The sequence below is a fragment of the Biomphalaria glabrata genome, chromosome 11, assembly GCF_947242115.1.
Source record: "Biomphalaria glabrata chromosome 11, xgBioGlab47.1, whole genome shotgun sequence".
Classification (NCBI taxonomy): Eukaryota; Metazoa; Mollusca; class Gastropoda; family Planorbidae; genus Biomphalaria; species Biomphalaria glabrata.
This window is the reverse complement of record NC_074721.1, coordinates 5,688,809-5,760,897: the sequence shown is the minus strand read 5'-3', so window position 1 is coordinate 5,760,897 and position 72,089 is coordinate 5,688,809. Positions and strand designations below refer to the sequence as shown.

At 35.8% G+C, this 72,089-nt stretch overlaps 5 protein-coding genes across 6 annotated transcripts in view; all 5 read right to left on the bottom strand.

Moving 5' to 3' along the window:
• Positions 1-14,757: 14,757 nt before the first annotated feature.
• Positions 14,758-18,305, bottom strand: LOC129921695 (uncharacterized). The gene is made up of 3 exons (XM_056004153.1): positions 18,156-18,305; positions 17,220-17,370; positions 14,758-16,397 (listed from the first exon to the last, which is right to left on the bottom strand). The coding sequence occupies exons 2-3, from the start codon at positions 17,360-17,362 to the stop codon at positions 15,272-15,274; spliced, it is 1,269 nt and encodes a 422-aa protein (XP_055860128.1). The 5' UTR covers positions 17,363-17,370; positions 18,156-18,305; the 3' UTR covers positions 14,758-15,271.
• A 7,600-nt stretch (positions 18,306-25,905) lies between these two features.
• On the bottom strand, positions 25,906-29,020 carry LOC129921715 (GATA zinc finger domain-containing protein 14-like). Its single transcript, XM_056004270.1, has 2 exons — positions 28,983-29,020; positions 25,906-28,747 (listed from the first exon to the last, which is right to left on the bottom strand). Exons 1-2 carry the CDS (start codon positions 29,018-29,020, stop codon positions 25,906-25,908), a joined length of 2,880 nt encoding a protein of 959 aa, XP_055860245.1.
• Positions 29,021-37,336: 8,316 nt separating this feature from the next.
• On the bottom strand, positions 37,337-44,314 carry LOC129921682 (uncharacterized). The gene is made up of 3 exons (XM_056004061.1): positions 44,260-44,314; positions 42,011-42,150; positions 37,337-39,778 (listed from the first exon to the last, which is right to left on the bottom strand). The coding sequence occupies exons 1-3, from the start codon at positions 44,272-44,274 to the stop codon at positions 38,221-38,223; spliced, it is 1,713 nt and encodes a 570-aa protein (XP_055860036.1). The 5' UTR covers positions 44,275-44,314; the 3' UTR covers positions 37,337-38,220.
• A 3,220-nt stretch (positions 44,315-47,534) lies between these two features.
• LOC129921850 (uncharacterized) lies at positions 47,535-61,434 on the bottom strand. The gene is made up of 3 exons (XM_056005022.1): positions 61,356-61,434; positions 60,096-60,247; positions 47,535-50,086 (listed from the first exon to the last, which is right to left on the bottom strand). The coding sequence occupies exons 2-3, from the start codon at positions 60,242-60,244 to the stop codon at positions 48,955-48,957; spliced, it is 1,281 nt and encodes a 426-aa protein (XP_055860997.1). The 5' UTR covers positions 60,245-60,247; positions 61,356-61,434; the 3' UTR covers positions 47,535-48,954.
• A 7,562-nt stretch (positions 61,435-68,996) lies between these two features.
• Positions 68,997-72,089, bottom strand: part of LOC129921841 (uncharacterized) — a 7,792-nt gene continuing 4,699 nt past the window's right edge. For both annotated transcript variants that reach the window (XM_056004995.1, XM_056004994.1), the window contains one exon: positions 68,997-72,089. This exon is cut by the window's right edge and continues 323 nt beyond it. In XM_056004995.1, coding sequence (XP_055860970.1) covers positions 71,641-72,089 — 449 coding nt within the window. In that variant the 3' untranslated portion in view covers positions 68,997-71,640.

The window sequence follows — 72,089 nt, the reverse complement described above, 5'->3', positions numbered from 1 at the left end:
TCAAGTTGATTTTTTTTTTAATTATTTATTGCCATATCCAAACATGAATGAAGTTAAAAATTAAACTGTTAGTCAATACTTACTTACTTAATCCTGTTTACTGCCAGGGGAGCATAGGACCGCAACCACACCTCTCCACCAAACTCGGTTCTGAGCAGCTTTCTTCATCAGCTCCCATGTCATTCCAGCACCCTCAGCTTCACTGATGACTGACATCTTCCAGGTTTGCTTGGGTCTGCCCACTTTCCTCTTTCCTTGTGGGTTCTAGTCAAGTGCCTGCCTTGCAACATTAGTAGCTGGTTTTCGAAGGGTGTGTCCTATCCAGCTTCATTTTTTGTTTTGTGATGTCTTGGGCTATGGGCTTTTGTCTAGTTCTGTCCTACAGATTGACATTAGCTATTTTTTCTGGCCACCTAATTCCTAATATCCGGTCTAGGCATCCGTTAACAAAAGTCTCGAGCTTTTCAATCTTTGTTTTAATCAATAAATAATTGTTAATTAATTCTTTTTTGTGATATCAAATAATGGAAATAACTGCTACATTATTGAGAGTATTACTTGTAAGTACGGAGTTCTTTATCGTAGATAAGCTTTTTTTTCCTTGCTAGTTTTTATGAAAGTCAATGTTTGTTTCTTTTACATGTTTCGGATGTTCCTTCAGAGTTGAAGATAATTACTTTCTAGTCCAATCTCCTGCAGGACGACGGGGGATGGAAGCGTGCAGGGTTTGAACCGGGGACCATGGATAAATCTGAACGACAGTCCAGCGCGCAAACCGCACGACCAGGCAGCCATCCAATAGAAAACTTTAAAACAGGATTAAAAATAGAAACGAATGTATCTTTTTTGTTACAAATGTATCATCGCTTTATTTCTTTCAAAACTTCCTGGTCTGCAAGTTGTTGCAGTAAGCTAAATCAGACGATCTAATACAATAAGTGATATCTAAAAGTAAACACATGACGACTTCTTAGACCCACTTGACATTTTGTTTTAGTCATTTGTTGGCATGAACATGACTTTCGTTTGCTGCCCATCCCAGGCAACTGTTGGCATAAGTGGCCATCATGATATTTTAGATAATTCAAAGTTCTGATGCAACGGCTACTTTTTTCTTTTCTGAAAGCAAATAATATAATTTCTTAAATCAGTTATGCGAGCATTTATTTTTTCATAAAAATACATCTTTTTTACAACTATTCCCTATCGATAGTAACAAACACTGTAGGATTTTCAGTAAGGGTGATAACTATTAACAAATTTTTTAAACACAATTATGCAAATAGTTTTAGATTTTTGGTCAAGAACATTCATTTTTTAAATTTTATTGCTAAGTTATGTAAGTTCTGTCATACTAAATAATACATGTACAAAATAAATGTTAACTTTTTTTTTTAAAGAGAAAATATCTATTTACTATGTCAATAACCTGAACATAATTTAAAACAATTAATAAGTAGTTTTTTTTATTTCATATTATCATGACATAATGACATTGGCGTTGCAAAAAGAATTTCGTTATCCGGAAATTTTGTTACTTACGCGTTAGAATGATAGATTGACTCTTTACAAAACAATTAGATACTCATTATAAGACATTAGTTAGGCCAGGTTCACATCTAATTTTACATTCACTTTCACCTATCCATTGGTCTGCTGGACTTCGGGGCACACACAGGATCTGTCAACCTTCTTTCTCCATTCCATTTGCCTTTCATAGAATTTCATTATGATATTATTTCTGAAAATATTGAAACCTGCCTTTTTTCCTGCCTGGATGGACCACTTAGGGAGCCGATTTTGAGTTTGTGTTTCTACACCAATTGTCTTTGTAACCTTGTTTTGTTTTGTTTTGCTAATCAAAATTGCTATTCTGAAAGTTTCCGGATTGTAATATGAATTTCTCTTTTTTCTTCCATCATCAGTTTCGTTTCAACTTTTATCGAATTCAAATGTGTTTTAAAAAAAAAAACCTTTATGTTTTTACTCCATCAGTGTTTCTCAAACTATGCTGTGCAACTTGCTGATAAGGGGACGCAAAGCAGCAAATGTGTTCAATTTATTTTTCACAAGCACAAAGTGTGTTGTATTGACAACACAGTTATATTTCCATGTTTGAAGACGGCATTAAAATAAATGTTTTAAAAAGTAATATATATATATATATATAAGAGACTTGCCAGATATTATCATTGGCCAGCGGGTCTTAATTTGTATACTAGTAATTTACTAATTTAATTCAATAGAAACAAATAAACAAAATAATAACACTACAAGTAAATGGTGAATGTAAAATTTATTTACCAAAAAATGTGTCGGTTTATTTCATGGACATACAGAATGTAAGGAATAATTCTGCTCTAGTCGTCAGGGGCGTTACAAGAGGTGTTGCTGAATACGTTCATGAGCCTTATGAACCTCTATTGTCTCTCGCATAGAAGAATTGAACAATTCTGCCAACTTCTTGATTGGACTTTTTTTGAATAGCTTTCTATAGTGCAACTTTTATGCTTATAGCATGATCAGAACGCTATGGTTCCATCTCTTCTGTAGACCAGTGGGTGGAGAGGGTATCTGGGAGAAGGGTTTCAGTTCTGCCTTTAGAGGCTCAGTAAACACAACTCTGATAAAGGTGTCGAACCTCTTGCTCCCTTTATATGTAACCAAACCAATCTTATTACGTACAAAGCATCTTGGCCAAACATAGGCTGATTTTTTTTCTGTAGGTGTGAAGGAGTGTGTTTTAGACGCAGGGAGAATGCATTACTGCAGTTCAGAATGCATGAAATCGCTTGAAGCCAGAACTCGCCACCACGAAATTCAGGGAGACCTAGATTTGATCCCCCAAGACCTTTGTTGGATAAGTTCCCGGATGGCTTTCACGGATGAATGAGTGTATGTGTATGTATGTGTGTGTATGTGTGTGTATATGTGTGTATGTGTGTGTATGTCTTGTGTGTGTAACAAGTTTGGCTTTTACTTCTCTAAAAACATTGTTTTGAGTCGTGTGCGATGACCCCACCAATCGGAGGATCTATGAGGCTGCTCTATGAGGCTGCTCTATGAGGCTGCACCCCCTCCCCATCCACAACAACAAGTGAACCTTCGTTCTTCCCTCAGGGTGAGGATAATGAATATCCTCCAGAAACTCAAAACATGGAAGTACCAGTCAACACCCCTACGGTGATACAAGAAAGGAAAGAACCCCTGGTAGACTCTGAGGACCTTCGAGCGCTTCCTCTTGAAAATACCCCACTTGACGCTCAGGAACTCACTAGTGACTCCCAAACTGTAGAACAGGATAGTCAACCCCGTTACAACTTGAGAGAGAGAAGAACCAGACCGAACTATAGAGTCTAGAGTTGTTCCTTTATTGCACTACATATGTTCTACATAAACTGGCATTGTTTATCTCTTGCTACTGATACTAGAGTTTACTTTTCACTTACTTACGTACATGTCTACTTACTACACTATTTGTTAATATTTAAAACAGAAACTATTAATTGTTTATAAGTCATACAACAGATACTGGTTTTTAGGTTTCTTTGCATCACCATTCACTATTGTTTACAAGAGAAATTAATATTTCGACACTATTTATTGATCTATTGTATTACAGGCACTGGCATTCTCTTTTATTTATGCTATTGGCCTACTATATTACTATACTTGCTATTTTAATTCTAGGCGGGGTGAATGTGGTGAAATAGTTGCTATTTGTTTATGTTTGTGTAACGTCGTGAGAATGTGTTCACAACATTGATTTAGTGTGCTACAGTCCAAGTCTCTTTCGTCAGTTCATGTGTCGTTCTAGTTTAATAAAGCCTTGTTTTAGGTTACTCTTCAGTGTTCCTTTATTTCTTATTCGGTTCTCTCTTCTCAGCAACACTCTACCTGGGCTAGATAGCCAAGTGGGGATAGATATCCCGAAGGAGGATTTCCGGTTGAACCGGAAAACTCTCTCATGTGGAGTTTCGTTTGTTGCCGTAGATAGTAATGATCTAATCGAGTATAGGGCCTGGTTCAAGACAAGCTCCCATATCGAGATCGGGAGATCGAGGTCTTTCAGTGCTAAAGTAACAGCGTTCCATAGAGTTTTGTTTAGTCGTTCAATTTGTCCGTTGCCTGAAGGATTAAAGGCGGTTGTTCTACTTGTAGCTATTCCCCTCTCGTGCAGAAAGGATTGCACCTCCCTCGACATAAAGGACGTGCCTCTGTCAGAATGGACGTACTCTGGCATCCCAACAAAGGAAAACAGCTGATTTAAACACTTTATGACAGTGGATGAGGACATATCGGGACATGGGTAGGCAAATGGGAAGCGTGAGTACTCATCCACCATTGTTAATAAGTATTTATTGTGAGTAGCAGATGGGAGTGGCCCCTTAAAATCAATGCTTACTCTCTGAAATGGTTGGGTAGCTTTGATGAGGGTGCCTGAAAACTGTTTGAAGAATCTAGGCTTCAGTTCAGCGCAAGTTTTACATTGGTTTACCACTTTGCGGACGTCCTCGCAGGAAAAAGGTAAGTTCTTAGTCCGAACGAAATGGAGGAGTCTCGTGACCCCTGGGTGACAGAGGTTGTTGTGTAACAGTTTGAGGTCTTCTCCAGTCATTGCTGACGCAAAGTGGTTCCTTGAAAAGGTATCCGCCGCAGCGTTTTGTTTCCCGGGTCGATATACGACGTCATATTGGAAACAACTAAGCTCCAGTCGCCATCTTTGAATCTTTTCGTTTTTGATCTTGCCCTTGTTCTGCTGGTCAAACATAAAAGACACTGAGCGTTGATCTGTAACCAATGTGAAGGGTCTACTGATAAGGTAATGTTGCCATTTTCTCAGGGCTTCTACGATAGCGTATGCTTCCTTTTCCACTGCTGAGTGTCTGCGTTCACTATTAGTGAGTGTTCTTGAAAAGAAGGCGACAGGACGGCCGTCTTGATTAAGAGTGGCGGCAATCGCGATGTCAGAGGCATCTGTTTCGACTGTTAGTGGTCGATTGTAGTCTATCGTCGACACAGCAGCGTTTTCAAGTTCGTGTTTTAGCTGTTTAAAAGCTTGTTGTACTTGTTCAGGGGGAGGAAAGGCTTTGTTGTTCACCAATAAATGGACCTTGTTGGAGAAATTTGGGATCCATTGAGAATAATAGGACAGTAGTCCAATCACCCGCTTTTGTGATTTCATGTCTTGTGGTGGAGGTAGGTTTCTCAATGCTTGAAATCTTTCGGGGTCTGGTCTTTATTGCCCTTGTGAGATTTCGTAGCCTAGGAGGCATACTTTATTAGTCGCAATAGCACTTTTATCATTGTTGAAGGTGATACCGTACTTTTTAGCGGCATTGAGAAATCTCTGTAGATTCTGGTCGTGGCTAATGGAGTCAAGTCCGCAGATGGTAACGTTATCCACGTAAGCGAACGTGTCCTGTAGCCTTGCCTCCTCAATTATCGTGTTGATCGTCCTTTGAAATGCGGCGACTCCGTTTGTCACTCCAAAAGGAATGCGGCAAAACTGATAAAGCTTTCCGCCAGCCTCGAACGCCGTGTACTGCTTTTCATCATCCCTGATAGGTATCTGGTGGTAAGCGCTTTTGAGGTCAAATGTACTGTACATTGAGTATTTAGATATTTCCTGCACCAGTTCATCCACTTTTGGCACGGGATACGCGTCGAGGTAAGCGAATCGATTGATGGTTTGGCTATAGTCGATAACCATTCTCTTTTTGTGCCTTTCATTCGTTGTTACAATTATCTGGGCTCGCCACGGGACGTGGAAGGCTCAATAATTTTGTCAGATAGAAGTCTCTTGATTTCAGTTTGAATGAATTTGGAGTCAGGCATAGAATATTTTCTAGATTTAGTGGCTATGGGATGGCAGTTAGGAGCCAGATTAGCGAAGAGGCGAGGGGCTTCAACTCGTGCAGCTTTCAGCGTACAGACCTGGAGAGTGCTTCGTTTTCCTTCAAATGGGATCATCAGTTTTTCGTGCTGGCTGATGAAATCTAGCCCTAAGATTACATCAGATACTAGTCCATCTAGTAGTGAGAGCTTAACACTTTCATATTGTTCATCTTTGTACTTTATTTTAGCGAAAATATGGCCGTGAGTAGTGCGAGAAAGATGTGTAGAGGCCATGTAGATTCTGTTTCTGGACGTTTCTAATTTCCATTTGTACCTTTTAGCAATTGAAGAAGATATATAGCTTTCACTGCTCCCCGTATCTACGAGAGCCTTCAATGGTACTCCATTGACGAGTATTGAAATAGTAGATTTAGTAAGACCGGACGCTGGTGTCGATGCCCAGGAAGATCCAACGGTTGTAGTCCGAGACGTGTCATCATCTGCTTTCACTATGGCTGAGGTTGTAGATTTGAGTGTCTGTCTGGTCGATTTACAGACTTTCTGGAAATGGCCCCTCTTACCGCACAAGTTGCATGTAGCGTCACGGGCCGGACATCTAAAGCGTTGATGTGGGCTGTTTCCACAAAAGAAACATCTTTTACTAGTCGCCGCACTCACCTCGTGTTCTACTTTTGTCATTGGAGAAAGGCTCTCCTCGTCGGCGCTAGCTCCACAGGGAGTTTCAGAGTGGATGTTATACGCCATGGCATGGTTATGGGCATATTCGAGTTGTCTTGCCTCTTCATAGGCGCACTGTAGAGTTAGAGTAGATTTCTCTAAGAGTCGCAGCCTTATGCTGTTTGAAGCCAGTCCAGTAATGAAGGCGTCTCTTACGAAGACAGCTTTGAAGTCACAGTCTTTGGCCATACTTTTAAGCTTAAGTAGGAAGGAGTCAACGGTTTGTCCGTTCTCTTGTCGACAAAGAGTTATCATGTGCCGTGCAAAAATTTCGCTTTTAGGCTTCACGTAGACATTTTGTAGAACTTTGATTGATTCTTCGAACGTTGTACACTCACTTATGTACTGAAATACGCTCGAATAAACGTAGTTTTCTAGTAATTTCTTTTTGTCAATCTCGCAATGAGAGACTGAGGAGATGAAATTCTCAAATGTTCTCAGCCAGTGCAGCCACTTCTCGGCAGCCGATGGCGAGCTAGGCTCTATGTCCAGCTCTTTTGGCCTAAATAGACGTTCCATTTGTATTACTACTTTTACTTACAGACTGAGAATAGTGTTGAACGAAAATCCAAAAAAGATACGTGAGGCACATAGATCCATGAAAATTTCTAGTTTAATAAATTGTAATAAGAAATAAAGGAACACTGAAGAGTAACCTAAAACAAGGCTTTATTAAACTAGAACGACACATGAACTGACGAAAGAGACTTGGACAATCGGAGGATCTATGAGGCTGCTCTATGAGGCTGCTCTATGAGGCTGCTCTATGAGGCTGATCTATGTATGAAGCTGATCTATGAGGCTGCTCTATGAGGCTGCTCTATGAGGCTGATCTATGTATGAGGCTGCTCTATGAGGCTGCTCTATGAGGCTGCTCTATGAGGCTGCTCTATGAGGCTGATCTGTGTATGAGGCTGATCTATGAGGCTGCTCTATGAGGCTGCTCTATGAGGCTGCTCTATGAGGCTGATCTATGAGGCTGATCTATGAGGCTGATCTATGAGGCTGCTCTATGAGGCTGATCTGTGTATGAGGCTGATCTATGAGGCTGCTCTATGAGGCTGATCTATGTATGAGGCTGATCTATGAGGCTGCTCTATGAGGCTGCTCTATGAGGCTGCTCTATGAGGCTGATCTATGTATGAGGCTGCTCTATGAGGCTGCTCTATGAGGCTGCTCTATGAGGCTGCTCTATGAGGCTGATCTATGAGGCTGATCTATGAGGCTGCTCTATGAGGCTGCTCTATGAGGCTGCTCTATGAGGCTGATCTATGTATGAGGCTGCTCTATGAGGCTGCTCTATGAGGCTGCTCTATGAGGCTGATCTATGAGGCTGCTCTATGAGGCTGATCTATGAGGCTGCTCTATGAGGCTGCTCTATGAGGCAGCTCTATCAGGCTGATCTATGAGGCTGCCTAGTTTGCATATGTGTAATATTTACTAATAGTGTAACAAATGAATTACAATTGATTTCAATTATATCTATATTCAAGTAAGCTCGATGACCCGAAGAGCCTATTGATGCAAGTAGAAAGGATATTTTTTTTTTACATATTTCGGATGTTCCTTCAGAATCGAACCCCAGCCCACCGAGACGACCATAGCTAACAACATACATTGAAAAAAAATAATTGAATTCGTCGAAAAGAAAAATGAATCAACTATTTTTTAACAATTCGTATTATCTTTATTTGGCCTTAAGAAATTATATCGTACAATTTGTGAACTTCACTTTAGAAAAATGAAAAAGTTTTGCAAACTAAATATATGTCCAAACAAAAGGTCCACTCAAGCATGACGTGTCCTGCGAACATCGAAAAGTTGAATTGCATTTATAATGATTTAATCGTTAGGAAAACAAGTGAGCTTTAGTGTCTGTTTTGTTTTTTTTTTCAGACCTCACTCTGTTGTCTGGTAAATAGTTATAACACCTTATTTCTCCCACAATCTCGGATCAAGTGGAAACTGCGCGTTGTTCCTAGCAAAAAATAACAATCAAAATAAAAAAAAACTAATTAAATAACGTTAATTAATTAGGTAATTTTGTTTGATATCGGAAAAAGGGAAATAAAATGTACATTATTTAGATATTTCGCTGTAAAATGTGGAGTTCTTCCTATTAGATAAAATTTTTAAAGCTATTTTATAAGTGCTTTCTTTTTTCTTTTTTTTTTTTTTTAAAGGTGCCTTGTATCTTCCATGGGATGATGAAATGTTATAAAAGCAAACACATAGTCATATAATGTAGACAAATACGGACGAAAAAAACGCACAAAAACTCATACATATAAGTAAACATTTACACACATAAATATATTCATAATTACACACATAATTTACATGCTTACACAATTCTCAATTATGAATATGAGTTCATGGATTTCAGAGCTCATTAACTGCCGGAACACGAGCCACAATCACAGTTTGATAAGAGTTATCTTGTTGCTTTCATCTTTGAAGACTTAATTAATTAACACACACTTCTATTCTGTATTAGTAGTAATGTTGATATACAAGACTAAGCGTATCTTAAGGTTAACAAAAAAATAAATGGAAATTTTTGTTTCTGGATATCCGAAACAACGAAAAGAAAACAATTGATACCCACGATCCTGATTCTTTTACACAAAATATTCATTTAAAACTTGCAGGAGGTCATACTTGAGATCCAGTCTGAATTCGTTAAGCGTAAACATTTCAGCATTTCAACATGTGGCCAGACAGATATTTTAAATGAATCGGTTTATTGACACATTAAAAAATTAAAATTCTTCTATTCTGTTCCTAACACTTTGAATCAAATAGAACTTTTGAACTACTGTTCGCTATGCTACAGTATCTTTCTATCTCTTTACTTGTTGCGCTAAACAATAAGGGTTAGGGTCGTCTACATGGGCTCTGTCATGACCACCTCTTGGCCTTGTTCGACGTAATGTGGTATTTCTAGCCACTTCTGATGCGTCTACACCAGCCTCCACATCAACTTCCCTTTTCTGCCTGGGGCTCGTGGGTAAGGAATCACAAGACGTATCTTCACCAGCTGGATGGTCTCTTGCAGAGCATTCGTTCCCAGATTCTGCAGTCTCATTGCTAGTTAGTATTTTGTAGTTTTGATAGATAACGTCCCCTTGAGTATTTGCATTACATCTAGCTACGAAGTCTGCATCACTGTAAGGTGACGCCTCTGAGTCTGTAGTGATGTTGGCTTGAATATTATGTGCCAGTAGATAATCGTCAGAATGGTCTCGCCTATTTAACATAGGTCCAGCCTGATCATAACATTGTGATGCTTTCGTTGTGCTTATAATATCAACGCCTTTATTTGATTGTAATGTATTCCGTCTTAGATTGCCTCCCTTTATATAGTTTCCCCAACACATACAGTACAGGAGACAAAGGAAGATCATACAAATAGACGCGGTTAATGACACTACTACTATTATAACTAAATAAGATTCAGGAAATCGATCATTTGGCAATTCAAGAGTAGAGTTGACTGTAGTTATGTTAGCTGGATTTGTTGCCATAGTGTGTGTGAATGGGTTGGCTGAAGAAATATTCATTGTTGGTAAAATTTCGAGTTGACAGTGAAACAAAATTCAGTCTTGAAATGTTATCCGTCTCCGTATTCCTCTAAGCATGAAAAGTTTACAGTTAAAATGTTGGTGGCAAACTTTTATTTACAGATACTTCCCTGTACAGTGCATTCCTTTAATAATCCGGACACTCTTCTTGAGTAGTTCAAAGAGTGCTAGCAGAAGAACAACGAATTGCGCATTTGTCTTTGTTAGACTCCAGTGCTAATGAAACCTAGTTTTGGACAACAAAGAATATAATTTTAGAAAGAGAATAGAAATTGAATTAAAGATTAGACTGACTCTATTCAATGTTTGTTTTGTTGGTTAAGAGCTTGGCTTCCGAACCTGAGTTCCTGGATGATTCGAAACTCAGTGAATACTGGAATTTTTAAATTCGGGATTTTTACTGCTCCCCTGAGTCCACTCAACCCCTAATGGGTACCTAAATTTAGTTGGGGAAAGTAAAGGCAGTTAATCGTTGTGTTGGCCACATGACAGACTGCTCTTTAACCGTTGGCCAAAAAAAAAAAGATGACCTTAACATCATCTGCCCCATAGATCGCTAGTTCTGAAAGGAAGACTTTTTTTTCTTAACTTTACATGATTATATATCCATGTATCCATATTTAAAGATGGTTATTTTTTAGCTGACTATAGGCTGATTTTGATCTCACTTTCTAAAGTTAACTCTTTAGAAAAGGACAAACAACTTTAGGATGTAACAAAATCGTACATATTTAAAATCTTCATGTTTTATTTACTGCTACTGGCCACGAAATCATTTGGCAAGCCCCTTATTTAATATGTTTATATTTAGAGAGTATTATCATATAGCATATTTTGTTGTTATGGTTTCGGTCGCAGTATAGTGTGGCGCGAATGCAGAGTGGTGCGAATGTAGAGGGGTGCGAATTTAGTGTGGTGCTAATGTAAATGTAAATGCAGAGTGGTGCAAATTTAGTGTGCTGCGAATTTAGTGTGGTGCTAATGTAGAGTGGTGTGAATTTTGTGTAGTGCGAATTTAGAGTGGTGCTAATGTAGAGTGGTGTGAATTTTGTGTAGTGCGAATTTAATGTGGTGCTAATGTAGAGTGGTGTGAATTTAGTGTGCTGCGAATTTAGTGTGGTGCTAATGTAGAGTGGTGTGAATTTTGTGTAGTGCGAATTTAGTGTGGTGCTAATGTAGAGTGGTGTGAATTTAGTGTGCTGCGAATTTAGTGTGGTGCTAATGTAGAGTGGTGTGAATTTAGTGTGCTGCGAATTTAGTGTGGTGCTAATGTAGAGTGGTGTGAATTTAGTGTGCTGCGAATTTAGTGTGGTGCTAATGTAGAGTGGTGTGAATTTAGTGTGCTGCGAATTTAGTGTGGTGCTAATGTAGAGTGGTGTGAATTTTGTGTAGTGCGAATTTAGAACGGTACAAAAGCTTTTTTTTTTTTTTTTATATATATATGAAGGTCGTCATAGAAAACTTAAAAAGCCGGCTGACTATGTTTAAAAGCAGACTAGATTATTGTAATTTACTTGTTGCATTTTACATAATAGAGATTGCAGCCGCCTGTTTTAAGGTTTGTCCTGCGCAGTAGAAAAAGAATGGATGTCGTCCTTTGAATAAGACAAAGATTTAATGCAGAAATTCCATCAAAATTAATTATTCATTTAAAATCAAAGTAAACTGAAGTTGCTACATACCTCTGATTCTAAAAAAATCTTACTCAAATTGCAAGAATATAATTGTCTGTGGAAGAATGTCCAATAGTTTGACAAATACATAAAATTGGCAAGACTAAACTGTTTAAATGACATTCATTTCAATTTAAACTTAATTAAACAATGAAAAATACTTTTGTTAGTTGAAGCATGAGTAGAATATAAATAACATCTACATACATTAACACCGCATGACCGTACCGTAGCTTTATATTAAACTGTAAATGATGTCTTAGTTCAAAAGATTTTGTTAAATCCAATAGTCATCATGGAAATTCGAACGGAAACCACACTTTCAGAAAACTTAACCCTTTTACTCCTTAGCTGTGAAGTGAATGAGATCATCCCTACCGTAGTGTGTACAGCATAGATGCTTTATTATGTAAGATAGGCGCTTGAAAGTTATATAAATAATAAGAAGGGGAAATTAACCAATTGACTTCTATGTTATAGTAAGATCAGTTTGACATTGATGACTAATATTATAAATAAAGTGTTTTTTTTTTAGTATGAAACATTCAGTGGTGTTATGACGTTTGATATACATAGTACAGTCACATGATGAACCAAAGCAGCCAAGCAACATTTCTTCATTTGTAAGTTTACCCTTTCTTTGCGTTCGTGGGGGGGGGGGGGGGGGGATTTGTTTACATACTAATCACAAGAAGTTTTTTTTATATGAAGTTTTAGAAGATTTTTATGTTGTACTTTTTAATGAAAGTTTTTCTCTCTTTGGTCACATTTTGAATTTTTTTGTTCAATGTTATATTTAGATGTGAGAAAATACAAAGAGAGAGAGAGAGAGAAAGAGAGAGAGAGAGAAAGAAAGAAAGAGAGCGAAAGAGAAAGAGATAGAGAAGGAGAGAAAGAGACAGAAAGAGCAAGGAAAAAGAGAGAAAGAGAAAGAGAGAGAAAGAGAGAGAAAAAGAGAGAGCAAAAGAAAAGGAAAGAGAAAGAGAGAGAAAGACAGAAAAAGAAAGAAAAAGTACAAAATACAAAGAGAGAGAAAGAGAGAAATTTTGTAGCGTTTAATATACCCCTATAACAATAGCATGTGTTGTTGAAATACTCGATTAATTATTGATTATTCCGTAGTCTTTATATTGAAGAGATAGCTGTTACAGATTTGTTTCTATTTATGACATGTTCGCATTTTACAAATAAAAACAGGTTTCAGCCATTCGAACAAAATCAATGAACTATTTTGCTCCTGTTATTGCAGACATGAATCGCGCTATACATGAAACTTAATCTAACTTGTGATTATGCTTATCAACATGTTTGGTTGGAAAATACCTTCACAGATTTCACTTAGGCACACACAAAATTATCTATACATGTAGCACTGAAATGGACTCTATTCAACTGAGTGATTAATATATCTTAGTTTTTTTCAGAAGTTAAGTCCGATAACTCTGTCTAACGACTCTTTAATGCCAAAGAATACTCATTGCATGGCGGTGGAGTTATGGTTTCGAAAGGGGATCTCGGAAGAAAGCTTACGTTCTGCCTTTTGGTGTTCAGCAATCAAAACTCAGCTAGAGTCAAATTTCAATATGCCAATGCTGGTATACATCAATATTGGAACTCTAGCCCCCTTTTGTTAAATCAAGCGTTATTTGGCTCTCAGCTACTCGTATCACTTGAGAAAGTCGTTTTTATAAATTAAGAAGTTAGAGTTATAGCAAATGCTAAATGTACGTATACAACGAAAATGAGCATATGTGTGTCATGTGGTTTATGTATCAGGGTCTCAGGAGAAGTGCAAATATTTGTCTTCTTGAACAGTCAAGATTCGCTCATAAAGATTAAACATGTAAAGGAAGACAATTCGTTTCCCTGTTCCAGAAACTTGTACACGTTTTGTATTGCTAAATAAAATCTTTGAAATTTTATGAAGTGGAAGACAAGTTAATTTCAGGATCCATTAGTTTATAACGTGCACGTTCTGTGAACCTATCATAGTATGTATCTTATTTTATATAACAGTATGTGTTATTAATTATTAGTGTATGTTTAAGGTGTTTGAGAATTCTACTTTAATAATTAAAAGTTGATGTTTTTATTCTTAAAATAAGGTGCACAGGAGTACTCTACCGAAGCTAAAAGTTTTCGCAAATTATTTAAATTCAGTTCATCGAATCTGAGTTGCAAATATTACTACCGCACATAGTAAAACATATTAACCGCTCCATTCGCGTTTTTATTGTTCCCGAACGTGGATCATATATTTATGTAGTGAATGAAGCTCCAGCGTTACAATTTGAAGGTTTAAATTTTTTTTTTTTTGGGTGGTGGGGTCTGTGGCACGTTTCTTTGACCTCTTTATGTACATTATTATTGTTATTATATCTTTTATATAACGCTACTTTCATGCTTATAGCAAGCTCAGAGCGCTTTTTGGTCCAATCTCATTTGTGGACCGGTGGGGGGGAGGGGGTATCTAAGAATTGGTTTTCCGTGCTGCCTTTAGGCGCTCAGTAAACACATCTCTGCCCGAGTCGGGTGTCGAACCTCGAGCTCTCTTCTAGGTAGCCAAGCCAAGCCAAGTTCAAGCGCACTTGGCCTCTTGACCAAAAAAAAGAGCTAACCACACATTCATCTTTATTTCTTTCCTTGTCGAACTTTAACAACGGAATAAAAACTTCCGAAATACAAGTTTAAAATATTGCCACAGTTTGTTTTAAAGATAAGACTTATCAAAATAAAGTGGAGACTTTAGATAACTCATAAATGTAGGGTTGTTATAATGCATGTTTTGTTTTTTTTAAGGAAATCATAAAATGTTGTGTTAGTTTCAACATTCTGATTTACCAAGAAAAGAAATAACTGTAACATAACGAATAAGCCCAAAACTGACATTCATTTCAAGAAGAAAAAAAAAAACAAACACAGAATCTCGTCACTCACATTGTCGGTTGTACTTTTACTAGAAGTCAACAGTTAAAAGTAGCTCATAGAAAAAAAATTTATGTTGATATCCTGAAAAGACTTCGTTAAAGAAGTAGAGATGAAAATCTTTCTTCTGATGACACCGTTAAGTTCTACAACAGAACTAGATTGGAATGAATTTGATCTGGTATGTTTTTTTTTCAGTCCTTTGCTAGAAACCCTGCTTGTCTCAGAAATTGTAGCTTTTCTGTCATTTAATAATAACATATTTTTTTTAAAAAGACAAATTCATTTGAAAATTATTATACAATTTTCATTTGTTTTTATTTAGAAATATATTTAATTATGCTTAACTCCAGCTGGTACATTTCTAGCACAGAAAATATTTTGTCAATATAAATTTAAATGTGCAAAACTTCTATGTTCGGAAATATAAATGTTCCTTAGCATTTTCAACGGTAGGAGCATTTTAGTTACAATCCTAACATCTGTAATGTTTAAGAAAACAGATAAAGAATGTTATGTTTTAATTATTTGTGCCAGTGTGTAAGGAGTAGAAGGTTCTTCATCAATAGCTTCATGCCACTGATGAGCCAATGAATACTCCGTCAAATCAAGATCTTTTAATTGGATTGTTTGAAGATCTTTTGAAACCTCTAACTGATTAGCTTCACCTTCAGGACACAGACAATTGTAATCATTTTTAAACTCTCTCACGTGGTCCCCAAGCCTGTCGTAGTCTTTAATTTGTGCTACATTTTTGTTTTCCACTTTGGCGTTTTGGTAAACGGCCTTTACCGGTCTGGCTGTGGTAGACACATTTGAATAAGACATATTTGGAATTTGGTCTGAGGTGTGATAAGTATCAGACGATGTACTTTGGGCAGAACAAGCGACTTGAGGGATGCAATTTAGTTCATATAGGTCATAAGCGTGACCGTATGTTGCATATGAAGAATCGGCTGCATTATCTAAAGTTTTTGTAGACGGCACATCTATCATACTTAAGGTATTACTTTTTCTCTTTCCAATTAAAGCACAGGTCTTTGAGCTTTTAGTTTTTTTTGTCAGCAATCTTTTACGAAAACAATACACAACAATACCTATACCAAACAATAAACAGACACCAACAACGACACCTGCTATGATAATTTTAGTATCTGAAGGTTGTTTGTTTTCTAAAAGAGTAGTGTTAGGAATCACAGTGGTGCTATAGTTCACTATTGCTGATACGGTATATTTGACTGTATTATCGTTTGTCCATCTCGTTGACGAAGCAGAATTTATGATACTTAGCGTTGAAGGGAAAGTATTTATCCTCTTGATGTAGGAAGTGCAGAAGTTTAAATTTGATGAACAGTGTTGTAGATTCTCATCCTCTATATATTCATCACTCTTCGACCAGCGTATTGTAAACAATGGCGGGTCACATAAGACACTATTAAAACACTTGAGATAACTTTTTTCACAAATAAAATAATACTGTTGCCAAAGCAATTGGAATTTGCAGTAGTAAGAACTGTAATCATAAATATTTACAACATTTTCGCTCGTTAGAGAAACGGCATTATAGATCCAGTTGTTTTGTCGTGTTAAATGTAGTTTGCACGAGTGATAAGCTTTTAGTTTTAAACAGTCGTAGAATCTGTAAAAATGATAAATAAATAAACGCATAAATAAATGCATAAATAAAAAAGAATATATAAATAAATACATAAATAAATAAATGCATAGATAAATACATGTATAAATAAATACAACGGTAAATAAAAAAATGCATAAATAAATAAATTCATAAATAAATGAATGCCTTAATTTGCAGTCTCTATTCAAATTGCTGTCGTATGACTAAATCTAAGGTCTATTAGGGAAATCAAATCTAGACGACCTAGTAGGGCTAGATCAGCGTTGCTCAATCAAACTTGTGGGGCGCTTCTCATAGGGGAAGCGCTAGGTCCCACTAAGTGGGGAGTGACGCGCATGAGGGGAGATGGTGAACGAAAAGCTTTTTTTCTTCTCGTATTTATCAATCTATGTGTAAATATTGTAGTGTTACGACAAAGTATAAAGGGGACTAATTCAGCTTATACCAGCACTTCAGCTAAGTACTATTTCTTTTCCTTGTTAGAGATACCAAATACCAAATATGTATTACCAATAGTTAATTAACTAATTGGTTAATTTGTACTTTATTGATTCTTGTGCTATGAGATAAAAGAAATAATTGTGCGAAATTTCAGCTTGATCCCGAGATTGGGTGTCGGAGAAATAACGTGTACAAAATTTTGTCCAGACAGACAAACAGACAGAGTTTATAGAAGCATCAACTGTTCCAGACCAAATCTACACATGTCATTTATGCGGCCGACATTTTAAAGCGAGGATTGGATTCTATAGCCATCTTTGAGTTCATGATAAATGTGCTCAATTTTGACTACAAAGGAAGAGATATAACATCGGAACCTACCCATCTAGAAGATTCGTTGACTGTACATTGATTATGATGGGGTCGTTTGTGTAAGGTGAGTACGTTTTTACCAAAGCAGATGCTGCAACAATAACAAGGGATGTTGAGCTGAGAACAAGGGGAAGATACGTCCAATTTCTCATTTTTATTTCTGTTTGAGTAAATACATAATTCAGTAATTAAAAGAAAGCGGGTAGTTTTTTAATGTATCTACTTTAAGAATATTAGCACTAGCTTGTGTTTAATTATGAACATTCCTAAAATAAATTAAATTATGTTATTGATACAAATCTTTTTTTGTTAAATTCTCATTATTAGCCCACACTTTCTTCATAAAGAATAGATAGTGAACATTAAAATTTATTTAAATTTATACGTGAGTATAAAATAGTAACATATAACTTTTGTATTTTAAGCTTAAACTTTGTATGTAGCAGTTTAGCTTTGTCCCAAAAATGCCAATTTCCCGAGTTTGATTCCGATCCTGCCTAATTTTATTCTGTACATTTGTACAACGTCTCTTATCAGCTTGAGAATTTATCACGGGAATACCCGCTGACGTATGTGTTTTTAAGATAAAGATTGTGTAGACCTCCAGACCAAATGTAATTATCAGATACTTATGCTTTAAAAAAGTATATCGGTCAAACCAGATCTTTCTCTGTGTGGCCAATTAGCTTGTAATTCATTTTAAAAATATAAATATATATATATATATATATATATAAAGTTTTCGAAAACATTTTCGACCCAGGTTTTTTGTATTTTCCTTTTTGATTTTGACACCACAAAGAAATTTCAAGCTGATAAGAGAAATTGTAATAATAATAAAATAAACTAGTAAAAATATTAAGTTAATGTTAATATTTTTTTTTAATAATTAGATTATGTTTGTGTCATTCTATTCAAATATCTACTAAAACTAGCCATACTTGCCTTGAACTAAGACACATCAATCCATATTTTTCTCTATTTCAACCAACTTTTTCCAAAGTTTGCACATGACGACTTCAACACGCAAAGATTAACGATATATTTGAACAACTTGGGCTGGCAGTCTGGAAATTACGAATTTGAAAACGAGACCAAAGTCTTAAGTGATAAAGTTGATTTTATAAATCAGGGGTGGGCAACCTTTTTGAATCGAGGGCCGCATAATATATATGTATATGTACTTACGACATAGAAAAATAGGTTAGCTAACTATGTATAGTGTCTGTTAATTCAAATTTATACTGTATTATACATTCTTTTTTTCACACTCCTAATTGAAGAGTTACAACAAGAGTTAGCAATTTCTGAAACCAATTTTACGAATTTTTTTTTTTTAATTGCTGATGTCTTTTTACTTTTTACATCACAACCTTTAACCCTAAATGTACAGTTGTACTTAATGTGAACTATTTAACTGTTTACTCTCGTTCGCAAGAGCATTAGCTACTCTGCTTCATCGTGGCGCTCGTGTGGAAACAATTATTAGAGGAAGTGGTTAGGCTAAATGGGTAGCAACACATGACTCCCGTGGGGATGCCCACGGGTAGACGAGAGTCAACCTCTTGCACAGGCGGGGTTGCAAAAAGGTCCCCACAAACACGTCCCACATCCATGCGCTGTTCCTCAAAGGGACCGTTACATAAATGGCGGGTCCCCCACAGTTAGCTTGGTACAACGAAGGAAAATGGCGGATGCTCCCGGTGCCCTCGGCCTTCGGCCATGTGCAGCCATGCATGCGTCGGGGGCCAAAGGCATTGGAAATAGCAATGCTTTACATAGGCATTGACTCGGGTCTCTCTCAAACAGAACTGTGTTCTCACAGTTGTTTTTTTTTTCCGTTTGGCGTCCGAACAGTTTTTTTTTTTCAAACTTAGGGCTCGAAGAGCCTTCGGCTCAGCCCTTGGACACCAACATCAACTCTCGTTCGTAATGTTCAGAACTGCAGAACTAGTGTACTAGTTGTTACCCTTGTGACTGCTGTCAAATTACAGCCAGTCAACATCAACCTTTGATTACAATTGTTTAGTTTCCACACAAAAAAAAGTTTGTTCACAAATGAATGTTTACCCAAATAATATGAATGTTTAGGAGCAAAGATTTTTAAATGTGGAAATACAGCTTCATGCTCTCATTAAACTCCTGTGGAAGAACTGACTGAAACTTCTCTTTCAGGTCATAATTTGCATGGAGTTATGTTCTTCTGAGCTAAATCAGTATCCACGCTAAATGGTGAGCCGATGGTATTGAGAACTGGTTCTTGGCGTCTTAAAATTTCCTTTCATAATTAAGAAATCTAAAATAAGTCTTGTACTTTTAACCATTTCACAAGAAATAGTTTCACCTTTCAGCAAAGAAAAATGAAAAAAACTGTTTTCACTTACTTGCCTGGAGAAATTGGAAAGCCCTGTTTGAAAAGATTTAACATGCACTTACATTGCATATGTAGACGTCTTTAAAAACATGAAATCTGTCTTCCACTCTTCACTAGAAATATTAGTAACATGTTCACAGTTAATGTCCTTCAAGGATTTCTTCCTTGAGATTTTATATGTTTTCTATACTTGCCCATGCTAATCCAACAGATACATCGGAATATTCAAATCTTCATTTGTTGTAACTGCCTATGGTCTTCTATCCCCTCCTAACTGACAATACCAACGTTTATTTGACCTCATTAAGTTAATTCAATTTTTGGTTTTATAAACTTGAATTAGTATTATATAAAAAGAAAAAATGCACTCTTCTATAATGCTAAGCCTCATATAGCATTTCCTGGTTAGGTAAAAAAAAATTATGGAAGTTTAACCATAACATGATCGTGAAACACATGAACCAAATGAATAATTTCTCGGAACGTGGGAAATAAGTACCGAGAGAGAGAGTTATGACCCCTAGCTCTGATATCTAGCCATAATACTAGTTATGCAATAATATGTTATTTAATGCTGCTTTGTGCCGAATTTCCTGTTTAGAGTTTATGGTTAGTTTATTCTTTAAAACAAAAACAACAAGCTGTTTTTCTCAGTCAGAGTTCGAGCTAAATCAGTTGTTACACTTGCCATCTTCTTCCAAGCATACCCAACTCTCAACAGTTTTTCATAGCATTGAATAAATACTGCCATGAGATTGTGTTAGACTGAGTGTATTGAAGTATAGTCAATTAGCTTAATCTTCATTTACTTGAAACTTTTTATAATGAGAGTCTCAAAAATGTATATAGATATTTAGAATTATTTTTAATATATTTGCATTTTTATATGTATTTATTGTGGGCACACCATATTACTGTATGTGTCCGTGGGCCGCATAAAACACTCCGGAGGGGTGCATGTGGCCCGCGGGTCAAAATTTGCCTACCCCTGGTATAAATAGTTCTTTTTTTTTCATCCTTGTAGATCCCTTCTGAATATCGTAACTTTTGATAATCTAGATATGAATAACAAAAACAAATGTCTAGAACAGGGGTTCTCAACCTGTGGGTCGCCCTTGGGGATAGAAAGACGATTTGCCAGGGGTCGCCAAAGACCATTGAAAAAATGGATTGTTATTGTCTATTCTTTTATTGTTGTGTGTGTGTGTGCGGCTGCGGGGGGGGGGGGGGTCGCGGCTGAGTGGGGGATTGTAAAAAGGGGTCGCCGAGCATAAAAAGTTAAGAGTTGCTGGTCTAGAACTTACATTTCGCGAGAGATAGGGAATGATAGTTTTTTTGTGGGCAGTGCTGGACTTACCTATAGGTGACATAAGCTGAGGGCCCCCAAAAAATGGTTGAAAGATATTTTCAATCATTTTGAATAGAGAAAAAAAGGAAAAACATTCCTGTGATTTAAAGGGGCCGTATTGCTCAAAAGTTTAGGGCTTCATTAAGTGAAAGTCCATTTATATGTGAGAGACACAGTGTATCCATAACATTTGAATGTGGGCGTGATTATTTTCCAAGAATAATAAAAGGGTTCTATATTACAATTAGAGATGTGTTTCTTACCTTTGTCAAAAAGAAAGAAACACACAAAAAAAAAACAAAAACAGTCACGTTGGTTGCCCTTTTCAAAACAGCTAGGGGGGTCTGGGAAAGCGCTGTGAGCTCCCTCAGAGACGCCAAACGTTTTCTTGAATTCGCAAAATTCCGAAACAGTTCTTTGTAGATAATTTAAAAGTGTTTTATTATTCGGCCGCTGAACAACCCGCCGGAAAACCCTTAGTGTTAATACAAAACGGCGGGTAATTTTTCCATTAATATTCACACACACGGACTTGAACGTGATGATTTTCTAATTGTTATGGAACAGCAAACATTTCATCAAAGAAAGACACTCGTATAGCGCTATTTATTATCAAACTGCAGCACTTTATTCACTACTAAGTTTCTATCCCACAATCCACACCAACAGGCCTAGACGTTTAACAGACGGTTTGCATTCCTGACCTCACAATACCCCCCCCCCCCCCCCGATATGCTGACCCATACACTCGTCGGGCTGGTACAGGACAAGGGGCGTAACTTGAAGGTGACACTCATACTTCACGACAAACACACAAACACCGAAGTACTTTCACAACACCGCAGTAAGTGAAAGTCGGACCTGCTTAAGTCAATGGACCACTGTATCGTTTATTAAATTTAATTTCAACATAGTTAAAATTACGAAACGATCTAAAATATTTGTGTTATTCATTTGAATATGTTTTGTTACGTAACAAATCTTCAGATCCTCCCTCCCCCTAGTAACAAATGTGTATACCCCCTCCCCCAATTAGCCGTTACGTAATATTCGAACATTCCTTTAAGTAGGAGCGTTTAGTGTTTCATGGGGTTCAGTGAATTTATTTTTAAAAATTATATTAAATAGTTTAATTGTAATGTTCAATATTATAGTATTAGACGTTTTAGAATAAAATTGTTTTGTTTTTTTTAAAGTATTTCTGTTCTGGTTCTGAATTTAGACAAGAATCTCAACCATTATCAGAGTTGATCCTAAACATAAGATAATTTATGAAAAGCAAAACCTATCACATCATTAAATAATTTCATAAAGTAAAAAAATCACAAAAAATAAATAAGGAAACGTAAAATCAAAGTAACCATAAATGGGTAAAAATCTCAATACTGTAAGATTTTTTTCCTTTTTTAAAATCACTCAAAACTTATAAATTACCACTAATTAATTATTTAATTAATTGATTTTTCTGTTGATTAATGCTTTTTTTATGCGGAAAGATTAAACTTAAATCGAGAATGGGAACTGGAAGTGATAACGTGTGCAGAATTTGTAGCAGATCGACAGCCAACGTACACAGTAATAAAAACACGAATAAACAGAAATCCTGGTAAACGACAGATTTTTCTTTGATATATCGACATATTTTTTACTACCTTTTTAATTAAGGCAACTGACTGGAACACTATTATATTGTATTCTAAAATTGTGAGAAAAAAAAAACTAACACAATATTTTAAAAATAATAAACAGCCTTAAAAAAATTCATGAATTTATTTGATCCTCTGTTACTGTTGCCTGTAGACAATTTTACCTACACAATATGCACAATGTTTCTACATTTTAATTTCTCACTGAAGATTAATTAGAAGAAACTTTAAAAAAAAATAATAATGTGTAATACTAATTAAAATACAATCATTTATTTCAAAAAGCATTTAAAAATGTAATTATTTACTTGATTATTTATTATATAATGGTGTGGTAGGGAAGCGTGGTCCAGAGGCTAATTGCGCTTGAACTTGACTTGGGTTGGCTACCTATGAAGGGGGCTCGAGGTTCGACACCCGACTTGAGAAGAGATATGTTTACTGAGTGCCTAAAAGCAGCACGGAAGCCCCCCCCCCCGGTCAACAAATAAGATTGGACCATAGCGCTCTGAGCATGCTATAAGCATGAAAGTAGCACTATATAAAAGCCATAATTTATTTATGTATTTCAACATTAAAATTGCTATTAGTAAAAAAAAAAGCACATTTGAAGTTTTTTTTTTTCTTTATCATTTATGTATATTTTGTGTAAAAATATCTTTCTAAATAAGACATTTTCTAATTTTCCTGACGCAAAACTGAGTCTTGTTACACAATGCTTATTCATTCTATATAATACCTAGGCAAAGAAAAATGAAGAATCATCTGTATTGCATCGCAAGACTGAATTAAATGAGATAATAATGATAATTTCAAACACAAATATTGCAATTTCTCATATAAATAGATACCTTAAAAATGTGAGAACCGTTGCTTTTATTATCTTTATTATGTTAACATTAAAATATCATTTTATTGTCAGTCAGTTAAAGACGTTAAATTATAGTTATGTAACGTAATGATTATTGTCAATATATTTAAAAAAAAAAAAAACTAAGATAAACAGCGTGTTTACACCTCAAACAAAAATGTAAGCTTCTAATAAAATAAACATTGGTATTTTCAGTCAAAGGTTCTAGTAATTTCTAGTCTATCTGATAGGCTATTTCTAAAGAGGGTATAAATATATTGTTATAACCTTGCCATGCACACCGCTATCCAAGGTGCTGAAGGTGCGCACTATTAGAGACTAGACTGAGAAGGATGTTGACATTAGAAGGAAGAGAGCCAAGTTCCGCCCAAGTCTAGAGCTAATGAAAATACTGTGCTTAAGGCAGACGTTTTATGTACGTGTGTTTTCCTCGTGTAAACAAATATATGTGTTCGTTGAGTCGTCTCCCTTCAGTTATTACAATATATTACTTAAAATTTGAAGCGAGAATGTCTCATTATATATTTTCTTCAAAAAGATTGATTATATATATATATATATATATATATATATATATATATATATATATATATATATATATATACACACACTTAAATGCTAAGGTTACATGTCCATTAGATTTGAGATTTAAGTTTGCTGTGTAATTATTGTTGTATCACAAACATTATAAAATATATTTAGCGAAAGATTTCGCAGGATCTGAACCAGGAACGTCGAGAGGACATGTTCCGAACTCATACTATTTGACCAGGTAGACATAATTTGCAATTTACATTCATTAAATAGTCAAACGTATTTTTTATTTAATTCGGGAGGGGTAAATGAGAATGTATATATATATATACTCTAGTGCATGGTTTCCAAAACCTTTTTCCTTAACGGAACACTTTGCAGAATTCTGAGTATATAGCTGAACACCTATTTATTATTTTGGAAAGATTAATTCAATTAATTTTTCCATTAGTTTATGGAACTCCTATTCATGCCCCACTGAACACTAGGGTTCCTCTGCTCTAAGGAATTGAAAAAAAAAAATCATTGTTTATTATTTTAAAAAATGTTGTTGTTTTTTTATTACTATTTATCAGAACCTCTCGCTCCAAAACACCTGTTCTAAAATGACCAGCGAACACGACTGCGAGAAATTTTACATACTCACATGCCATTATCTATATGATTAGCAATTATTATCTATTAAACACCAGTGTTAAGTTTTATTTAAGATACATACATATCGAACACAGATATTTATTGACATGTGGACATTACAACTACATAGAAGAACATCTGCCTTGAGCACAGCCTCTTCATAAGCTCTAGATTTGGTCGGAACTCGTTATTCTCTTTGTAATTTAAACATCCTTCTCAGTCTAGTCTCTAACAGTTGTTATGTTGTTAATATTTATCGTGAATAATTCACAGCATAGCAATTGAACTTTTCCTTTTACACAACTTTGGCTAGGCTATACGTAGCCGATGATACATCAGAATCTATTATTTGTATGTTTTGACTTAATGTGACTCCGGAAAAGCAATTTCTAAGCATTAGTAAATTGTCCACACTCTTTTCTCTGCACTTGTGTCGCTGTTCTGTGAAAATGTATCATAATCAAGATGAGCTACTCTTTCGTGATCTCCTAGCCTGGAGTAGTCTATCATTTCTGCTAATGCTTCTGTCGATGTTTGTGTGGATGTTGGAGTATTATGAAGACTTATACAGACAACATTTTTGTCTGGCTGATTAGTATATTTCATGACTATATCAGATTCATCATCATGGATAGTTTTTATGTGTGCTTTAGAGATTTCTTTTGTCACGTTGTCTTCTGTAGTTGTACCAGTTTCATATAGATCGCAAGTTTCATCATTTCTTCTCAATGGTTTTCCGCCGTTCAGATAGCCAGATAGCTCTAGCTCGATATCATTGTAATTCATCGATTGAAATTTATTACATTCATTAGTCATAGCCTCATTACTTATGATTCTATTGATGCCTGTGTCTTTTTGTTTTCCTTTAAAAACCTTTCTAATAATGCAATACCCAATGAACAACGGAAACAAAATAGCACACACTGCTACAATAACACCTATGATAATTGAGTTTGTATTTAAAGGGCTGTTAGGGTTTTCATCATTAATCGTGTTGTTAGGAAATGTTTTTTTTTCGATATTATTATTATTATTATTATTATTATAGCTTTTATGTAGCGCTACTTTCATGCTTATAGCATGCTCAGAGCTCTTTTGGTCCAATCTCATTTGTGGACCAGTAGGGGGGAGGGGGTATCGGGGTATCTAGGAGTTGGTTTTCAGTGCTGCCTTTAGGCGCTCAGTAAACATAACTCTGCTCGAGTCGAATGTCGAACCTCATGCCCCCTTTTAGGTAGCCAAGGCAAGCCAAGTTCAAGCGCAACTGGTCTCTCGACCACGCTTCCCTAGTAGCTGAGCCAGGTTGAAGATGGATACTGGACTCTAGGGTTGCTGAGACGTAAAGCGTCTCCCCTATGTATGGTGTTGTGGTTGTTGTCCCCGTGTATGGTGTTGTGGTTGTTGTCCCCTGTGTATGGTGTTGTGGTTGTTGTCCCCTGTGTATGGTGTTGTGGTTGTTGTCCCTCTGTGTATGGTGTTGTGGTTGTTGTTGTCCCCTGTGTATGGTGTTGTGGTTGTTGTTGTCCCCTGTGTATGGTGTTGTGGTTGTTGTCCCCTGTGTATGGTGTTGTGGTTGTTGTCCCCTGTGTATGGTGTTGTGGTTGTTGTCCCCGTGTATGGTGTTGTGGTTGTTGTCCCCTGTGTATGGTGTTGTGGTTGTTGTCCCCTATGTATGGTGTTGTGGTTGTTGTCCCCTGTGTATGGTGTTGTGGTTGTTGTCCCTCTGTGTATGGTGTTGTGGTTGTTGTCCCTCTGTGTATGGTGTTGTGGTTGTTGTCCTCTGTGTATGGTGTTGTGGTTGTTGTCCTCTGTGTATGGTGTTGTGGTTGTTGTCCCCCTGTGTATGGTGTTGTGGTTGTTGTCCCCTGTGTATGGTGTTGTGGTTGTTGTCCCCGTATATGGTGTTGTGGTTGTTGTCCCCCTGTGTATGGTGTTGTGGTTGTTGTCTTTCTATTTATGGTGTTGTGGTTGTTATCCCCTGTGTATGGTGTTGTGGTTGTTGTCCCTCTGTGTATGGTGTTGTGGTTGTTGTCCCCTGTGTATGGTGTTGTGGTTGTTGTCCCCTGTGTATGGTGTTGTGGTTGTTGTCCCCTGTGTATGGTGTTGTGGTTGTTGTCCCCTGTGTATGGTGTTGTGGTTGTTGTCCCCTGTGTATGGTGTTGTGGTTGTTGTCCCCTGTGTATGGTGTTGTGGTTGATGTCCCTTGTGTATGGTTTTGTGGTTGTTGTCCCCCTGTGTATGGTATTGTGGTTGTTGTCCCCTGTGTATGGTGTTGTGGTTGTTGTCCCCCTGTGTATGGTGTTTTGGTTGTTGTCCCCCTGTGTATGGTTTTGTGGTTGTTGTCCCCCTGTGTATGGTATTGTGGTTGTTGTCCCCTGTGTATGGTGTTGTGGTTGTTGTCCCCCTGTGTATGGTGTTGTGGTTGTTGTCTTCTGTGTATGGTGTTGTGGTTGTTGTCCCCCTGTGTATGGTGTTGTGGTTGTTGTCCCCCTGTGTATGGTGTTGTGGTTGTTGTCCCCCTGTGTATGGTATTGTGGTTGTTGTCCCCTGTGTATGGTGTTGTTGTTGTTGTCCCCTATGTATGGTGTTGTGGTTGTTGTCCCACTGTGTATAGTGTTGTGATTGTTGTCCCCTGTGTATGTTGTTGTGATTGTTGTCCCCCTGTGTATGGTGTTGTGGTTGTTGTCCCCTGTGTATGGTGTTGTGGTTGTTGTCCCCCTGTGTATGGTGTTTTGGTTGTTGTCCCCCTGTGTATGGTGTTGTGGTTGTTGTCCCCTGTGTATGGTGTTGTGGTTGTTGTCCCCCTGTGTATGGTGTTGTGGTTTTTGTCCCCTGTGTATGGTGTTGTGGTTATTGTCTTCCTGTGTATGGTGTTGTGGTTGTTGTCCCCTGTGTATGGTGTTGTGGTTGTTGTCCCCTGTGTATGGTGTTGTGGTTGTTGTCCCCGTGTATGGTGTTGTGGTTGTTGTCCCCTGTGTATGGTGTTGTGGTTGATGTCCCTTGTGTATGGTTTTGTGGTTGTTGTCCCCCTGTGTATGGTATTGTGGTTGTTGTCCCCTGTGTATGGTGTTGTGGTTGTTGTCCCCTGTGTATGGTGTTGTGGTTGTTGTCCCCGTGTATGGTGTTGTGGTTGTTGTCCCCTGTGTATGGTGTTGTGGTTGATGTCCCTTGTGTATGGTTTTGTGGTTGTTGTCCCCCGTGTATGGTATTGTGGTTGTTGTCCCCTGTGTATGGTGTTGTGGTTGTTGTCCCCCTGTGTATGGTGTTGTGGTTGTTGTCCCCCTGTGTATGGTGTTGTGGTTGTTGTCCCCTGTGTATGGTGTTGTGGTTGTTGTCCGCCTGTGTATGGTGTTGTGGTTGTTGTCCCCTGTGTATGGTGTTGTGGTTGTTGTCCCCTGTGTATGGTGTTGTGGTTGTTGTCCCCGTGTATGGTGTTGTGGTTGTTGTCTCCTGTGTATGGTGTTGTGGTTGTTGTCCCCCTGTGTATGGTGTTGTGGTTGATGTCTCTTGTGTATGGTTTTGTGGTTGTTGTCCCCCTGTGTATGGTATTGTGGTTGTTGTCCCCTGTGTATGGTGTTGTGGTTGTTGTCCCCCTGTGTATGGTGTTGTGGTTGTTGTCCCCCTGTGTATGGTGTTGTGGTTGTTGTCCCCTGTGTATGGTTTTGTGGTTGTTGTCCCCCTGTGTATGGTGTTGTGGTTGTTGTCCCCTGTGTATGGTGTTGTGGTTGTTGTCCCCTGTGTATGGTGTTGTGGTTGTTGTCCCCGTGTATGGTGTTGTGGTTGTTGTCTCCTGTGTATGGTGTTGTGGTTGTTGTCCCCCTGTGTATGGTGTTGTTGTTGTTGTCCCCTGTGTATGGTGTTGTGGTTGTTGTCCCCTGTGTATGGTGTTGTGGTTGTTGTCTTCTGTGTATGGTGTTGTGGTTGTTGTCTTCTGTGTATGGTGTTGTAGTTGTTGTCCCTTGTGTATGGTGTTGTGGTTGTTGTCCCCCTGTGTATGGTGTTGTGGTTGTTGTCTTCTGTGTATGGTGTTGTGGTTGTTGTCCCCTGTGTATGGTGTTGTGGTTGTTGTCCCCTGTGTATGGTGTTGTGGTTGTTGTCTTCTGTGTATGGTGTTGTGGTTGTTGTCCCCTGTGTATGGTGTTGTGGTTGTTGTTTGAAACTCTTGTCAAATATTTCCTTTGTGCATAGGACGTACAAAACTAATCGCTTTGGCAGTATATCAAATTATGATCTTTCAGAGAATCAGAATTGTGTTTCCAGGATATTTTAAAATGTATAGATACATCCCCACGCTTCTGGACATCTAAACAGACATGGTTATTTATAGCACAGTTTATCCAGTATTCATTAGAAATACAAATACCTTAAATTTTGCTTGAACACTCTTAATGTACTCCACATTGAAAATTGGGAATACCATTAGTAATACTGCCATTAATTTTATTTTTGCTAATTGCTGAAAACTCATTACTAGGAAACACATTTCTTTTTCTTAAGGCTATTATACAATTCTGTGTTGCTTGTCCTGTCATGCAATTGTAGAAGCTGATGAAAAAACAGAATGGACTGATAAAATTTCATAATATAAACAACGCTACATAATGTGTTGCTCAAATTTCTTATACATAGATGGACATTCTCAACACGAAAACAATTGTGGCTTATTCCTCTGTGTCTTTTTTTTTTTTTTTTGTGGTAATTTTAGCTCATTTCTAAAAAAGCAAAAAACCTCTTGTCACGTGTTATATTTAAAATGAAAATAAATAGACAACTTGCGAACCAATGTAATAAGTTGTGAATTGAAATTCATAACAGAAAAAACAACAACATACTTTTGTAAAAACAAAACAAAACAAAAAAAAAAAAACTCTTCTATTAAGTGTAATTCTATCAATTACTTTGGACCAATTATGTAATTAAATTTCAAATAGGATATAGAATAATAAGAAATCTAGCGATTTGAAACATTTTGTTCTTGTTTAGCCCGATTTCATGCTCTCAACTTTCTCGATACGCTATGATTCAATTACTTGTATGAACCAGTTGGTAAAGAGTTTGAAGGAGAAAGTAGGTGAATATTACCGTGATCGCTTTTTTTTATGAATGTATAAAAAACAAGTGAACGACCTGGACTCCGACTTGAGGACTAGGCCTCCTCAGGCCAACACACTAACCACTGTACCAGAGAAGTGCGTATGAAAATGGAAGGTTTTATAGTTATTTATTGTGGTTTCAAACTTAAAGCAAATTATAAAAGGGAGTAATTCAACTTATATCACCACATCACTCAAGTACAATTTCTTTTGTTCAAAATACCAAATCAAAATAATTAATTACCAATAGTTTACTAACTAATAGGTAAAATTTTCTTTTTTGATTCTTGTTTGTCAGGTAAAAGAAATATGTGTGCATTTCAGCTTGATCCGAGATTGGGTGTGGGATAAATAACGTGTACAAACCTTCACAGACAGACAGATGAGTTTTGTATAAGCTTTATTAAAGAGCTCGTTATGTGACTATACAAAACAACAAACTTTTTTGTTGTGAATGTGATTACAGTGTGGGTGCGTGTCTTAGAGTATGAGTGTGGTGTTGATTTAATAGGCCAGCCTACAGGAGGTTTTGTGGAGTCAGGAAACCATGGGGCATCCGACCTATCCTTTTAAATGTGTATATGGTATTTGGTTGTTAAATAAAGTGCCGCTTTAAGAACTAGATGATAGTGTTGCTTGTAGTATACATTTAACACAGCTGTGTATCAAGGATTGGCCTCTTTAGCCAGACAAGAAGTTGCAAAGGGAAAAGACCGTCTCTCGAGACGTAAAATGCCACAGACATTTAATACAATTTCAAAGTCATGATATTTTTTTCGTATTACCTTTCAGCGTTATTTTATTTTTATTCTTTTGTAAATTAATTAGAAAGAATATTTTTGAAAAAAATACAACTTAATAGAACACTTTTTTGAAAAGGCTCCTTTTTATGCATTATTATGAAACATACCTTTCAGTTTGGGTTAAATTCATGAAAATGTGTTCGCCGCCATTCGAATATATAAACATATCTGCACAATCATATCCATACAAGAAAGTTGTCAGGCAAATGCAATAAGTTATAAACTCAAACATTGTCCCATTAGTATGAAGATGTGTAATGAAATGATACATTTAGTTAATCAATACAAATGTTCGGATGCACAATATATGCACAAATAGAACTAAATGTCTATAGAGCAAGGATTAACAAGAAAATAAAAAAAAAAACATTTTCTAAAAAGACAAAACCTGCATTATTCAGCTTAAAATAAAAAAAAAAAGTTTTAAAAATTAAAAAAAAAATTGGTTGTAACGGGGTATTGAACTCATGAACGTACGTAGTAAACAAATCGACCTGCAGGCAATGCATAGTTTATCGATTATTTATCGATTCTATCATTATATGGACATCTAGATCTAACACTAGAATCTAGACCTAAACTTCTGATTTGGAACTCTTTAAGAACTATTTCTAGTCTAGTTCTAGATCTAGATGAGAATCTAGATGTAATCGCTATTAGACTTGCATACTAAGATATCGGTAAGGTTGAGATTTACTTTCAATAAACTTAAAGCAACTTCAAATTTACCCAGTTATCGCATAATAGCTACACTATGGCTGACTACGCCGTGTTTCTTTATTATTGAATAATTCCAAAGACAGGCGTTTAAATCTAGAATTAGAAGAAGATGCGCAAATATTTCCGGAGCATTAATTTATTAAACTCTTGAATCAATAATACCTTACATTCAGAAATGCCCGAATGCTGGATCTGGACCTACACTTTGAGTTTTAATCTCTAACCAAATTTACATTTATTTTTTTACTTTGAAAAATTCTAACGATCAAACTAGAGTTTTCCCCATGTGTCCAACGAGCTAGAAATTCTTTTATCGACGATGTAGATCAACTGTTAAATTTCTAGGAGCCACTTTTGAGATCAGCTGCCTGGTTCCATGATGATTTGACTTGATTATAGGGTATTGTAAAAAAAAATGCTTAAATTAGAATTTTAAAAAAGGCTTTCTCATTTGTAAATATTTGTTATTAAAAACTAACTAAATCCTAGTAGAATTGGCGAGCTTTTAAAGATATATTAATTTAGTTGTTTAGGGCCTTTGAATCACTTTGAATTAAATGAATACATGCAGTGTTTGCTAAACTACATGTGCAATGTTACACAGGTTACAAACTACACGTGCAATGTTACACAGGTTACAAACTACATGTGCAATGTTACACAGGTTACAAACTACATGTGCAATGTTACACAGGTTGCAAACTACATGTGCCATGTTACACAGGTTGCAAACTACATGTGCAATGTTACACAGGTTGCAAACTACATGTGCAATGTTACACAGGTTGCAAACTACATGTGCCATGTTACACAGGTTGCAAACTACATGTGCAATGTTACACAGGTTGCAAACTACATGTGCAATGTTACACAGGTTGCAAACTACATGTGCCATGTTACACAGGTTGCAAACTACATGTGCAATGTTACACAGGTTACAAACTACATGTGCAATGTTACACAGGTTACAAACTACATGTGCAATGTTACACAGGTTACAAACTACATGTGCAATGTTACACAGGTTACAAAGTACATGTGCAATGTTACACAGGTTACAAACTACATGTGCAATGTTACACAGGTTACAAACTACATGTGCAATGTTACACAGGTTGCAAACTACATGTGCCATGTTACACAGGTTGCAAACTACATGTGCAATGTTACACAGGTTACAAACTCTCCTCAGGTTGATTCTTTTGATGAACTAGACCAGAGTTTGACAGAAAACGAAAAGGAATCGATATTTTGCTTCTTTACTTCTTCTAAGACAGGAGCTCTCAACCTGTGAGTCGCGACCCCCTTGGGAGTTGATTGACGATTTGCCAGGGTTCGCCTAAGACCATCAAAAATAAGGATTGTTATTGTTTATTTTTAAATTGCTGTGTGTGTCTAATTGGGGGGGGGGGGGGTCGCGGCAGAGTGGGAGATTGTAAAAAGGGGTCGCCGAGCTTAAAAGGTTGAGAACCGCTGTTCTAAGATTTATTTATTTTTATTACACGTATGCCAATTAATAAAGCCTATTTTGTATAATTAATTTCATGGATATCATATAACTTTTTAGGCAAGGCAGTACACCACAACATATATAACAATAAATTATTCTTTAGATGTTAACTTCTTTAGGGCAATTTTTTGTACTGTTACAATAAGCATTCTGATAGATATAATGCCTTTCAAATAAACGGAATTCTTTATTTAGTTTAAATTTTTAACAACTTTGTTACTGTCTGAAATTATGTAGGCCTATGTAATAATATATTGAATAAAAACTAACCTTTTAGCTGTAACCTCCATCAAGGAAAGAAATACTATTGAAAGTATATTTTGTTTTAGTGTTGCAGCTGGTATAGAAAAACCGGGCCGAGATTCTTGACACTGATGAGTGCACTATTTACGATTCGAAGATTCTCAAACCATTTTCTGTCCTTAAAGTACTGCTCGTCCTTTGACATCCTCAAAAGTGCTGTTTCAAATAATTACCTCTTTTTCTACAAAGCTTAAATCAACTCACTCTGTCTGTCTCTGTTCATCTCTCTTTCTGTTAAAAAGTTTGTACATTTTTTTTCTCCGACACCCCAATCAGGGGCGTAACTAGGGATTTGGGGGCCCGGGGGAATTGACCTCTTTGGGGGCCCCTTGCATTTTGACATTCGACATATGACATGAGATAATGTACGCAAAAATATATACGCCTCAAATCAAATTGGTTCAGTATATCAGTAAACGTAACAAAAAGTAATCATCAAGACTCTTTTAATGAATAATACCGTTGTTTATTATTTAAATAATGCACAAGTGACAAATCGAAATTGATATCGCTTCACGTCGTGCATTCTGTGCAGCAAAGACATCTATAACATCAACTACATCGATACTTTCTAGTATTTGTGACTTCACTGACATTAAAACCATGATAAGCCTTTCTTGCGTCATTGTGCTCCTGAGATTCTTTTTGATGAGCTTGAGCTTTGATAATGATCTCTCACATGACGTAATGGAAGTGGCCTGAGTTAGCGGTATTCGGAGGAGGTTGCAAAGTCTGAGCACACGTAATTCCCATATGAAGCATGTTTCCTCAATATGTCTATTGGTGATTGTATTACTGTTTGTTGATGAAAAGTGCTCGTGCATCCATGACATCATTGAAAAAGCGATTTTCCATTTATTTCATCATACAAACAGGAAAAATAGCACAGTTTGTCATAAGCGGGTCTTCATCTAACAGGTGTCTTGGTTCAAGAAGAAACCCAAAGGTATCGGATATCCATTTTCTTTCCAGCCTTTGGAATCTTCCCTTCATCTCCATATGAAATCTGTCCAGCACTTCTGTCGCAACACGTTGGAATTGCAGTTGTATTGACAGTCCTACATTAGAACTCAACTTCCCATCAAGTCTTTTCTTTCATATGGTTGTTTTGATTACAGGGAATCCATAGTATTCACTACCTTCTTTTGATTTTTCGATGGATTGGGTTTTTGTCAGTTTCTCATCATTTTGCAGAAAGCATGAAAGGGTACTAATTTCTTTAGCAGATTCCCGTATATGCAGTCCAGACTTTTGTAGTTCCTTCCGAACTATATTAATTGGGCACAGGAGCTTTGACCAGAATTCAAGATAAGCAAAAAAATCGTAATTTTCCACTGCATGAAGAAGATTATGTGCAAATATTATATGGCATTACGTCATTGTTGGTTGTTTATGTTTTGTGCGAAAGCAAAAGGATTCAGGGTATACAAAAGTGGGAAAGATCCATATCTCGTTATGCTCGAGTATAGAAATACTCCGATAAGTGGACTGCCGTATTCACCATCACAACTGCTGACGAGTAGAAGACTAAGGGAATCATTCCAACTGATCCCAAACTATTGAAACAATTGGTAGCTGAAAATGCAGAGACATTACTCAACGAACGACAGATGAAAAGCTAAGTGAAATACGATGCAAAAGCAAGACTACCTAAAGATTATTCTGTCGGAGAGTTCGTCTAGGTCAAACATGGCAGAAAGCAGTTGTCATAAAAAAAAAATTCAGCACCCAGATCTTACATCATAAAGGCAAACAATGGAATAACATACAGAAGAAATCAACGCTTTTTAAATAAGAGTTTCGATGAAGACATCTCTGGGTACTATGATACCGATGAAGACAATGAACTGCAAACTGTTGCTACAAACGAAACAGACAGTTATAGACCAACATCTAGAGAACTTGTTCAGTCAAGACAACCAGAAGTGGACGAATTGTTAAAGTTCCTAGTAGACAGTGCCGGTCGCAGTGGGCGCCGCGCTTTCATAGGCCCCGCGCTAATTCCAAGTGTACATTATTAAATTAAACAATTATAACGTATATAAAATAACAGGGTTTTCGCGACCTCCTGATTTTTCAGGGCCTCCAGGAAATCTCATGAAAAGGCAAAATATACGATAAAGTCCTGAACTTTTTTTTAATTTATTCAAATCTCCTGAAGAATAGACGAAATTGACGTTTTGGGGTGCCAATAATTAAAAAGTGGCATTGCGAGGCTGCGAGCTTTCATTTGATAAAAATTTATTGCAAAGACGAAAGTAGGCCTATTTTCTAATTCAAAAAATAATAATTTTGACATTATGCTTATCCCTACCCAGACTAGGCCCCGCGCGATCCGTTTCGCATAGGGCCCCGCAAATGATAGGGCCGGCCCTGCTAGTAGATATCACTATTAAGAACTTTAAAAGGAATGGTGTGATAATAACTTCAATAGGAAGGATGTATTAATATTATATGATATTACGTCATTATTTTTTGTTTATGTTTTGTGCGAAAGCAAAAGGATTAGATCATTGGATTGAGGAAAGATGAATAAAGGGGTAATAACTCGAGTGTGAAGTTTAATTCTGAAATTATAGACGCCAAACCCGATTAATGGACAATTTTAGCATTGTTAAGAATAACTTTTAGTTATACTCGATTCTGTAAATTTTGCTTCAAGGTTAATTAGTGTAGCCATATAATACTCGCCATTTAGATCTATTATTAGTAAAGGTAACAAGATACCTGGAATTCGCTGTATATCATGCAGTTTTATTCGTGGCAACAAAGTTTAAAACGGAAACAACGGAGAACTCTCAAAAACTGATCTGAGCGGCAAAAATATTTTTAAAATATCTAGGTTTAGTCTTTGTGATAAATTTAATCCATAAATGTTGATTAAAAAAAGACACCCGTTGACACTATTTATCAATCAAATATATTAATTTATGTATTTACAAATAAATTTCGGACACCCATTTGGGGGCGCCCGGGGGGATTTTAAAATTCTCCCCCCCATCCCCCCCCCCCCTTAGTTACGCCACTGACCCCAATCTCGGATCAAGCTGAAATTGTACACAGAGCGCGTCCAAGACAAACTGTTGATAGCTAATAAAAACATTCAGCGAGAATAAATAAAATATACCTTTATAACAAGCGGATTAGAATGAAAACATTTCATCGCTACTTAATTATGCAATATTATAATTGTCTTATCAAAACATGTTTTACATCGCATGATAATTAAAAAAAACTCCACATTCTTTAAAAAAATCTAGTTTTTATTTTTAGCCGCCTTCGTAAGGCTTAAAGACGTTTCTTGTGTTGTGTATTCTGCCCGGTCTTTTGAACAAGTTTTGGCCTCAAATAGTAGAATAACTATTTAAAATCTAATTTCACCATCGTTTGTGCCTTGCAAGGTTTATGAACTTAGAGATGAATCATAGTTGATATTGACGGAAAGAAGATAACTCCAGAAGAATTCTAAAGACCTAGATGCACGCATCTGTACAGGAATCGCACTAGTTGAAGCATTCATATCTAGAACTGGGGGCTTAAACACAACAACATATTTTAAAGATATTCTATTTTTTAAATTTTTAATGTCGATTGTACTATAACAATTTACAAATTACAAGCAATGCTGTACAATTACAAAGAAGTTCTAAACTTATACCTTTTGATTCGCAAATCATTTACATGCAATTTATAGTTACCTACATATTTACTTCTCTTCAATATTTCATTTATTCTTGATAAATGCATCACAAATGCTAAGTATAGATTTTAAGAAGTAAAGTAAAAAACAAAGAAGTTACCCTCCACAAACATATTTCTATTATTCTTTCACTATATTAACCTCGCTATATCTAACGTGTATACAGCTCACAAAACAAGCATCAAAATAACAATTGATACTATTATTTCAGAAGTGTACACAATGATAAGAACTCTCACTCTTTCTCATCACAAGTCGGCATGCTTTCTTAAACCAGATCTTTTTATTCTATTATTTTAATGTGAAGACATCCCAATGTACAGAATAACCGGATGCTTACAGTACACTCTTATGTTGCACTTACTGAATAGGTGACGACATGCTTTTTTGCCGTAACGAACAATACTGTATCTTTTATTATATTGTTACGAATCTCACTATCCAGGCTCTCTGCAAACTGCACCATACACCGCCAACTTAAAGAACTTGACAAGTCAGGGCTCCAAAATAACGTAAAGGTTTAATGTCCATAAATAACAGCCAACACTGTACTATTGGCAGCACGTAGAACAGTACAAATAGCTCTGCGATAACAAATATCTCTCGGATAACACCGTTCCGCCGTATCAAGTCTTGCACTGGCCTCTCCGTCTCGTTCCGGGCTTGCACTGGGTTCAACAGTTCAACAGTTCAGGACTGACTTCACACACTAGGCTAGTTGTGTCGGACTCGATCACAGACCAAGATCAAGACGCCAGTCGTCTCAACTGTACTTGACAGTACTCCGCACTGAATCGTAATGCTCCGTACAGAACCACACCGCTGAACTGTGATGTAGTCGACCGGACTGTAGTGAACCGGGCTCTGAACCCCTGCCGTGAACCGTCTTGACTGCGACACCTCCGCTCTTATATAGGGTCCCTAATGGCCTTCTCGAACCGGACAGAACGCCGCTCGACGTTTCTAGGTGGTCAGATGACTACAACTCTCGTGACGCTCCTGAGCTCTGTTCACGACGTCGATCCTTCCCGGACCGCCGTCGATCCTTCCCGAACCGCCGTGTTGACACTCGTCTCGGCTTACCGTTGTAGCTCGTCACGGTTGACCGCTCGTCTAGCGCTGGCCTGGGGCGATTTGCGTCGGCTGACTACACTCACACCACTACCCCCATCTGTGCCACCACCAGGTTTATAACATTATTATTACGTCTGAACGTTTTCAAATTTATCGGAACTAGCATAGAGCGAAAGAAGTTGGTCTCGCGTTCTATTCTCAGGGGATATTAGGATGTTTTGCAATTTATGGTGACAAATCAAAAATAATATGGTGTACTAATCATACAAATCATGAACATGAGAATAACAAAAAAATATACAGTGTGATATACACAACTATAACATAAAGATCATACATATGTTTTTAAGAACATACTACTAAAAATATTTTCGACGGAAAAAAAGTTTCATGGTGTGTCAAGTTGTGACATTTTTAGCCAAAGTATAAGGGTTTGTTGATATATCAGATATTGGTATGGCATCTTTAGCCAAAGTATTCTTGTAAGTGGCAGTATTAGCAATAGGCAAGACATCATTAGCCAAAGTATATGTGTTTGCTGATGTATCGGCTATTGGCAAGACATCATTAGCCAAAGTATATGTGTTTGCTGATGTATCGGCTATTGGCAAGACATCATTAGCCAAAGTATATGTGTTTGCTGATGTATCGGCTATTGGCAAGACATCATTAGCCAAAGTATATGTGTTTGCTGATGTATCGGCTATTGGCAAGACATCATTAGCCAAAGTATATGTGTTTGCTGATGTATCAGCTATTGGCAAGACATCATTAGCCAAAGTATATGTGTTTGCTGATGTATCAGCTATTGGCAAGACATCATTAGCCAAAGTATATGTGTTTGCTGATGTATCAGCTATTGGCAAGACATCATTAGCCAAAGTATAGTTTGTATTCTCAGTTTTATCAACACTAGCATTTATCTCTTCAGGTATCCTGCAAGCATCGTGTATGTTGATATTGTTTTCATCTTCTGGTATCAGACAATTGTAATCATGTTTAAAAACTTTCACTTGGTCTCCAAGTCTGGCATAGGCTTTATTTTTTAAATCAGAATTTGTATTCAGATATACTCCTTCATCAACTGACTTCATTTTACTGTTCTTCAGATTTTCCAATTTTTGATCGCTGTCAATGTTCGAAGAAATATTTAAATAAGCTTTATTTGTATTATTATTGTGTTTATTTTGAAATGGCGGTCTTTTCTCATCATCTTCCTTACACGTGTCATGTGTAGAAGTTATAGAGTTACTCTTTGAAGGAAAGTTTTTGACATAAGCAGTAGAATCATTTGCATAAATATTTGTACCAGCGTTATTTTGAGAACGATATCTTTTGCGAACACAATAAAAAATTGCAACCGTTGCAGCTATAATTAGACAAAGGGGAATAATTACAGCTATAATTAAAATAGTGGTATTTGATGGGTGTTCGTCGTCTGACGTGTTTGCAGAATTCCAATTTATCAGGCTGCTTTTGTTTGTCGATGTAGTATTCTGCCACTCTGTTGATAAGATTCTGTTGGTTGTCACGTACTGCCACAAAGTTGTGATGCTCGGTTTATTTGTAGATGTACTGGACAATGTGGTTGTTACATTTGGAACGGGAGTCGTGAGCCTGTTTGAATAACTCCTGCACTTTGACGAGCATTGGTTTTCTAACAATCTTGCATCGTCTAAGTAATCATTCACATTTTCCCATTTTATAAGAAAAAATATCTGAAAGCTACAGTCATTGACATAACCACAGAATATGTTGATATCCCGTTGACATTTGACACCATATTTGTCTTCACTCTGCTGGCCAAAGCCCATCCATGAACAAGAATAGATCGGTTTAGGATATATATTTTTACCAGGAACTTTTACCACTTCGTCTGCATAAAAATTATTTTCGTTTATTTGTCCATAGACGTTGCAAAACTTTGAATCGTCTGCCTTCATGCAGTCTATAAATCTGTAAATGGAAAACATTTTTCAATAATTGGTGCTTTGATTATTAATCTATTTTTTAAAGAATTGATATGCTTCAATAATTTACAATATTAGCCAATGTGTGCTATTAGTTCTTGCTTACGGACATTGTATTTCAATGAGATTGATTGTCAAATTTTACACTCTTGTAATATAAAATTATATTTATATTATTTAAGGAAATATTTATAATAATTATATCACATAATCAGAGATAATAATAAGGACACAATAGGTTTCATTGGGCTAAGTTCATTTCGTTGAAAGTGGGCACATATTCTGATTTATATCTCTGCAGGGAGGGATTATTATGTATGTATTATGGATATTCATATTGTTACATGAGCAGCGTAGTATGACTTTGGAATTGTGTGAGTTCCTGTTGAAAAATACAGGAATAAAGCGTAAATAATAATGATATTTGTATAATTAATTAACATTGTTTACCAATCATATGAAGATTCTTTTTTTTTTATAAATGCACTAGTTTGCAGTTTTACTGGATATACAACGCTGTTATAATAGTTGTCTCTGTGAGCTCATGCTTCTGTTTAGAAATACAAATACAATCTTGCGAAGCCTATGTAGAAAATTCTGGTCTTGCTTCCAAGTAAGTAAAACTTCTATTTCTTTCATTGCAGTTCCGTGTCTTCAGAGTCTTACGTCCTTATTGGACATCGGGACGTTATCATCTGGTTTTAATAGCCAGTTGGTCCGATTAAAAGTACATGTCCTTTGTAATAAGACGGTTTGTTATTGAAGGTCGTTGACCTGTAGCACCAAACTACTGGTAGAGAGCTAAACCACTGTAGTCGTATTAAATTTAACTTAAATAACAAAATAAACTTGATAAGTAATGAAAATAAATGTAGTACACTTTAGTAATAATATAAAATGGTATTGTTTCTACAATCTAACTATAATAACACTTCTTTTCAGTCTTCCGTTTTGGAGTCGTCTGTCCTAAGTCCGCTGAGAACAATGCCACCTATCTTGGATCATTCAGAACCAAGCGTTAACTTTTCCCCATCTTCACCATAGAAAAACACAAGCACACATACACACAAGTTACAGTGGAGGGAGCACTAAAAAGGGTCTTTCAAAGAAAAGCTGGCTGAATAACATAAAAGAAAGGACCGGTCTCTCTCTTGATATCCTGCTAAGAACAGCTGCTGACCGGGAAAAGTGTAGGGATTTAGGTACCGGAACTGTCACTGCACCCCTACGACGAAAGTGTGACGACGGATGATGATGATGCGAATGATATTGTTACGTTCCTCTCTACCAGGCCTTTTGTAAACACTGTCCTGGACTCAACTGTCTTTCTCACACACTGTCTCTTGTCCGTGAGGGCGTTCGATCACATGACCCTAACACGAGTTATATTTGCGTGTACTAGCAGTACTGTCCCTTGTCTATCGACAGCCGTTGACCTGAGTGATTTGCCTGAGTTCTTGTGTGTCAGTAGGTCGCAGACAAATTAATTATATCTATCAGTCTCTTGAGTTACAACAATTATGAAACTCATAATACGGATGATGAAGTTACAGACAAGAGGAATTGTTGTTTACAAAATATGCTGGTTGAAAATTAGAAGGCAACAAGAACTATGCTAAAACTCTTTCAGAAGGTTTGACAATGTCCTTGAATGGTTTTTCTTTGTCCACATTGTGTACGATTTCCTTCCGTTAGCTGGCCTTAAAAAAATATTTTAAGCATACGGACGTGGCCTGGCCATCGCATATGAGACTGTATCAGAATGGACCTCATTCACCAATCGTAAACAAACAACATTTAGCCACGTGATAATATTGATAAAACAATGAAAAAAAAAACGTATCACGTGACAGCCTTTATGGATTGTGTAATGGATCTCATTCACCAATCGTAAACAAACATTTCGCATCGTGGTTCTCTATATCTTCTATACAAATTACGCAATCTATATAGGGGGTTTTGGGGGTTTGACACCCTGAGCGAACTGCAACAGATGACACCAACCATAGAGACGGCAATTGCATGTCCTAAAATAGATTATACATATTTTACGATGGAATCCTTTCATTTCATTATTACTCACAAGCCAAAAATATTTTCAATATTAATGAAATTTGTTTCAGAATGCATTAGCCACTATATAAAAAAAATCTTTATAAATACAACAGCTAGAACTTGAGCGATAAAAAAAAATGAAAGAAATAGAAGTTTTACTTACTTGGAAGCAAGATCAGAAATTTCTACATAGGCTTTGCAAGATTGTATTTGTATTTCTAAACAGAGGCATGAGCTCACAATGACAACTATTATAACAGCGTTGTATATCCAGTAAAGATTATATACGGATCTTGACATGCCCTTAATAAAAAAAAGTGTTTAGATTATTATCTTTTTTCAAAATATAAATTAGAAAAGTTGTATTAAACTAGTAGATCAGCGTTTCTTTTTGCTTTGATAAATTGAGCATTATGTTCAGAAAAAAGAAACAACAAGAAGAAAAACAGAAATTAAGAAAATCTATTTTTAAAGAAACAAAGCTTAATTAAAGGGGGAGAACTCCGTCCTTCGAACCATATCTATAAATTATAGCTGTCTGTCCGTGAGGTGGTGTGTACATGTTATTTCTCCCAGATTTTCTCGGATGAAGTTGAAACTTCGCACAATTTTTTATTGACGTTGACAAAAAAACATTAATATAATTTATTTTTTTTAAAAAGCAAAAAAAAATAAATAAATAAATAAATTTGCAAATTAATTACTGGTAATTAATTACTAGTAATTTTTTTTTCTTAATAGCAAAAATGGAAACTACTACTTCAGTATTCACAGATGGGTTTTGTCCCCTTAAATAATTGTTAACGCTATTTCTCCCTCACGTATGCTCCGATCACGATGATGATTTAGACAATTATTTATTGTACTTTAGAAAACATGAAACAGTAAACAAAAATACTCAAGTAGTCAATTATTTATTGTTTATTAATTATTGCGAAAGATATGAAATAAGGGAAATAACTTGTACATATAGATATAGAAAACTAGATATAGTTTTAAGGACGGAGTTCTTCATTTTTAGATACTTTTTTTTCTACAGATTTTTTATATATTTTATTCCCATTAATTATAAAGGACCACACCACCTTGAACAGTATATAACAAAAAATCTTAGTAGATACACACACACTTTAAAAAGGCCTCGCATTCACTGCGACAATTCTTAGATTTTAATTCTAGATTTAGTATTCATGTAGATCTAGATTCAGTGTCTCCCAAAGTGGGGTACGCATAACCCCGCAGTTACGGGAAGACTTTGGAGGAGATACACGTTGCACTACATTAACTATGCTGTTTTTTTTAAAATACCCATTTATTATGTTCTGTTAATAGATTAAAAAGTGGGAGGAGGGGGCGAGGGGTACACAAATTATAAAAGGGGTACACATATGTCAAACGTTTGGGAAACACTGATCAAGATCAAGATGTCCCATAATCTAATATAAACATAATTAACATTTTATGTTGTAGTTATCATCTCACCACACACATACATGCGCATGACTTTGTAAATATTGCTACATCCCCGCCATTCACACCGCCTTTCAAGCTAGTGCAGAAGGTGCGCACTGCCAGAAACCAGACTAAGAAGGATGTCGACATTAGAATAGAAAGAGACTGTGCTAAAGACAAATGTTGTTTTATGTACTTGTGATGTCCTGTGAATAAACATCGTTGTCTAGTTGAGCTGCCTCCCTTAAGTTATTACATATTCTCGACAAAACAAAAGGAAATATCTACTTGGTTTTATTATAAATGTAAATGTCCACACTGGCGGGCTTACGCATCAATGATTTTATTTAGTTCCATAACTTTAAACACACAAACGCACGAATTCACGCAGGTATTTTCTATTTTAGAGCAAAAAATAATTAAAATAATTAAAATATTATACGGTAGACTATTTCGTGTTCTTGGATATATATAGAGAGAGATGCAGTCGTTTTAAGAAAATATATAAGATTAAATACAAAGTCAAATTGAAAATGTTTAATTTTTCGCGAATCACCTCGTTGAGACGGGGGATCTATCATAACTGTTTCATAGCGAGCATCTAAGAGGCAAAGGAACCTATTACAAAATTTCATGTAATCCGTTTGGCGGTTTAAGAGCTCTCTTGATATATAATTGAATGAATGAATAATATTTCACATATTTAAAATTCATTAGATTTTAGAATAAACTTTAAAAAAAAACAACATATGTTAGTTTTTGTTTTGTTACTTTTTTAAACAAAGAAATCATTTTCCAAATTCATTTTGAATTTGGTATATAATTACATTTCATCTAACAGTCTTTTCAAAATTGATTATTTCTTGCCAAAGTATATTTAAAAGACGTCCTTTCTATTCTTAATTTGAAAAAAAAAATAAAAAGTCAATATATACTGTAAAAAAAGCTTTCAAAACATACCAAAATTTTATACATCCTGCTTGCATAAAGAAAAAGCTAACAATGTCGCTTAAAAAGGCCAAGGTAGAGAAAAATAGACCTTAGTTTGTCATGGCTTAAGGCTCGAGATATGAATGATTCTAATCAACCATAAAATACTAAAAATTGTTATTTGGCTTTTCTTTCCTCGACATTTTGTATTTCCCCCGCTTGCTATTTTAATATTTTAATGCAGTGTGTATCATCAACTTTTACCAGTTGCACAAGCCAGAACATTAGAAGTCCGTTCATGCCTGCCGTAGCCAGATTGGATTTCAGGGACAATGTAAGCTCCCACAGTGTGTGATACCAGAGGAGATCAATATGTAATTAAAAAGAAATTCAGCTTACAGACATATACTTTTAACACATCGTCCATTATTTTCTTTACATATATATTTATTTTTATTTATATTTATGTTTAGATTAGCTATTTTAGCGGCCCACAAAAGGGAAAGCTATGGTCTGTCTTTCCTTCAGTCCGCCCGTCCGTCCCGCTTAGATCACAGAATATAGAAAGGATATTGAAAATACGATATCATAGTGGAATAACTATCGTTTTTAGAAAGCGAAACATTTAATTTTCTAAAAATTAAATATGCAAGAATTTTTTTCTTAAAAATACACCACTTTTAAAATTAAATACTGAACGCAGGAAAGTTTTATAATAGGGCAATTATCAGAGAATTGTTCGGGGGGGGGGGGTGGAAGCTATTAGTTTGAAACCCGACTTAAGCATTTTTGTTGTTGTTGTTTTTAAAGCCAGTACGCCCTGAGTACGGTAACCTTCTCTCATATAGCCTCTCCCCACTCGCATTGGTCCACAAAACAAACTGGAACATAGCTCTAAGCATTAAAGTTGGGCTGCACAAAGTGAAAACAACGCAACAAAATTAATATTGAATAGCTAATTTTTTAAAAAACAATACAATCAGAAATATCATTATCAGTAATAGGTTGTTGAGTTTGTTTTCGAGTGCAAAAAGACTTGGAAGGATTCATTGACACTATTTTATATATATTTAGGTAGACAATCAAAACAAGTCCATGGTTTGAATATTCCTAGTCCATGGGAGTATCTGATGTGAACCGCCTCTGGGTTTGTAAGATAACAAGAATCTTTTTCTTTTTTTTTTTTTGTAAATAAAAAGAGTTTACTTAGTTTTTACTATACAGAAAATAGAAATGCAGGTTGTAATGTGAATAAATATAAAAATTTGTTTTTCCGAAATTTAATTATTAATGCAGTATTTCACATGACCGAGAGGGGTCGTGGTGGTTCAGTGGGTAAGCGCTTGGCTTCCGTTCAGGGGCCATGTTTTCAAATTTCAGTGAAGACTGGGATTTTCAATTTCGGGATGTTTATGGTGTCCCTGAGTCCACCCAATTCTAACGAGTAACGGGTACCTGACTTTAGTTGGGGAAAGTAAAGGATGTTTATTATTGTCCTGGCCACGTGACACCCTGCTCGTTGCACGTTGGTAAAAGAAACAGACGACCTTACCATCATCTGCTCTAATGACCGTAAAATCTGATAGGGAAACTTTTTTTTTTCTTTTACTATATCATATGACCAGTTTAACCAAGTTGCGACATACATATTTTGCCACTTCTAATGCAGACATAGCTGTTGTCCACCGGAGGTCTTTTTAAGTTTCAGTGTAGCCATATGTAAACAGTTTTAAGGACTGCAAAATGGAAAGTGGAGCTTTGTGTAGAAAGTGAAAAAAAATAGTTGTAATAATTTGTATCAAGGTTAATTCAAGCTACTTAGAATTGAAATTAGCAAGCAAATTCCTGATATATATCATCACTTACACACTTTAGACTTAAAGGTTGTGACTTAATTTTTGATGGACACAAAAGTAATAATTTTTATTTTTAGGCCTAAAAACTTTTCCACATGGCCTCTTGGTAATTATATTTCTATGTTTAAAATAAACGTTAAAAATACTCTACCACCAGATTCAGCATTGATAGGTTTGTCTATACATTAAAGTGAAGATGTTTCGATAAATATGTGACCTCCGCGTTGTTTATGCAAAGCTATCAGATATGGTAACGAACATTGAACATAACCAGGTGAATCAGGTGCATGTTAGCCTTCTTTAAGCATATAATATTTGGCATATGGCTGCTTTATCCACGTCAATGGCCTACTTTGAAACGAAGCGAATAAGGATCACTTTATAGCAATGAGATGAATGGCTGGGTATTAGCTATGGTTGGAACTATATCGCCAAACTTAGCAGCTTCCTTCCGACTGCTGATAGTCGAAAAGAACGGCAAGTGCCGATACAGTTTGGGGTGTGCGCCGTTGTAGGGCCAGTGTGTAGCACTGTGTAGGACTCTTCACGTGTGACGTTGAAGCATTTTATTTATAGTGCTTATATTCATTCTGACAATTACAATCTCAGGGGACATTGTTTATTAACTGTTATTTACTAGTTCAAACACTGAGCAGTGAGCAGTATCATTTATTGCCTGGTGTATTGCGTATTTAAAGTCTAAAACTATTTTCCCATTCCACCGTTCAACTGAAGAAAAAAATAATGTTTTAAAAATCATACATAAAAAAAAAGAAATACTTAGAGCTCGGTTCAGAGACGTAGCGAGCATAACTGGCGCCCGGAGCAGTGCGATTTATTAGCTCGAAAGAGCTTGAAGCTATGATTCTACAGTGCCGAAAAGTGAATACAAAAAAAAAACAATTTTAAAGTATTATATGATTTATTATAATACTTTCATACCCTACTTTCATAGGTGCTAAGCGGTAAAGCGCTTAACTTCCGAACCGGGCTCTTGGGTTCAAATCCTGGTGAAAACTGGGATTTTTAATTTTGTCATCTTTGGGCGCCTCTGAGTCCACCCAGCTCTAATGGGTACCTGACATTAGTTGGGGAAAAGTAAAGGCGGTTGGTCGTTGCGCAGGCCACATGACACCCTCGTTAACCGTGGGCCACAGAAACAGATGACTTTTACATCATCTGCCCTTTACTAGATTAAAAGGTCTGATAGGGGAACTTTTCATATCCTGTACATCGGATAGAACACAATGCTTATTATTTAAGGATTTGCCTGCATATAACAGAATCTTCAGTATTTCCCTATATATGCAATCATACTCTAGAATCTAGATAGCATGTTAACAGTCATTAGTAGTTAGTGTGTTTCAAAAGTTAAAATAGCAAAAATTGTACACATTAGATGTGACTACAAACAATATATTTTTATTTTATTATTTCATTAGCCTATGCTTTTCTTTTTTTTTTTATTGAGATTTTACAGCTATAGAAAAAAACAACAAAATAAAATTTAAAAAATAACAAACATGAAATGTATGTGTAAATATAAATTTGTAAAAGTAATCATTAGGTGTCCCAGGGGAAAAAAAAGAAATAATTTAAGTTCACAATCTTAAACACAATAAAATCAATACGAAAATTAATTCTATACCAGCACTATTTACACTGATTTAATCATGTCTCTAAAAATGTCTTAAGCTTACTACGTTGATTTACCACGCTATTTATTCTGATCGTCTTGTTTAGAGACGCACTTTAGGTGACTGCCTTCACATGATTTATATAGGATGAACATCGTTTATTCTGGTGACTGAGACAGGAGACTAGACTGTTCTCGTGCTGGATTAAACGTTCATATTATTTATACACCTGTTGAATACTTTATTGTAAGTGTCTTGATCAATAAGTTTACAGTAAAAAAAAAATAGTAACACTACGCGAACAAAACAATCTTCTGATCAGTACAAACTCTACTGACCCAGATTAGATATATTTTTCTCTTGTACTCCATCTCGGAACTTGATTTTGCTATACAACTTACTAGCGACTGGTCTTTATCCTATATTCTTAAGCGAGCAATTCTTGTATGTACATACTTACATTTTATTTCGAAAACGGCTCTAACGATTTTCTTTAAAATTTCAAGGTATGTGAATATTAATGAGAACAAAATTCTCAACTCATTGGCCACATCAAGAAAACTCCAGCTCGAAAGATGCATATACTTTGATGTATAGTTTAATGAATGTATAGTTTCACATCCGAACATAGAGAATTTCCTGTAATTAGCTGAAAATGGAACTTATGTAAAATATAAAATTCCCTTTTTATAAAAGCTTCTCTAATGGGATGCGCTTTATTGTTATATCCAAAACCATCAGACAGACAGAGGCAGTTGATATTACATTTGATTTTTTTTTTTAAAGTTGGAACCACAAGGGAGTTAGAATGAGTTACAGTGTGGAATGAGAGTACACATTATTTAAATTTGCAAAAAAATACATACAGTATTAGCTTATGATAAAAAAATATGTAATACTGATACACAATAAATATATTTACCTTATATTTTCTTAAATTATTTTTTCAAAACACACACACTACTGAGGTGTTTACATTTAAGCCAAAAAATAAAAATGTATCCAGTATGATTACCATAATAATATGTCTTCCTTTCTTGGGTTACTCATGGATAATGAATTGTCATGTATACAGTACCTAAAGGATTAAGGTTTAGTTGAAAACAATGTAAAGTTGTTTGGACCAGTCATGTAATTGGAAATCATTTACAAGAAAAAAGGTACCACTTTTTGTAAAAGTTTTGTATTCCTTTTTTCCGATTTAGGAAGCCAAACATCTGGTAATCGCAGTATCAAGTACTAACAACTTTAGCAAGAGAATAAGGGTTAGTTGGTGTATCAGTTATTGACATAGTATCTTTTACCAAGGCATATTCTGTATTCTCAGTTTTATTACTAGCATTATCCTTCATTTCTTCAGGAATCGTGGTGGAATCTATGAATCTATTACTGTGCTCGTCTTCTGGCAGCAGACTATTGTAATCATCTGCTATAACTCTGACTTGTTCCCCGAGTCTGGAATAGGTTTTATCAATCACATCAGAAGAGCTTGTATTCAAATAGACTCCGTCATTCACGGGTATTACTTCATAGCTCATGGAATTTTCTAGCTTTTCATCTCTGTTATTGTTTAAAAAAATATTAAAATAAGCTTTACTTGTATTATCATTGTGTTTATTTTGAAAAGGCTGTTCAATATCTCCAGAGACTGTTTCTAACGTTGATGGCGCCACGCTTTTCATGGAAATAAATTGATTGTTGTTGACAGTGGAATCATTCACATAAATATTTGCACTTGTAGTATTTTTTAAACGATATCTTTTAAGAAAACAATAAACCACAATCACTGTAGCTACAATTAAGCAAACAGAAATGATTACAGCTATTATAATTATGGTAGTATTTGATGAGTGTTCAGTCTCAGAAGAATTTGTTGAATTCCAATTATTAGGACTGCTTATGTTCGTCGGTGTCTTGTATTGTCTCTCTGTTGTTACATATTGCCACGACGTTGTGGGTTTCGTTTTTAAGGTTGATGTACTTGACAACGTTGTCGTCGTATCTGTGATAGCGGCGGTGATTATGTTCGCATAGCTCGTGCACCTAGACCAGTATAGACATTGTGACAAATTTGTATCCGTTAAAAAATCACTCTGATAATTCCATTTTATACGAAACAATTCCTGTACATTACAATCATAGTAACTATAACAAACTATACTTTCCTGCCGTTTACATTCAACATAATAATAAGAGTAATAAGAGTAATACATATTATACTTTATCAATGAACATGAATAAACTGGTGCCACTGTTGTTTCAACATCAGTTTCTTTGTATACACTGTCTATATACCACGAATTCCAGTAGTGTACATAGATGTTACATGATCTAGAATCTTTTGCTCTCATGCAGTCTATAAATCTGTCAATAGAAGACATTTTACAGTATTTTTTTTTTTAAAGTAAAGATGTAAGTGATTATTAATTTTATTTTAAGTGCTTTTATTCCCCTGCGCACATTAATACATATTTATACATATATTTATGAAAATAAATAATAATACAATTTATTATAAAATACGGTTACAAAAAAATATATAACTATATCACTAAATGTTTTAAGTTACTTTTAATAATTTAGAAAGCTGTGTCTGTCTATCTGTCTGGTATTCATATTTTTTTCTCCCGTTCTTCATTCTGCGATCAAGTTGAAACTTTGCACAATTATTTATTGTACCTGACAAGACATGAATCAATAAAAAAAAAAGATCAATAACTTAATTAATTATTGGTGATTATTTTTTTATATCGAAGTAAGGGGAATAACTGCTACTTATTGAGAGATGTTGATGTATATATGGATTTAATCCTCGTATTACGTTTTTGGTCGTTTTTTCTCTCACTTCCCATTCTCAGGTCAAGTAGGAATTTTGCATAATTATTCATGATAATACACGAATCAATAACAAAAGTCACCAATTAATTAATCAATTGGTGCTAATTAATTTAGTTAATTTAGTTTCATATGACGGAATGGGAGCTAATGCTGCCATTTACAGAAAAATGGCAATAAATAGTGATTCTTTCCTTTATAGAAACTTTGTTTTAAAAATGTCATCTTCTGTTTTTTACTTTCTATTGGAGATCCACTATCTCATATTACCCCACTTAAACCTAATTTAGAGAAAGTAGCTTATATCAAATGACCATGTCCTAAACTATAGCTCTCAATATGATAAAACCTAGCTGATATCAGCGTGATTCCCAAATGGGACTCGGCATATTGGTGGTCATAACTCTCATGACCTAAATTCTACCAAGTCATTGGTTTTGCTGGCTAGCTCCACTGGCGGATCCAGGGGGGGGGGGCGGTAGGGGCGATCGCCCCCCCCCCCAACTCGGCCGACCCCCCCCCCCCCCCCGAAGGGTCGAATTTTAGTATAGAATTTACACATTTGTATACAAATTTATTACTTATGTTAATAATATATAATAATTATTTATATTTCAACCTATTTTTTTATTATTTCGCCCCCTCCTCTAGTATGTTGACCGATTTGTAGGGGTCGGGAGGGGGCAATGGTATCCCGCCCCCTCCCATACACTTTCGAGTGGGGGGGCGGTCCAATTTATTTGTAGAAATCACAGCTTGCTAACAGAATCAATTAAATATCTATATGATTAAAACTTGTTATTGATATTTTAACCTATCTTCATATTATGTCGTTCCCTGTTTACCGTTTGGGGGTTGGGGGGGGGGGCGAATACCTCTACTGCCCTTCCCACCTGAACCATTTGAGTGGGGGGGGGCGGTCCTACTTTTATGGAGAAATCATAGTTTGTGAACAAAATTAGTTGAATTAATCTATAAATTATATATTATGTCGCTCCCTTTCTGGTATCTTTCTGGTATCTTGGTCGATTCGGTGGAGTTGGAGAGAGGGCGATCGCATGTACTGCCCTTCCCACTCTAGCCCTCTGAGTGGGGGGGGGCGGTCCTATTTTTATGGAGAATCATAGTTTGTGAACAAAATTAGTTGAATATCTATATAATATAAACTACGTATTGATATGTAAACCAATTGTATATTATGTCGTACCATACTCTAATCTCAAATTTTATCATTAGTAAATTTAAATGAAAAAGGGTTGCACCAGGTGGGAAGGGCGATATATGCAATTGCATTTCCCCCATCGGACAAACCAATACGTTTTCTTTTAGTATTATAGTTTAGAAATGACAAAATGTACAAAATCTGCCACTATTATCATTTATATATACTATAAATTAAATTCTTATATCGAGTCGCCCTACTTTTTTTTTATTCTTTAATGCCAAATGCAATCTTTAGCAGAAATTATTAAAGGAGCGAGGATTAATCGTTTTCATTCTACCGCCCCTCCCATTTCCAGAGTTTATGTAATTTCACATGAATTTATCATAATTATTTTAAGAAAGACTTTGCATTGGAAAAGTTAGAATTCAAACGTATTTTTTAGTATAAGAATTATGATTGAGATGAGTTCTAAACCGAGAAAAATACATTTATAGTCGCCTTTTCCCAACCTTTACTCAATCGGATATTTTTCTAGTTAAATAAATTTGGGACTATAACTCACAACATATACCACAATGTTTTTGAATATTATTTATCGAATATTTTTTTTTCGGCGGCGATCCTCAAAGCCAAAATCTAAATATGTGGAGTTGTGACAAGAGGGACAATAAGGGTGGCTACCGAGTTAGCCCCCTTTATTACTTGATTTAAGTCCCTGTCAATTGTTTACGATTGCCACTCTCTCTTGAGCCTTTCAACTGACCAGTGTATTTTGAATTAAATCTATATACTGTTTAACTCATACTTGTGTTGTACTATTGTTGTGTTACTCAAGAGGAGTGTGCCACTGTTGTGGGAAGAGTATTTCGATAATGAGCTAAGTAGATTTTATCAATTTGTTAGTACTAAATTGATTTATGTAAATGGTATAGGTCTACTTAGTCTCTTATCCTCTTCTGTATGTTTTTTTTTTTTTGCAAGACATATTTTGTTTAGATACGAGACAGTAGTGTGTCTCATGAATGACGTCATTTCATTGTTAATGTATGTATGATATTATTGTAAACCATCTTTTTGGTTTTGCGACATAAGACATTATTGTGCCTCTATGATGGTGGTCATTTCATTGTATTGACCGGAAACTGTCTTGCTACTTTGCTTAGTTTCATTATGTCATTTTCCTTTGGTGAGCCTTTATTGCCATTTATATTTTTCATGATCTTTTCCTTTTGTTTGTAAATAAACTCCTTTTTTTTTGTTGCAACTGAAATCTCAGAATTATTATTTGTTTGTCTCGGTAGTATTATACATCTAGAGGCTATAGTTATTAGCCTAGATAATATAATTGGGACCACAAAGTACCACTGGACTAACTTGCCAGTACAGTACAGGTCACTGGTCTTATGACCTATCCTATTTCTAGGTCACATGGGGTATCTTATCTTTTCAAGGAACAAATCGGTTTTATTGCTATGTATTAAGGGCCTATAAATTCATATTAGAATATCTTTCAAGTACAATATTATTGAAAAGGTCCTTTTTTTTAAATAGTATGAATAATGAGCTTTAGGTCAGGAGAATGCGTTTCTGCTGTGAAAAATGACAGAAAATGCTTTTGGTGTCGGGGCTTCGCCCCGAACTCCATTGATGAATAATGAGCTGTAAATGTCAGGAAAATGCGTTTCTGCAGTGAAGAATGCAAGAAAACGCTTTTGTCCTTTCCTCCATTGATGAATAATAAGCCTAGATGTCAGGAGAATGCGTTTCTGCAGTAAAGAATACAAGAAAATGCTTTTAGCGTCGGGGTTTCGCCCCGAACTTCATTGATGAATAATAAGCTGTAGATGTCAGGAGAATGCGTTTCTGTAGTGAAGAATAGAAGAAAATGCTTTTGTCGTCGGGGCTTCGCCCCGAACTCCATTGATGAATAATAAGCTTTTAATGTCAGGAAAATGCGTTTCTGCAGTGAAGAATACAAGAAAACACTTTTGTCGTCGAGTCTTTGCCCCAAACACCACCAGGGAACCTTATAGCGTTGCCCCACTTTTTCGCCGAAGGTTGAGAAATGCTGCTTTTTAAAATTCTCATATATATATATATATGTGTGTGTGTATGTGTGTATGTGTATGTGTGTTCTGTACACACGTTTATGCATAGGGTTAGGGTTTACTGGGTGTTAGGGTTAGGGTTTGGAAAAAAATCGCCCCCCCCACTCCAAAGTTCTGGATCCGCTAGTGGCTAGCTCAGGCAACCCATTCCATGCTCTAATAGCGCTAGGGAAGAAGGAGCATTTGTACAAATTTGTTCTAGCATATGGGATGACGAATGTGCCTTTATCTTTGTGTCTGAGTATTTTATTAAATGATATTTTTGTATTAGGAGATAATGGTTCAGTGTTTTTTATATAATTGCTATTTTACTTTTGAGTCTTCTCTCATGAAAGCTTTATAAATTTAGTGATTTTACTAAAGGTGTTACTCTAGTCAAATGTGAATATTCGTTTGTTATGAATCTCACTGCTCATAACAATCGAATATTCACAGTTGACTAGAGTAACACCTTTAGTAAAATCATATGTAGATTTGTAAAAGCCTACGATTCCTTACTAGGGATCATAACACAGTTTAATAATAATAAAAAACATAATAATAATAACACAGCAATACAGGACAGAGTAATTAGGACAAAAAATTACGAGAAACATATCCTAAAACTCAATATTGGTGACAAATGCCGAAAGTGTGGAAATGTGGGTGAGTCAATTGAACACATAATGGCAGCATGTTCAGCCCTATCGGAATCTGCCTACCTAGGTCGCCATAACCAAGTTGCAAAGCTAATACACCAGCACTTGGCTTTGACACACAATTTGATCGGTATGGATACTCCTGCATATTACAAATACTCACCACAAGAGGTTCTCGAGTCTACGGATCATCTACTGTATTGGAATAGACCTATTTTGACTGACAAAACGATAGATTTTAATCGCCCTGATTTGCTGCTCATCGATAAAAAAGAAAAAGCCGCTACCATTATTGACATCGCCGTACCACTATCTCATAATTTAAAAACAAAACTGAGCTGGAAAAACAACGAAAATATGACTTGGAGATTAAACGTTTATGTAAATTATCTAAAACAACAATATACCCCATTGTCATATCAACCGAGGGGATAATAACAACTGACCTCACAGACACCTTCAAGACCCTTAATATTCCTAGGAACATCCTCGTTGCCTGTCAGATCGCGGTACTGCTGCAGACCCACCACATCACCAGAAAATTCCTCAATGGGAACTGTTAAAGGCATGGGCGTAGCCAGGATTTATACGGGCCCCCCCCCCGCCCCCGAAAAAAAATTATATATATATATATATATGTTTGGATAGATGGATGTGTGTGTGTGTGTGTGTACATAATTAATCTCTATTACATTCTGACCCTTCATTCTTTTGGAAGACGCTTATTGTGCCCTAGAATAGGTTCTTCCAGGAGTTACTTAAAAAATTGGAGACTCCTCGCCCTTGCCAGGAAGAGGTCTGGGGGAGCGCTGAGAGCACTATTTCTGGTATTGAAAGCTAACTAAATGCATATTCTGAGGTACCTACAGTGCATTACTTTGCTATTAAAAAGTTTTATTTCAAAACCCAAATGTCCTATTCTTACTGACTTAGACGCTCCCGCGCCGTGCGGCGCATTTGCTGGCAAGCTGTTTCCACAAAAATCTGTCACTGGCAATGTCTGAAGCCTCCTCCCACCTGCTCTGAGGATCTCCATGAGGTGTGGCGCCAAGTTGTACTAGGATGTCATCGCAACTCTTATGCGTAATTCATTTTGTCGGAGAACATGTCCCGCAAACGTCATGCGGCGCTCTGTCACAACTTTACTAAAGGGTCGACTCCCATTTCGGCATAGGATTTCCTTGATTTAGACCCGATCTCTATAACTGACTTTGAAAATCCGTCTTATCCATCATTGTAGAGCCACATTTAGTGCTTTTCAATTTCATTGCACTTTATTAATGGAGCCCAGCCACTGGTAGACATGTGTAACTTCTCTTGACTACGATCTTGGAATTAGTGACTATTTTGCTTTAGATGTTATATCGAAAAAGGAAGTTTTATCGTCAAAATCATCTGTTTGGGGGTTTTAAACTAAAAAATCCCTCATAGCATTTTGATTTCGAAATTTGTTTGTTTTTTTTTAATTTTGAAGATTTATTTTTTAGCTACAAACCCCGCTGGTGGGAGGTTTAAACTAAAAACCCCTTTGGCTTCGCTCATACAATTTATAGTGTGTAATTTGCCTTTTTATATTGAAGAGGAGATTATCGTAAATTTTGGAGAGGGGTTTAAAATCAAAATCTTCCTTAAATGTGCTCTTGGAATTTTGGGATTGTCGTTTGCATTTTTTTTTATTGAAGAGGGGGATTTAAATGCAAAACCCCTGATAGAGGGTTTTAAACTCAAAACCATGGTAGGGGGTTTTAAACTCTAAACCCCTAGTAGGGTGTTTTAAACTTTAAACCCTATGGTAGGGGTTTTCAAACTCAAAGCCCCCTGGTAGGGAGTTTTAAATTCACAACCCCCTGGTATGGGGTTTCAAACTCAAAACCCCTTGGTAGGGGGTTTCAAACTCTAAACCCCCTGGTAGAGGGTTTTAAACTCAAAACCCTCTTGGCTGTGCTAGGGAAAGTGATGGTATAGTTTTAAAATTTCACCTAAAATAAACAAAATTAAAGCAAAAGATCAGTCACTAAACTCCAACCCCCCCCCCCGGGGGGGATTTCATTTCCGGGGGGGGGTGAACCCCCAACCCCCTCTTGCTACGCCCATGGTTAAAGGGACTACGAAGAATTTTGTTTCTCTTTAGCGAAACTCGACCCTGGCAGCACCAGAGAATGTCTACTCGTTCATTTCTAACATAATAAAATAATAATAATATTAGAAACGTAATCAACCCGAGATTGACGTGTAAGAAATAAGATTTCGGGCTTATTCGGATAATACTGAGTGAGTGACGTTAGAGACTTTTGAAAATGCTCTTATCGGTGTATTATTCGACGCGATACTGCTCTTAGTAATCAGCTTTATTCTGCATTTGCTAACTGCTTTAATAAGTAGAAATTAAAATCAGCTTTCTTTCTTATAACTTTCATTTCTTTGTTCTCTTAGGCTCAAAGAACATTTTGTAATGTTGAATGCGAATTCACAAAACGAATTTTAGTTTTACAAAGTTACTCATGTACAAAAAAAAACAAAACATTAAACAAAAAGGGTAAATCGTGTTAAAAACATATTTAAAATAAACAAGATTACAAAGAGAGTTTGTGTTACACAAACCCAGAGGCGGCCCCCGTCGAAGTCGGATCCCTGTCGGATCTGCATATTCGCAAATAATATTCAAGAGGTGATTTAATTTTGATGTAAAATGTTTTACACGTTTCGGATGTTCCTTCAGAGTTGAAGATAATTACTTCCTAGTCCAAACCTCCCGCAGGACGACGGGGGATGGGAGTGGGCAGGGTTTGAACCCTGGGCCATCCATAAATCTGAACGACAGTCCAGCGCGCAAACCGCACGACCAGGCAGCCATCCGATGGTCAAAAGTAATAATGTTTCAAAGATTCATTTGCCGTAAATTTAAATTTAATAAAAAAATAGTAGATTAGTTTTAGTATATTAAAACATTACAATATTGATCAAAACGTTTGGAAATGAAAATCTACACTTTTTTTTTACACTTTAAGTTTAGAAATTGAAATTCTACATCTTAATCTAGTCTATTTTAGTCTAAACTAGATCTAGAAATTCTAGATCTAGACTCTAAAATAATTTTAATTAGAATATAAATCCAGATCTAGATATACTGTAATAAAAATCTAGATCTAGTTTAAAAAATCTAGATTAGATCTAAATCAAGATATCATTCCTTTTTTAAACGCGAGTCACATAACGAGGCTTAATAAACATTACTATACCGAGTTCTTTTTTCATTTCATTTGAAGAATTAATTCCATATAACGTCAGAGGGAAAAAAAAACACTACGTCACACGGCCTAGCTAGACTAAAAATCGCCTTCATCTATAAGAGCCTTTTATCGAGTGTTCATAGACATTGGTGCACCGAGTGCGTTCTTTTAGTATTTCATTTAAAGAATTCATTCCATATGACGTCAAAGGAAACAAAAACACTACGTCACAAGGCCTAGCTAGACTAAAAATCACCTTTATCAACACGAGCCATTTCTCGAGTGTTCATAGACATTGGTGCACCGAGTGCGTTCTTTTAGCATTTCATTTAAAGAATTCATTCCATGTGACGTCAAAGGAAAAAAAAACACTACGTCACACGGCTTAGTTAGACTAAAATATGTTTTCATTAATACAAGCAATTTTTTCGAGGGTTAATAGACATTGGTGCACCGAGTGCGTTCTTTTAACATTACATTTAAAGAGTCCATTCATATGACGTCAAAGAAAAAAAAATTCCATTACCTCACAATAGGCTAGTACCGGTACCATAAAAAAAAATGTCTTTATTTACACGAGATATTTAACGAGGGTTCATAGACATTGGTGCACTGAGTTCTAATAGATATTATTTAAAAAGGATCAAAGCCACATTGTTTTTGCGTTTTGTCTGTCAGTCGGTCTGTCCGTTATCTTGATATAAAAAAAAACAACTAAAAGTTATTAAAAATTGATTAACCTTTATTTTACGTTTCAAAACATCGCAATAATTTTTAGGTATGAACACAATTGAAAAGTTTATATAATAGATTGTTCCGGATGTTTGTATAAATAGTAAAAGAAAAAGAGAATTTCAGATAAATGTAATACCGTTAATTAAATTTTTTGGATGGTCTCGTATAAAAATTAGATGTACTACAGCCACGTGGAGAGATTTTCATACCTTACTTTGGTGTTTGGATTCTGTTTTCCTTAAAAATCGGAACATAATATTAACGATAATTAGATTTTTTAATGTTTTAGGTAGAAAGTTAAATGTACTGTAAGAGTGTAGTGAGTTTAAATATTTTTCATAAAAATCCGTAAAAACATTATTTCGTAAATGAGAAGATTATTTGTTTATTAATTAGAAGAGGGAGTTCAAACAATTATTTGGCGTTAGTAGATTTTTAAATAAATTCGGAAATTTCTGGCGACGATTTGTAAGAAACAAAATCCGGAACTTTCTTTATCGATTACAAAACTTCTATGTTATGTTTTACAAGAAAATTAAATGTCTAAAAAGTAATTTTCAGTAATCAATTCTAGTAAATTACTTTTTTTAAAAGCCTTATATAAGTCAGTATAGAGATTATGATTTAGCATTAGTATGCTATTTACATAAAAAACGGAACAACATATTATTGATAATGTGTTTTTGCAACGTTAAAGCATGGAAATTGAATGTAATATAAGTTAGAAGAGCAAACAAACATTTGTTGGCGTTGATTAGTTTTGCACAAAAAAATCCGGAACATTCAATTTTAGATACTTAAAACTATTGAGATGTTATGGGAGGAACATTAAAGGGTAAATCAGATTTTCAATAGCTTTTAGAGTTCTAGTTTTTTAAATCTAATCATGACGGACAGACCGACCAACAGACAAAACGCACAAAAATAATCTTCTTTTATTCGGATGGGGGCACTAAACAAAAAATAAATAAAATCTGATTTTTAAAAAAAGTTTAAGGATTTGGTTTAGCACCTGATCATGTTGCGACGTTACGCTACTGCACGAAAATCGCTGCATAAAAAGTCCATTAAAAAAATGTGCGTGATATTTACATACAAAGTGCATTATTAGCCTTTATAAACAAACAGAAATGTTTTCTTTTAATTTTAGCAGCTAGTTGACCAGAAAAAACGTCTTTAACTATTATTTGTATTTGTTGTAAACATTTCCTGTACATTTTAAAAATATATTTGACTTAGTGATACTGAAAATACACAAAAATTGTCCATCTTTGTTAGCATATTGTAACATTGCCTCCCTTACATTTACGTAATTGTTTTAGAATTGGTGTATTTTTATGAAAAAATCGCTTGCATAATTAATTTTATAAATTAAACGGTTTGCTTTTAGAAAACCAAAAGTAGCCGTTGCACCTAAACTTTTCAAGCCGGATTTAATGATGAAATAATATTTTTCATATCTCTTCTAGTTTTCGAGATCTGAGTGTGACAGACGGACAGACGGACAGACGGACAGACGGACAGACGGACAGACGGACATTTTGCACAAACCTAATAGAGGCTTTTTCCCCTTACGGGGGCCGCTAAAAATTGAAAAGATTACTAATTAAAAAAAAAAGGAAAAAGAAAAGAAATAAGAATTACACTCTAGATTCTACCTACTTTTGGGTAACGTCTGTATATCCATTTAATGTAATCTGATACAGCAGACTATTAGAAATTCTTAATTCAAAGCCTATACATGAGTTGGCTATCAGAAATATTATGACAGCCTCACATATACAGGAATAACCATTGACTTTTGCCATCATTGCCTAGAAATTGAAATAAAAAAAAATAATAAGTGATCTGTATCAATTTTTAGCGGCACCTCGGAATGGGTAAAGCCGTTTTTAATTTTGTATAGCATGTTTTTCTGTCAGTTAGTCTGTCACACTCTGATCTCAAACTTTTCTATAATAATTAACTTTCTATAATAATCAACTTTTTATAATAATCAACTTTCTATAATAATTAACTTTCTATAATAATCAACTTTCTATAATAATTATCTTTCTATAATAATCAACTTTTTATAATAATCAACTTTCTATAGTAATTAACTTGCTATAATAATCAACTTTCTATAATAATTAACTTTCTATAATAATCCACTTTCTATAATAATTAACTTGCTATAATAATCAACTTGCCATAATAATCAACTTGCTATAATAATCAACTTTCTATAATAATTAACTTTCTATAATAATCCACTTTCTATAATAATTAACTTGCTATAATAATCAACTTGCCATAATAATCAACTTGCCATAATAATCAACTTTCTATAATAATCAACTTGCTATAATGATCAACGTGCTATAATGATCAACTTGCTATAATAATCAACTTTCTATAATAATCAACTTTTAATAATAATCAACTTTCTATAATAATCAACTTGCCATAATAATCAACTTTCTATAATAATCAACGTGCTATAATGATCAACGTGCTATAATGATCAACTTGCTATAATAATCAACTTTTAATAATAATCAACTTTCTATAATAATCAACTTTCTATAATAATCAACTTTCTATAATAATCAACGTGCTATAATGATCAACGTGCTATAATGATCACGTGCTATAATGATCAACGTGCTATAATGATCAACTTGCTATAATAATCAACTTGCTATAATAATCAACTTGCTATAATAATCAACTTGCTATAATGATCAACGTGCTATAATAATCAACTTTCTATAATAATCAACTTTCTATAATAATCAACTTTCTATAATAATCAACTTTCTATAATAATCAACGTGCTATAATGATCAACGTGCTATAATGATCAACTTGCTATAATGATCAACTTTCTATAATAATCAACTTGCTATAATGATCAACGTGCTATAATGATCAACTTACTATGACTCACAAGTAGAAGTACACTCAAACGTCTAGAGTAATCACTCAATCTAACATTAGGCATACACCAGCATCCTACTACAAGATATAATAATGAAAGAAGAGAAATCATATTGTAAGTAAAATCTATTACTACAGTGTTTCCCAAACTTTTTCCTTAACGGAACACTTCGCACATTCGGAGTATTTAGCGGAATACTTTGCTTATTTTTTAAGAGAGATGATTCATTGATCAGGGAATATGAAATGCACCAAGATGCCAGTGTGTAGTCGCTGAATGAGCTCTTCATGTTGTCTGTTGTATTTATGTGTATTTTTCTGTTGTGTTGTCTTTATATGAGAAAAGAGTCCTTGTAATCACAACAAATTTCCGTAAGAATCAATAAAGCAGTCTTGGTCTTAGTCTTAGTGGCCTTCTTTGCCAGTATTTTGTAGAACGCCTATTCACACCTCAAACACAGTTTGGGAAACACTGTGTTACAACATACCAAAATTTTAAACATCCTGTTTGTGCAAAAACTAAAAATGTCGTTTAAAAGAGTCGCGGCAGAGAAAATTGGACCTTAGTTTTTCTTGGCTTAATGATCATAAGCAAGATATCTTTAAAAAAAAACAAATAATAAATTGTTTTTTGGCTTCTGTTTAGTCACGATTTTCAGATTTTGTATGTACAGTTTTCCAATGGCTCGATACAAATTTTGTAAAGAATAAATATTAGCTTCTTTTTATCTGGACCCACTGATTTTTAAAGTATTCCAAAAGTGTGTATTTAGTTTTTAGGATATTTACCTTAGCAAATTAGAGAATTTAAAATAATGTAAAAAAATTAATTCTTATTGCAATTCTTATCAAACTATTCGAACACTGGTTGAGAAAACAAAATGTAAATATTAATACATGTCGACACAATTAAGTAACCTGTTGATATGCCTTCTTGTATTGTAAATTACATACACCTTAAAAATGTATCAGGAGGCGCGGTGGCTGAATGACTTCTGAACCCGGGGTCATGGGTTCGAATCTCAGTGAAGACTGAGATTTTGAATTTCGGGATTTTTAGGGCACACCTTAGTCCATCCAACTCTAACGGTTACCTGACTTTCGTTTGGGAAAGTATAGACGATTGGTCGTTGTGCTGGCCACATGACACTCTGCTCGTTTACCGTTGGTCAAAGAATCTGATGGCCTTAACATCATCTGCCCTAAAGATTGCAAGGTCTGAAAGGGGAACCTTTTTTACTATTACATAATTACCACATGGTGTCTGGATTTTTAATTATTTTCTTCTAGAAATTATCTATTTTGAAATGCCACCGCTAGATTCAAAACAGTCAGATTGGTGAACAAGGTAGTATGAAGATGTTATGATAAATCTGTCATTTCTTAGTTGGTTATGTAAGATATTCAGATAGCGTAACAAACATTGACAGACCGAGGTTAATCAGGTACATTAAATAATTATTTAAACATGCAATATTTCATATTCCTAAATTGTATTATGACTTAGTTAACTAGCTCAATCACTAAGCATAACCCATTTACTTTCTATAGTTAATTAGTCAATAAATGATTGAATGTCTATATCTTTATCAAATAAATAAATTCGCCCACTCACCCTTTTCAACATTGAAAAGGTTGTTAATGTTGTTAATGGTTCTATAAGGTTGTTAATGCCGTAATGAAATGCATCAATTCGGCACGCATCTCAATGATGGCCTCCTAGTGATGCGGTATGCACGTTAGACTGTCTCGATGGTCCCTGCCCTCTGCCATTCCCCGGCATCCTGCGGTAAGGTTTGGGCTAGGAAGTAGATTATCTTCAACTATGGAGGAACACCCGAAACGTGTAAAACAAACAAAATTATCCCCTGACAATCATTCAAACCCCCAGGCCACCACGTGTGGTTCAGATATTGGGTCAGGCGGAACTGTTTTACCTAACAGAAGAGGGGGCGAAGGCGAGTAATGGTGCATAAACCAGTAAGCATCGGACAGAAGGGGCTCGTTAACTATGACCAGCTACTCACCAAGGAGAAGGACAACTTTGAAATCACTCCTCTGTTGCCGTGCAGGTATACTCAAACATGGGAAAGGCTTCTTGAGTGTCAAACTTCGTGAAAAATCAGGAGCTGCGACACTTAGGCAGTTAACAGCATTCAGGGCATCACCCTAGAAGAGCCTGCAAAGCCTCTGACCCCAAACTGTATCGGAACTTTCCTTTCCTTTGGATACATCAGTTGCGTGAAGATGGGGGAACTGCTGTGATTCGAATATTCAAGATGGCGGCAGTCATGAATTATTTTACGGAGAATTCTTATTTTGCATTTTGATTCCATTAATCTTTTTAGTAGGGTTTTTTTTTCAAATAAAGAGACTGTTATCTAAATAAGTGGCGTAGCTAAGGAGAGTGGAAAATTAGACAATCCCCTCTGGGAGGTGGGCTCCCCAGGCCCCAGAAATGATGGTAAATTCCTAGCCACGCCAGTGATATATATCGATGGACATCATTCCAGTCGTAAAATAGTTCGCACATTAATCTGTATAAACTCAACTCCACGTTGACCTGTTGATAGGATAGAGTCTGTATTGAAACTGGATCAGATTTATCACATGCCTAGATCATTCGTGTATGAACAAGTTGCTACATAAAAATGAAACTTTAGTTTAGTGCAAAATAAGCTTCAAAGACCGGAGAAACTTGTATCCTCAAACCTCTCACGAGTCTAATGTTGCAACCGTTAAATAATGTCCTGACTCTATGTGTGTAGCCCCCTCCAGATCACATAAACCACCATCTTCTTGCTATGAAAGAAACCCGATATTTATAACCTGTCATTGGATTTACAAAAGGAATATAACACCAGATAGAAATCTTCAAATTGTACAAAGCTTAGATCAATTCATCTGTCTGGATGAAATCTTGAACACGTTATTTCTTTCCTCTTCTCATTCTAGGATAAAGTAGAAACTTTGCACACTTATTCATTGTCGACGACAACACATGAAACTATGAAATAAAAAACAATTAGATAATCAATTTAAAAAAAAAAACGCTATGGAAAAAGGAACAAGGAAATCTTCTCCTGGATACCCCCTCCCCCAACTGGCCATAATATTAGGCCATAGCGTGGGAAGCGTGGTCGAGAGGCTAAGTGCTGAACTTAGCTTGGCTTGGCTACCTAGAAGGGGGCTCGAGGTTCGACACCCGACTCGGGCAAAGTTGTGTTTACTAAGCGCCTAAAGGCAGCACGGAAAACCAACTCTTAAATACCCCCTTTCCCCTCCCCCCCCCCCCAACTGGTCCACAAACGAGATTGGACCAAAACGCTCTGAGCATGCTATTAGCATGAAAGTAGCGCTATATAAAAGCTGTAAATATATAGAGCACCAAGTAGGAAAGTTTCGTGAAAAACAAAAATAATGACTTTAAATATTTTCAATCTCACACATTTTATTATTACAACACCTTCACGTCAAACCGTAGTGGAACATTCTGGGTTGGTGGAAGAAACCTGGGTGGACGCGGATCTTTTCTAAAAAGGCTCTAACGATTTTCCTAGAAATTTGACAGCTGATATTTTTAGTTGGGAAAAGAATTACTAACTGGATGGTCTCACTACGAAAATTCTTGTTTGAGCATTATAATTATTTTTAAAGTAAAAAAAAAAATTAAGAAATATAAATTTGTATGAAAGACAAGAACATATTTATCTTGAATGGACTTTGCGTCTTCTGGTATTTCCGCGTGTAGTAATTTTATTATTCAAAAGCTTCATTAATTAATGTTCACGAACATTTTGCGCACCGTCTTATAAGTCTTGATCTTAAGATCGAAAGACCTATCACTAGACTGTTATACAGTGTAGTAGTTTTATACATTCGCTTAACCAAGATTTTGTCTTCTTGGATACATCAGAGAAGCCCCTATCTGTCTGCTGAAGACGACTTTCTAAGTCAAACACAGCGTTGTCTGACCATGGGTGCATGGACTGTAAATCGGGTTTTGTTGTATTAAGAACCGGTTTGTAAGTAGGAGTACCATGGTTTATTTTGTGTTCTGACTCTTCGTGGGAAAATAACTTAAAGATGTGTAGGCCATTTTAGTTTCTGTAGCACACGTCAGCAGTGATTGGACCCCAGAATGACCTGTCAGGATTTTGTGATTTTACCATCACAAAAGAGATACAAGACACCGATAGCAAAGACAAACAGACACAAACACTCTTTTGTTCCCCTGGCAATCAAATCATTAAATAAGAACAATCTGGTATAAACTTTGTCACATGTAAATTATGAGTGAGTCTGGTGTGAATGTACACTTTGGTTTCTTATAGTTATAATGTTTTTTGTTTGGTGTAATGCACAAATTGTAAGACAAATTTCCTTACGGATAATAAAGATTATTATTATTATTATTATTATTATTATTATCGTAAAAAAACGCTAGCAAAAAATCTATGGTTATATTAAAAGATCTTTAGGCTCGCAAAGACCTTCCTTCAGGGAACAGTACCAGAAAAAAGAAGCAAAGAGAGAAAGCGATGGGAGAAAAAAATAAAAGAATATACGGGACTGTCATTGAAAAAGGGTTCTAACTAAGGCAAAAGACAGAGAGGAATGGAGAAAGACGGTCGACAAATCTTGCATGGTGCCCCCACGGTAAAACAAACAAAGGGATAGGTAAAGGTCAGCACATGTCTTATATCTAGAGTTCTGTCTTGCCTTGCAGGACAAGGAACATTTTGACAATAAATTGGCTAGTGCCAATGACTGATGATTGACGCTTCATAACTAGTCAAAAAGGGTTAGCGCTTTTAGTTTTAATATTATTTATGATGTCTAGTATATGTTCTCTTGCTTACTATATGTTTGGTGTGGGTTGTTTGTAGACAAGTATGATGTAATGCTGGAAAAGTAGTTTGATGTAAAGTTTATATACAATAGTTCATACCATTCGTATACTACACTTGAGTTTTAATTGGGGCACAATATTTTTTTTTTGTTTACGCTACGGCCAATCATCCTTAACTGACTTTACTACTATTTATTGCTCTATCTCCTTTATACAAAAGGGAAGCGTGGTCGCTTGGCTTGGCTTGGCTTGGCTACCTATGAAGGGGGCTCGAGGTTCAACAAACGACTCGAGCAGAGTTGCGTTTACTGAGCTCCTAAAGGCAGCAACGAAAACCTTCTCCCAGATACCCCTCCCCACTGAGATTTGACCATATGGCTCTGACCGTGCTATAAGCATGAAAGTAGCTCTATATAAAAGATATACATAAAAGCAATAAATAACTCATCATAGTCCACTGAATAGTCTAGAATTACTTACTATTGGCCTTTTCTCAGCGTGTCAGATTAGAAAGCTTTGGCGGAATTGGTAGAAATGTTTCCAGCAACAGTTCGTCCTTTATTGTTATGTAAGGAGCTAACATTGCCGAAGATTTAACTTGAGCTCGTCCATGTGTACGGCCTCTATTGTTTCAATTTTATATTAATGGGCTCTTTGCTGTTGTTATGGGTGGGCCATTTGGTTTCAAAATGTGTGTACATAGATTCAATGATGATCATATTATTCTTCATTTGGGGTGAAACACGTTTTCTTAGCTTAGCATTCTTAGCATGCACATGATAACAAAAGTCCATTAGAAACAGTACCACTTTTAATACGCTCAAAATAAACAATAAATAAGCAAAGAGGTAAATACATAATGATCAATGTCACATAAAAAAAAACTTCATACGTACTCTGTATATGTGACAATAACAACACCCTGCTCGTTAACTGCTGGCATCAGACATTATTAACCATCACAGTTTTTTTCGCTTTATTTTGTAAATATTCGCTGTAAACATTCAATAGAGCTCTTTTATTTTCTTCCTATTACTTTGCAGCTGTTGGTTGACTCACTTTCTGAGATATATATCAATATATATATATATATATATATATATATATATATATACTAAAAGATATTTACTTACTTCTATTGAACTACTTGTTATTTCTAAAGTTACTTCAAAGCAGGCTCGTCTCACTGGTCTCAGTAAACTATCACCATAAACTTTTAAACAGTCTATTGAGCATCAGATCAGAGTGTTTCTGAGGACCCTGACCTAGATCTAATTTGATTCTGAGTCGTGATAAAAATTGACGAAAGTCAATAACGGATTTGAAATTTCTCATTTTGGGGGGGGGGGGGGGGACTTTTCTATTTAATCTGTAAGTTCAAAGTGACTATAAATAGAAGTTAAAAATAAAACGTACCCAAATGTTTAAACACAGTTGTTCTGTCATGCGTTTAACCAGAATACATTGGGAGCGTAAATAAATAAGAAAATGAGTAGAGTGCATTTCTAACAAAGTCTCAAGTAGCGGTTATAACAATTTTAACGGAATAGATTTGCACTGTAACAGTCTAGCTAGACATATAATATTTGTGTTCTGGTTTACGTGTTTCAAAAGTACAGATTAAACACAGAGATTAAACACAGAGATTAAACACATACATATCCAGATTTGATTTTTTTTTAAACTTAATTCTCGTTTTCTGACTTAATGTACTTGCCTGTGGTCCCGTCTGGGGGTATAGGCCATCAAGCAGGTTTCAAGTATAACGACTGTCCTTGCATGCTCTCTCTCTCTCTCTCGCTCTCTCTTTCTCTCACTCTTTCTCTCTCTCTGTTTCATGCATGTATAAGGGTCCCAGTTCCTAGACAAGTCCAGAATCATACAGGTCTTTTCTAGAATATCACATGACCATACCTTGCCGTATTCACACGCCGTCTTGTTTACACAAGCATAATTCCAGAACGCACGCTGACCTGTCACATGGGACGCTGGGGGTCACAGACGTTGACCTCTACCTGGGCAGCTAGTTCATGTATAACAATATCATGAAGGATTAATAACTATCATCTTGTACAAAATAGTACTGCACGGCCTCAATAGTGTTAATGTGCGGTTAATTTTGTGCCAGTAGTATAGTCAAGGCTGTTTGTAAAAAAACAAATCTATTACTCCGAGTGCCACTAGGATGATAACATTTCTTTTTGGATGTTTGTAAAGATAATGCTAGCGTTGAACAGCACGTATTGGACGTAAGAGGGGGAAAATAATGTTCAAATTTTAGTGTGAGCCATTCTTCTCACAATTTACACAATGAGGATGTGTATGGATTTCGTGTAAATGATGAGCTACTGTGAAAAATCACTTCATCTGAGAAAGGTGATACTTAATACAGCAGTTGTGCACTCTTGGATTTACTGTCATGTTATAACCAATGTATTGAAAGCCTGGTAAGTTTCGTTTGTTATGTCCTCCTTTAAAAGGTTTTGCCTTCCTCTTTCGTCCTCTGGGCACGAGCCTATGTATTCGTGAATGTGTATGTTGAAATGAACGCAAAAGCTTCCAAACCATCTTATTGTATACCTCAAAATAAATTTAAAAAAACTTCATAGTAACTATTACTTTTTATTACAGATTGAACTTCTCTCTTGCTCTCTAGAATCCTATTTAACAACGATTTTACAAAAAATCTAATTAGTGAGGACAGTGAAAGGGGGATAACTCGGGAGAATGCCAGGTGCAATTTATGTAAAATAATGGTAGAGTTGTTTTTCTTTTCGTACTTCATGCCGATCTAATGGTGCATGTGAACGGCGGGCAGCCAACATCTGACTAAATGGCGATGTCAGATATTTACTAAACCCTTTCCATTTCCCCACCCCAAGAAAAAAGAGTTGTAGACAATAAAACTCAGTGATTAAGTAAGTTATTAAATAAGTGATTAGCTAAGTGATTAGCTAAGTGACTAACTAAGGGATTAACTAAGGAATTAACTCAGTGATTAACTAAGTGATTCACTAAGTGATTAGCTAAGTGACTAACTAAGGAATTAACTAAGGAATTAACTAAGGAATTAACTCAGTGATTAACTAAGTGATTCACTAAGTGATTAGCTTAATGACTAACTAAGGGATTAACTAAGGAATTAACTCAATGATTAACTAAGTGATTCACTAAGTGACTAACTAAGGGATTAACTAAGTGATTAGCTTAGTGACTAACTAAGTGATTAACTAAGGAAGTAACTAAGTTTTTAGCTAAGTGATTTTAACTCCACAGGTTTTCCCGAGGCCGCCGGATGTAGATATTTTATAAATATTGCATAAATTGTCACACACGATTTTCAAAGACATTAAACCAATGTTACATCAGATCTGAACTGGTCTTTTCTTTCCATTAGGACTAAAACAGAAAGATTTAAAAACTCCTTCATCCCACTTTCGTGTTACAAGGTCATCAGTCGTCATCGAGGAATACATTGAAGTCTAATTCATAAAGCGCTGGTTGTGAGTGTGTATGTGTTTCGTGTGTGAATGTTGTTCGTATTTGCATCTATATTGTTAATGTTACTGTTGTTACGCTGAGGTGGTCAATTATAGTCAAACTGAGTTTGCATTTGATAGGATCAATAAAAAATATCTTATCTTATTTTTATTTTAAATATTGCATTACAGTCACAAACTTTATTTTTCAACTATGAGATAATAGTCAAATATTAATTCTAACACTAAAATGTTCATCCTATACTAATTACTTTTCATATCATTTTTTATACAGTAATACGACATTATAATGCTGTCTGACACTATTGTCAATTCTTACAGAGCATAGGAGTGTTTTAAAAGAAAATAGAAAGATGTATAGGGAGATGGAAGTGTTAATTTAGGAGTTTAAAGTGTTAGTGGATATCCATTGTAACAAAATATAGTGTACGTAGATAAAATTAAATTTGACTTTCGTGGGATGTCTTAGATAGCATCTCACACAAAGGTCAAGGGAACACAGTATTTATGATTACTTTTTACAATTAAATATGTATACAACTGAAGTAGGCCAGTGTGTTAACCCGACGACTTCCGTGTTGACCTAACATGCTGTTAAACAAGCGTATTACATCTGTAGTCAGTAGACAATGCATAACAAAATGACGATACTTGCATTGTTTTGGCTCAAGTGTTTCATGATAGAAATTACTTCCTTGTTAGACAAACTGTTGACACATAAGTACTGTTGTCTTAATGTAGTGTTTTTTTTTTCCTCGATAGGTAGTGGATAGAGTTGTTGCCAGGCAGTGGCGTACCGAGATGACGGTAGGTGGCGAGTCTGACAGGGGTAGCGGACCGTAATTGGCGTCCATAGGGGTATTAATACTCTACATAAAATATCCTATAGTTCTGCCGCTACGCTCATTACTTTATTTAAACATTATGTCTGTTCTCATGCAAAAAGGAATTTTTTAAAAAAAATTAGAGTATCCATTTCAGACCTTGCGAAATTTAGGGCAGATGACGCAAAGGTCTCTGTTTCTGTGGCCGACGGTTGACAACGCTGTTATGTGGCCAGCACAACGACCAACTGCCTTTACTTTTCATAAAGCCATCTACTTTGCCATTAAATTCCAGCGGTTGCGGCTGGTGGAGTCAGTCCATCTGACACGATATATTAGATACCTTGTACAATACACACTAAAAAAGACTTTATAAATATTTATAATGCACTTAATTACTCTGATATTCTATTTCATTTAGTACAAAACTAAAAATAAACTTTAAAGCACCATGCTTACTAGACTAGCTCTGTCTCTGATATAGAAATAGCGATAAACGAATTTGAGATATTTGTAGATTTAGATATAGACACAGCCAGGTTTTGAATACTTTTTCTTTCTTTTTATTTTCATTTCATTTGAGGCCACCAAATTCACTTCACCTACGCTAGTGCCTTCAATTATCCAAGGCTGGCCTGTCATATCTTACGTCGAGAAGCCAAGTGCGCTTGAACTTGGCTTGGCTTGGCTACCTAGAAGGGGGCTCGAGGTTCGACACCCGACTCGGGCAGAGTTGTGTTTACTGAGCGCCTAAAGGCAGCAAGGAAAACCAACTCCTAGATATCCCCTTCCCCCCCCCCAACTGGTCCACATAAGAGATTGGACCAAAAGCGCTCTGAGCATGCTATAAGCATGAAAGTAGCGCTATATAAAAGCTATAATAATAGTAATTTTATTAGCTATTCACTCACCCAAATACCAACAATAAAGGTCAACTAGCTTGTCCATACACAGTCACACACACACTACACATACTAGTCACAACACAAACACACTATCACGACATTCTTGATCTATAAAGTCCACATGTAGCGGTCTGTACATACACCAAAAAATAGGTTACTTGTTCTTATTTTTACTTATTAAAGAATCCATAGCCCACAGAATTATTACTCATGTAACACAACTTTGGCTAGCGAGTACACTCCTGTTGTTCCAGATGTAAGGGGAGTAATCTGTATTGTGCTTTTGCTTTCTGTTATGTCTACCGAATTCAGTGACGATTTCAGAACACAGTCGCCCACAACGCTCTGTGATTTTTGAACGTTTGATAAGGGTAACAACTCGTAGTCATGCTGAAAGTTTTTCACTTCCGCCCTCAGGCTCGTGTAGACGTTGTTTACTTCTGCTCCTGAATATTCGTTAGGACTTGCTTTCCCACTCTCAACAATTTCAATATTTTTACTATTATCCTGGACCACTTTCCGTTTCATATCGTCAATGTAGTTTCTGTATCGAACCAGACAAATCACTATGAGTACAAGTGATACGATACATGCTGCGAATACTAGAATTCCAACAACAACAAAGTTATTGTCGTCTGCTGTTTTATATGGTG

What these genes read in the sequence shown, in the direction of transcription:
- LOC129921695 (XM_056004153.1), bottom strand. Translation starts at nt 17,362, where the DNA reads ATGAGAAATTGGACGTATCTTCCCCTTGTTCTCAGCTCAACATCCCTT. An exon ending in TCAACGAATCTTCTAGATGG is followed by an intron (nt 16,398 to 17,219) that starts GTAGGTTCCGAT and finishes TCATTTTTACAG; the next exon opens with ATTCTACGACTGTTTAAAAC.
- LOC129921715 (XM_056004270.1), bottom strand. Translation starts at nt 29,020, where the DNA reads ATGTGGAGTACATTAAGAGTGTTCAAGCAAAATTTAAG. An exon ending in GTGTTCAAGCAAAATTTAAG is followed by an intron (nt 28,748 to 28,982) that starts GTATTTGTATTT and finishes CACCATACACAG; the next exon opens with GGGACAACAACCACAACACC.
- LOC129921682 (XM_056004061.1), bottom strand. An exon ending in ATTTCTGATCTTGCTTCCAA is followed by an intron (nt 39,779 to 42,010) that starts GTAAGTAAAACT and finishes TTCCATTTACAG; the next exon opens with ATTTATAGACTGCATGAAGG.
- LOC129921850 (XM_056005022.1), bottom strand. Translation starts at nt 60,244, where the DNA reads ATGATGGCAAAAGTCAATGGTTATTCCTGTATATGTGAGGCTGTCATA. An exon ending in TATACAGACGTTACCCAAAA is followed by an intron (nt 50,087 to 60,095) that starts GTAGGTAGAATC and finishes TTCTATTGACAG; the next exon opens with ATTTATAGACTGCATGAGAG.